This window comes from Podarcis tiliguerta (genome assembly GCF_965153285.1).
Source record: "Podarcis tiliguerta genome assembly, chromosome: 8".
Taxonomy (NCBI): Eukaryota; Metazoa; Chordata; class Lepidosauria; order Squamata; family Lacertidae; genus Podarcis; species Podarcis tiliguerta.
Window position 1 is genome coordinate 86000916 of NC_139541.1, and position 71085 is coordinate 86072000.

Genomic DNA, 71085 nt, shown 5'->3' on the forward strand with positions numbered 1-71085 from the left:
ACCAGACTTCCTGCACAATGGGCAGGAGTCAGATATAGTCAGGTCCAATCAATGCCTAAGCCAATACCGCTCACATTCTGTAATTCAATAAAGTTGTGGCCAAAATGTGCCCAATAACGTAAACCTAATATCCGCGTCCTGGTGTGAGTTATTTCCCAACGAGGGGGTGGCTGCGGGGTCTCGACACGCAACAACACACCTCCTGGCTTAGGGCACAGCCAGGACTAGACGCGGCTGCATTTCCCAGGAGACCTCAAAGTAGATGTGCAGAGGGGTCCGTGGAGATCTGGTGCGGTTGGAGGCTGTGTAACGAAAACTATGTGGGTTTTTATTTTAATTAGAAAAGGTGGGGCTTCCCAAAACTGATTTTTTTTTTTATTAACTCCAATTATATTGTGTCTCTTTATAGAAGAAGAAGAAGATGTCTGGCTTAAACCGAAATCAGAATTTAATAAAGATGCTCTGTTTACAGTCTCGTACGGTGGGATTGTCACGGCCATTCATCCCGCAGTTAAAGCTTGGTTTTGGTTTGGTCTGCATGCAGAAACGGGGAGAGAAGTATCTGGCTTCTGAGGTTAGCAGGGACAAAGAAAGCAGCCTTAAACCCACTCACTTGGTTGGTCCATCTAGCTCAGGATAGTCTACACTGATTGGCAGCAGTGTAGCTACAGACATGACTTTCTCCCGACTCTCCCTGGAGATTCTGCCAGTGGGAACAGAACTTGGGAGCTCTGCATGCAAAGCAGGTGGCCCTATCCTGATCTGTGGCCCTTCCCCTAAAAATAAACTAAGATCCCAGTCGTCATGGTTGTGAATCAAGGGGTGCCACAGGGAGCTGCCTTATGCCAAGTCATATCATTGAACCCGGGGTCTTCTGCTTGCAAATGCTCTACCACCCAGCTACAACCCTTCCCCCGACCGAATTTGCCATAATAAATAATGAATTGTACTACTTATTGTGGGCGTTGTCCTGGACCAGTCCCAGGTTCCAAGAAGAAGGAGATGCTATCTCCAGAATCTCACCAGGATCACCCGCTGAGCCTGTTCAGGGCATCTTGCGCCTCTGTTTTATGTCGTCACCATCCAACATGTCACCTAAACCTTGCGATGTGTTGTTAAGTTCTCAGGTTACGACTCTCCTAACTAAACAGGCTGGATGTTTGCATCCCATCTATGGAGAGCCACTTGCTTTTACCCAGTGAGAGCCAGTCCTTGCTTATTGAAAAATGATGCACGGGAGCAGCCCAATCCTGTGTGTGTGTGTGTGTGTGTGTGTGAGAGAGAGAGAGAGAGAGAGAGAGAGAGGAAGTTTAGCAGGAAGCAACTCCCACATTGATCACAAGGACTTACTTTCCAAGAGGACGGCAGCCATAGCCTTCCAATAAGTGGCCTTGCTCAGTGTCCCTGGGTATGTACAGAAAACAGTCTCTTGTGCAAACAGGTATAACAATTCTGCACATGGATCCAGGAGGATCGTGTCCCTTGTGTGTACAAAGGTGCTATTTCCCTACAATCCACTCTGCTCTCGTCTTTCCAGCATCCTTTTCTAGTTAGTCGCATGCAAGCTTACTCAGGAAGTGGAGGCGTCTCAAAATGGGAAACGTGATTTGGAACTGCCTTGATTTGAAACCAATCCAAATTCAGGTGGATGAAGCCGTTTCTTTTAGGGGCGGGGTGGGGAGGGTAAAAGGCGGTCGGCGGGGCAGCTCAGGCATTTTTCAGCATCTTGGTAGTCTGGTTGTTGGCTGCATTGATGCTAATGACGTTGGCGATGGCCTGCGGAGAAAAGAAGAAAGTGAGAAAACAGAGGCAGAGGCTGTTTCAAGCAGCAGGCCTGAAACTACACCTACCATCACGCTGGCTGCTGAGCCTGATGGAAGTTGTAGTCCAAAGCACGTGGAGAGCTCCAGGCACAATTCAAAGTGCTGGTGTTGGCCTTTAAAGCCCTAAACGGCCTCGGCCCAGTATACCTGAAGGAGCGTCTCCACCCCCATCGTTCTGCTGGACACTGAGGTCCAGCGCCAAGGGCCTTCTGGCAGTTTCCTCTGTGTGTGAGGAGCCAAGTTACAGGAAACCAGGCAGAGGGCCTTCTCGGTGGTGGCACCCGCCCTGTGGAACGCCCTCCCATCAGATGTCAAAGAGATAAAGAACTACCTGACATTCAGAAGACATCTTAAGGCAGCCCTGTTCAGGGAAGTTTTTAATGTGTGACATCTTAGTGTATTTTTGGTATTTGTGGAAGCCGCCCAGAGTGGCAGGGGAAACCCAGCCAGATGGGCGGGCTATAAATAATAAATAATTGTTATTGTTGTTGTTGTTGTTGTTGTTGTTATCATTAAAGGCTGCCTTAAGGGAATCACATGTTGTGTGAAAAGTTTTCCCTCGCCTGTACTAACACTACCACAACGTCTTCCAACCCCCCTGACCATTTCGCCTTTTACTGAACCTTTCCAAGCTCTGTATTACCTCTTTGTTCATTTTTCAAAAAATTCTGGGGCAACCAAAACAGTACACAGGATTCCATATGAAGGTGTTAACAAGAACGATCTTTCCAAAGGAAGTAAAGTCACAGATCCTCCCGCTGGTGGATCCGGAAATAGTCAGAGTGGGATGTAACATAAGCAGTCAAGTACAACACTTCCTGTTTGCCCAGAGTGGACACACACAAGGGGATGTTACTGCAGCCAGGAGGACTTCCTGTCACACCTGGTCTGGAGCATCCAGGTGGACGGGCATGTGACCAGGTGGATGGGCATGACCCTGTGAGACCCTGTAAACGGGCCAGTCACGCAGCCATCTCCCTCTCTCGACCCTGACACTTTGGCTGCTTTCTTCTGATACTGGTGTATTTTGCTGTCTGCTGGCTCTCAGCCAGCAACACATGGGCTCAGTGCCCATATGGGGTGAACTCAAACCCTTTTCCGTAACTACAAGCGAAAGCCTGCCTTTAAGGAGCCTACTGTGAACTGAATGTAAGTAAACTTCTTGTTATTCTTAACAGAAGACTGTTGTGTCTTTATTATTTTAAAGAGGGAACAAAGGGGGAATTTACCAGGAATAATCCAGTCTGGACAAGCCAGACTGGATTGCTTAAGAGATTGAAACGAATCTACCAACTGGCTTCCTGCTATATACTGGGGGGTGTACTCTGCTACTGACTCACAAGCGTGAGTGAGGAATAATAAAATAATAATAATAATAATAATAATAATAATAATAATAATAATAATAATAATAATTTATTCTTTATACCCCGCCCATCTGGCTGGGCTTCCCCAGCCACTCTGGGCGGCTTCCAACAAAATATTAAAATACCGTAATACATCAAACATTAAAAGCTTCCCTAAACAGGGCTGCCTTCAGATGTCTTCTAAAAGTCTGGTAGTTATTGTTCTTTTTGACATCTGGTGGGAGGGCGTTCCACAGGGCGGGTGCCACTACTGAAAAGGTCCTCTGCCTGGTTCCCTGTAACATGGTTTCTCGCAGTGAGGGAACCGCCAGAAGGCCCTCGGAGCTGGACCTCAGCGTCCAGGCAGAATGATGGGGGTGGAGACGCTCCTTCAGGTATACTTCAGATATACTTAATCAATATATCCTCTCCTACATCCACAACATTCCCACAGAGTGGCGCACTCAAAATATGTGCATATACAAACCCTCCCTAACATGGTGTCTTCCATCTTGGGTGTAGATTTTGGAATTTTAAACTTATTTTTTAAAAATCACATTATGCGCTACTGCATATGTTCTCTGCCCTGGCCCATCCTGTGAGGTGGGGGAGCATCATAGAATCCTAGAGTTGGAAGAGACCACAAGGGCCATCGAGTCCAACCCCCTGCCAAGCAGGAAACACCATCAGAGCACTCCTGACATATGGTTGTCAAGCCTCTGCTTAAAGACCTCCAAAGAAGGAGACTCCAACACACTCCTTGGCAGCAAATTCCACTGTCGAACAGCTCTTACTGTCAGGAAGTTCTTCCTAAGGTTTAGGTGGAATCTTCTTTCTTGTAGTTTGGATCCATTGCTCCGTGTCCGCTTCTCTGGAGCAGCAGAAAACAACCTTTCTCCCTCCTCTATGTGACATCCTTTTATATATTTGAACATCGCTCACCTTTTCCTTAATGCTGTCCACCTGCTTGCTCTGGACGTCGATTTCGTTGCTCATGTCCACCGCCATACTGCGAAGGTTGCTCAGCATGCTGTCCACCTGCGTCAAGTTCTGTTCCATCTCTTCTTCCACATCGTCTTTCGTTATCCTGAGCAAAACGCACAAAGAAGGTAAGAGCCTGGGTGCTGGATCAGGCCAGAGGCTCCTCGTACTCATCATGCTTTCCTTGCAGTGGCCAAGAAAAAGTTCGACAACTAAGTTTTCAATCCAGGAAAATAAAAGGCGTGATTGAGCTGCAGAAGGTGGATGATGACGATGACCATTTTCTTGTTGTTATTATTAGGGTTTTGTTTTGTTGTAACCATCATGGTCATATCAACCACAGAATAAAAATACATATGTTAACAATACTTTGCAAGACCCATGCTCCTAATTTCTCTTTGTAGCCAGCTAGGAAGTAATTCTACAAAGTTATTTTTTAAAGTCCAGTTGGGACACGGGTGGCGCTGTGGGTAAAACCTCAGCGCCTAGGACTTGCCGATCGCATGGTCGGCGGTTCGAATCCCCGCGGCGGGGTGAGCTCCCGTTGCTCGGTCCCAGCTCCTGCCCACCTAGCAGTTCGAAAGCACCCCCCGGTGCAAGTAGATAAATAGGGACCGCTTACTAGCGGGAAGGTAAACGGCGTTCCGTGTGCTGCTCTGGTGCCGGTTTGCCGGAGCAGCTTCGTCACGCTGGCCACGTGACCCGGAAGTGTCTGCGGACAGTGCTGGCTCCCGGCCTCTTGATTGAGATGAGCGCACAACCCTAGAGTCTGTCAAGACTGGCCCGTACGGGCAGGGGTACCTTTACCTTTACTATTTTTAAAAGTCCAGTTACGTTAGGGCTTAGAGGAATGAGCTACTAATTAAAGTACTCAAAGCCTCTCAAAGTAAAGAGACACAAAGATTTCGGAAGCTTATCAATAATACTTCTTTTAAAAGCATCAACCAAGACACAGCTTCACATTTACCCAAAATTATAATCTACAGGCTAAAAATGTTAAAATACAAAAGGGTGAAGGAACTCATACATTGAAATTGTCCAATTAAATATTTAAATCACCTGATTAAATCTTGGCTAATCACCATATTATTAGTACTACCATGGATTTATTAATTGCCTTTAGGCATAAGAGAATTAAAAGCACAAAACAGGACTAAAACCCTAACAAATGGGACGCTTGTCATATCAACCCATTTATCCAGCTGGAACAAAAACGCCTTTGGACCGTTTCCGGAAAGGGCAGAGAGCGGCTGCCTGTCTCAACCGGAATGCTATTCCACTGAATGGGGCAGCCACAGAAAAGGCCCTGCTTTTGACTGAGGTGGCTTCTGACAACTTTGGCGCTTGCAGGAGAAATTCTCCTGGAGGCTGCAGAGATCTCCTGGTTGTGTGAGGTGGCCTTGGAATAGAAGGTCTCCCCATTCCTTACCTCTGGATGAAGGGCCCACTCATGACCATCTGGTTTCCATCGGCCACCACACAGGGTTGTCGAGAGACCACCTGGCCGTTGCTGGCCTTCGTGGCCTCCAAGTCTTTTATGTTCTTTAACCTACGTTTCAAAAGAACAAATGTTCAGGCGGGAGTTCAACCTGTAACATACTTTGCTCTCATCCAAAACAAGGAGAGAGAGGCGTCTCCGGCGCTTGCACGGCCAGGGGACTTACTTTGCGCAGGGACAGACGAAAAGGCCGCAACATTTCGCCATGTCCGTGAGGTTCTTCTCGGCCTCCTTCATGTCTTGGATGATCTGGTCCAAGCCGTCCTCAATCCGGTCCAGCTGCTCTGAGGAAGGGGAAAGGGAAGGGGAGACAGCAGAGACACTCAGGAACCTAAAAACATTACGCACGGCCCTCTCCGAACACAAGGATGAGTCTCACAGGTATTGCGAAATTGTGGAGAGGAGCGCCAATTTCTCATGCTCCCTTCAGGTGTGTTGGCTGGTTTTCAGATCTCCCCTCCAATAGCAACAGAGCCGAGGCCTAATGGTTAGGGTTGCCATACGTCTGGGAAATACTGGACACGTCCTCTTTTGCTGGGCAACCTTGCCATCCAGGAGGATTTTTTCATTTCCAAACAAAACTCTGGGTTTCCGGTTTTGTTTTTTAAAGTGTGCAAACGGCTCAGGGTGTGTGAGCAAGCTACTGTGCTGACAACTTTGGGGCTCAGCGACTGTCGAGATTTTTACTTTTTGAAATATGGCAACCCTGCTTCAGGTCCTAGCATGCCAGACCGAGACCTGGAGGGACCAGGGTTCGAATTCCCCACCAGTGGCGACCTTGAGTCGGTCCTACCCCACAGGGTTGTTGCGGGAATTGAACAAGGACGGAGAGAACCACATGCACCAACTTGAGCTCCTTGGGGAAAAGCTGGGGTATGAGTGCGAGAAATGAAGGAATTAAATAAATGAGGGCAGCCTGCCAACCTAAGCCTGCCCTCAGCTAGCCCCTCAGGTGCTTGCCTTCTTACTTACTACCACTAGGGGGTGGCCCTGTCATTCAGATTCCTCCTGCTCCTCAATCTGAGTGCTGCCCCTTGTAGAAGGAGGATGGGGATAGAGAGAACTAGAATTAGCTGCCTCTGCCTGTTGTTGACTCTGGCGCCCCCTAGTGCTGGCCTCCCTGCCTTCTACCCAACCGGTCCCCAGTGACCAAAAGCAAACTAGCATTTCTCCTCAAGGTGCATGTTTTCTGCTTGCAAGAATTACCACACTTCTCGCTCCATAAGACACACTTTTTTCCTCCCAAAAAGTCAGGGGAAATGTCTGCGCGTCTTATGGAGCAAATGTGTGGTCAATCACACCCTTGCCCAGGCCTCCATTGTTGAATGTTTTGCAAGTGACTGGCTGATTAGATTATCCGTCTGGAAACTGTAGAAACGGTTCCCTTCCTTTCCTAAAGAAGCTGCAGAACTGTGAGTTGAACCCCCCAAAAACAGGATATTTTCCCCTTTGCAAAAGAAGCTGCACAACTTTTAGCTGATCCTCAAAAAAACGGGGCTTTCCCCCTTTCCCCCTCTAAAAACTAGGTGCGTCTTATGGTCAGGTACATCTTATGGGGCGAAAAATACGGTATTTTCTATCCCGTGGAGCCGCACTCAAAAAGAGTATTTCCCTCCCACTTTCTGAAGTGGTACCCATTCATTCTAGCACCTTATTCTGCTGCCTGTCTGCATTCAAGGGGGTTTTAAGACTGGTCAGCCAACCCATAGAGGACTTTAATTATAGCAACTGCAAACGCAGAACCAGAACACTGCTAACACCTCCATGGTCTGCAAGCGATCTGCCGTGAAGCCAGAGGCCTTACCTCCCTGGTCGTCCAGCATGACCAAAGTTCGAATCCCGGCATCTTTGCTCTGTTGGGAAGGAGAGGAGGGAAGAGAAGAGAAGAACGTTAAACGTCTCCGGGAATTTGCAAGATTTCTGGGGCCCGATGTTGCTCACGTGAGAACAAGGGACCGAACGCAATGAAGGGCACATTCATACCAGGTTTCTAGTTCTCATGCATGCGTCCAAAAGGAAAAACAGCCACAACTTGAGAACTCTCTGCAAAAGGCTTGCAAAGCAGAATGGACAGGTTGTTAAAGAACCTCATCCCATCATCCTCAGGTCACTTTCGCAACACACATTTAATAATAATAATAATAATAATAATAATAATAATAATAATAATAATTTATTACTTATACCCTGCCCATCTGGCTGGGTTTCCCCAGCCACTCTGGGCGGCTTCCAACAGGAGATTAAAAATACATTTCAAGCGCTCTGGGGCCACTTTAAACAGTCCAGCCTTCGCTTATGTATTCAGCGGTCTGTGTTTGCCTGAGCTGGAGTCTGGAGTAAGGATTCTGAGCTCCTGTGTTCTGATTCGACACATGATATCCAATCACAGAAAGCCTCTGCCATTGGCCTTTAAACTCTGAGTCATGATTCGCAGCTTGGAAGTTAGGCAGCCAATCACGTTGGGAGTGGGCGTGGCCCAGCCCTTCAGAAACGTATATAAGCAGTTGCTTTCTCCCTGTCGTCCAGTTCTGCTAGTTCAATAAAGTTTCTTGCTGTTATCGCTGTGTCTTCCCTTGTGGGAAGCTTCCCCCAAAGAATCCTGGGATCTGTAGTTGCATAAGGGTGCGGAGGGCTGTTGAGTTCCCTGAGAAGAGGGGCTGTTTCTTACCTCATCTACCAGCTGCAACATCCTCCTGGTACTCTCCAAAGCCTGAAGTGAAGATAAAAAAGAGCAGGAAATTAAATATTATTGATTTATAGATTCATAGCAGGAATCACAGCTCTGGGAAGCTCTGAAGGTGGTGCTGATGGGAGTTGTAGCGCAGCACCCCTTGAGGGCACCAGCTTAGCAAAAACTGCTTTTGTCCTTTTAAAAGCCGCCTCAGTCACAAGCCAACGTAACCCCTAATGGAGGCAAGTTCTGTAAGTTAATTATGCACTCTGTGAAGAAATTACTTTCTCAAGCCTGTCTTAAGCCAGCCAGACTTCATTGAGTAACCCCTAATAAAACTGCGCATCCTTTCTTGCCACCAACACCCACCCACCCTGGGACAAAACAAAACAAAACACCATTTGGCAGTGCAACACACGCTAAAGCAAATTAGTTCCATAGTTGGAATCGGTCTCATTTGCATAAGTATTCTTGTAGCCGTTTTGCAAGAACGAGAATTGTTCTTCAGAACAAAGCCAGCTTCCTTGCAATTATATCTCTGGCCTTTTTGGGCAGGAATGCCGAGCTGGGTTTGTAGGGTGAGGGGAGCGGTGTAAAGGCCTGGGATTCAGACTCAGAGGCTGAACCTGAGGAATCCCAGCCTGCACAGGAGTCCCTGCCTCCAGAACCAGCTGAGCCGGGGCTGGGGCATGAGCCTGAAGGGTCCTCACCTGTGCTGGGTCCTCAGGTGCAGGCTCCAGCTGAGTCTGCTCTGGCTCCTGAGGTGATGGAGGACCCATTGCCTGCAGGTGCTCCACTCTCAGCCCCGTCAGGGTAAGCTGAGGTGGCCTCTGGGTCCGGGAACCCTCCAGCCTCTCCTGAGCTGCAGAGGCTCAGGGCAGAGAGGCGGAGGGAACTAAGTTCTCGCAGGAGGAGTGCTCGCCTCCAGGCCAGGAGAGGCGAGTCACCTGTGGACCGGGGCTGCCCTATGCCTCGGGGCAGATAAAAGCCGGCCAGCCCCAGTCCCAGGTTGCGGGAGCAACATTGTTGGTTGCTAGTTCCTGCCTGCACCGTGTCCTGCTCTTCTGCCAGAGTTCCTGACCCCACCCAACTCCCCGCCTTGGACCCGGCTTCAGCTTTGACAGGCAGCCTCCATACCGCACCCTCAACCTCGGACTGGACTCGGACCTCGCCACACGGTTAACCCTCGGGACCAGCACAGGCAGAAGGTTCTCCAGATTGTAGACTGGGACACAGTCAGGCTGCTGCTAAAGTAAACTGGGAGCAATTTAAGGCCGGAGGAGGCCATTTTTTTCCAGAAGAGGAAGCTACTAACTAAAGGTGCAGTAGCCCCGCCAAGTCTTAACAGTCATTTGCCAGTCCACACAGAGCAGCTGAGCATGGCAACTGCATTTTATGTGCGGGGATTGTTGTGAGAGCAAATTGCCACAGATCAGAAAGGATGTGGGGGAACAAGGCAGAAGATATTGAAGGCAACAGGCTGGCAGCGACGCCAGCTGGATTCGCCCAAATCGTCAATGAACAAAGGAGAAATAGTGTAGAGTCGACCCAGGCGAGACTGGGAATAATCTGGTTCTGGGTTGAAATCAGCTCATAGGAGGGGGGCTGCCTTCCAAATTTCCTTTCTCCCCACCCCTCTGGGCAATACCAGGAGCTCTTTTATAAGGAAAAGGGGAATCTGGCTGGTGGAGGCAAGAAAAAGAATTTTCCCGACCTCATTGTTGACCTGGTGGATGCGCTGTTCAAGGTCTTCCGGCTCCGAACCCACCACGCCGTTGGCCGCCATCTTGGGATCTTTGGGGAAAGAACCAAGGGGGACGTTTTTCCTTGTATGGATAAATCCACGGTCTCCTACAGAAAAAGACATAATAATAATAATAATAATAATAATAATAATAATAATAATAAATTTTATTTACACCCCACCCTCCCTGGCCAGAGCCGGGCTCAGGGTGGCTAACACCAGTAAAAATTACAGTAAAAACATAATGGGGGGGGGCCGAGAGAAAAAAACCCAATTTAAAATACATGTTAAAATGCAATTTAAAATGTAGCCTCATTTTAATAGTAGCCCATAGATGACATAAGGGACGTGGGTGGAGCTGTGGGTTAAACCACAGAGCCGAAGGCTTGCCAATTAGAAGGTTGGCGGTTCGAATCCCCACAACGGGGTGAGCTCCCGTCGCTCGGTCCCTGCTCCTGCCAACCTAGCAGTTCCCGGCAGGAAGGTAAACGGCGTTTCCGTGCGCTGCTCTGGTTCGCCAGAAGCGGCTTAGTCCTGCTGGCCACATGACCCGGAAGCTGTACGCCGGCTCCCTCGGCCAATAAAGCGAGATGAGCGCCGCAACCCCAGAGTCAGCCACGACTGGACCTAACGGTCAGGGGTCCCTTTACCTTTATAGATCACATAAAGGGAGGGAAACATAGGGTCAGACCAAACCAAAGGCCAGGCAGAACAGCTCTGTCTTAAAGGCTCTGCGGAAAGAAATCAGATCCTGCAGGGCCCTGGTCTCTTGTGACAGAGCGTTCCACCAGACTGGGGCCAGTGTTAAAAAGGCCCTGCCTCTGGTTGAGGCTAATCTGACTTCCTTTCCTCTTCAAAGAGAAGGAAACACCCGGTTTGAGAGATCACAGGTGCCCAGTCATGTATCGTTTCACATAGTGGTCACCCCACGAGCCAGAAGGAACCCCCACGATCCTTTCCAAATAGCAAAGCATTCTGGGGCTAACCCACAATCCTCTGGGACATGACTCCAAGTGATCAAACAGCAGAGTCCCAGAAGCCTCTGCTGGGGACTGCTGGATCTGTCGATTCCAGGTTCTCTCTTTTCCTGACGTTAAACCAGTCTTCCTCTACCTCGGCCCTCCAGATGTTTGGGGACTACAACTCCCATCATCCCTAGCTAGCAGGACCAGTGGTCAGGGATGATGGGAATTGTAGTCTCAAAACATATGGAGGGCTGATTTTGAGGAAGCCTGTGTTAAGCTGAGTTCTCCCCATTTCCACCTCATTTTCACCACCATCCCTAGCCGCCTTCAGGAATCTGAACAAGCAGACCCTTCATAGAATCTTAGAATGGGAAGGGACCCAAAGGTCATCTAGCCCAACCCCCTGAAATGCAGGAATCTCAGGTAAAGCATCCATGACAGATGGCTGTCTAACCTCTGCTTAAAAACCTTCAAGGAAGGAGAGGCCAGCACCTGCCAAGGGAGTTTGTACCTTGGGGTGACTAGTCCAACCAACATAGAATATAATAGATATAGAAATACTTTATTGTCACTGTGGCGCTGTGAGTTAAACCACAGAGCCTAGGGCTTGCCGAGCAGAAGGTCGGCGGTTCGAATCCCCACGACAGGGTGAGCTCCCGTTGCTCGGTCCCTGCTCCTGCCAACCTAGCAGTTCGAAAGCACATCAGAGTGCAAGTAAATAAATAGGTACCTCTCTGGCGGGAAGGTAAACGGTGTTTCCGTGCGCTGCTCTGGTTCACCAGAAGTGGCTTAGTCTTGCTGGCCACATGACCCGGAAGCTGTACACCGGCTCCCTCAGCCAGTAAAGCGAGATGAACGCCGCAACCCCAGAGTTGGCCACAATTGGACCTAATGGTCAGGGGTCCCTTTACCTTTACCTTTACCACCTGTTTACAGTGAGCTTAAACGAGCCCCCCCTCCCCCCACAATCTCTCAGTCCTTGTTACACTCTGTGTGTTGGTGCGGCTTATCATGTTTCTATATCTCTTGCCCAAGGAGATAATCTGAAACAGTCAGATTATCCGGGATCACTGTCCTACGTTGTTATTTACTTACTACTTCGGCACCATGAATTCCTAAAAAAGGTTTTACCGCTTAGCCCACAGGAGAGCATCTATTGCTTCTTTCAACCATAGACTTATTATACTTCTACGGACTTTCAAAGATTGACAGATGTGTGTTCATTTGATTTCAATATTAGAGAATTTACAAGTGTACACATTTTGTTTTTGTTGTACTAAATTATGTATATTGTCGCAGGAAACACCTCCCCCAATCATTCAGTTTGTACAAACTCCACACACACACACACACACACACACACACACGACAAACGCGACACTTCTGTTATAAATTCATAGAAAATCAACCATGCATCAGATTTGCACTGTTCCACTTTTATTTTACTCCACGAAGGAAGGACTACAAAATGGGGAAGGTTTGATACAGGGCACCATAATCCCTTGAGCACAGCAGCACATCCACAGGAGCCCTGCCCAGTTGCTATGCCAACCCTGATGATCCCAGACAGAAGACCATCAAGGTCACAAAGAACTTGCATATGGGAGTGGATTCAGCTCAGACTGGAACAAAGGACAATAATCAGCTCTTCCCTCTGGGGGCAGGAAACTGCAAACTCCCCTCTGTCACCTGGAAAGTACTCATGGGGAGGGGGAAAGGGGGAACCAGCCAGGTGACAAGATACTCAGGTTACCACCACAACTCCTCCCTCAACCCCTCCTTTTTGTGATGTAGTTGTGATGTAGTCTTAGGGTGTAGTTTGGGGGATTAGTAACTAATAAAAGTTGGGGTCTTCTTTTGTTCTGGTCTTCCATCTTGCTTCATCTTGTTGTGGGTGGGAATCCTGTCGCAACAGTATCCAATAAAGGCCAAGCCTACAGGCTGCTGTTTTGCTCCAAATTGTCCTGGTTGGTGTCTTTGTTTTTTGTCCAGGGGAGCCCTTGGATTCCTCCGTTAACATATTATGCAATAAGAATTGCAGTGCTATCTAGTATACTGGTCTTCATGTTGCTTGTATTGCTTGTTGTTTGGTGAGCTTGGCGGCTGGCAGACAGCAAACAAAAACCCGTTAGCTTTTAGGGTGGAAGCTACTAACTGAAGGTGCAATCATGTGTTAACAATACTTTGCCAGCCAACACAGAGCAGGTTTGCAATTGCATCCAACAAGACAGCCGGCACGGTGTCGCAGAACCCCATTGCACCACAGTCTACTCCTTGGGCTCTGCCATTTTGTCAGGCTCCTTGCGAATATCCCTGGGGAGGGTGGACGGAACCTGCCATAACTCCAGCCCCCACCTCCTCCGTCGGGCGATATGATTCTTCATCCGCATCCCCCAAAGAAGCCGTATAATTATCGCGCTTGGAAAGTGCAGCTGTTTGCTCTTTGGGAGCTGAGAAACAGCCGCCCGCCCACCCCCTCTCCCTCCCCCCGAAGGACCTTCCCGGGATCCCACCTTCTGCTGCTCAGCTCTGCCTGCAAAATTCGTGCAAATTAAAAATAGACGCTTTGTGTGTGTTTTGTGCTTTTGAACAAAGCGAGAGAGAGAGGAGGGGGCAGAGGTGTAGCTGCGGCAGCAAAAACTTTTCCCCCAAGCTGACAGCAAAAGAAAAAAGGAGGTAGAGGGTGGGTTGGAGGGGAATAAAAGCGGTTTAGTAATGATTCACAGAAAGAGAGGAAGTTACCCTTTTGATTGTGCTCTCTTGAAGATTTGCACGCTTGATGGTATCAAAGCGACCAGTTAGTTTCTGGGCTCAGTTCAAAGTGGGGTTTTTTTGCCCTAGAAAGCCTTATGTAGCTCAGGACCCCAGTACCTCAAGAACTTCCTCTCCCCCTAGGAACCATCCCTGCTGTCCATGGAGGCGCAGGTCCATTCTGTGTCCAGGGCAGCTGTGTCCCTGCCCGCAGACTGCCTCGCCAGAGTGGTGCATGCTCTGGTTATCTCCTGCTTGGACTACTGCAATGCGCTCTACGTGGGGCTACCTTAGAGGGTGACCCGGAAACTACAACTAATCCAGAATGGGGCAGCTAGACAGGGGACTGGGAGCGGATGCCGAGACCACATAACACCGGTCTTGAAAGACCTACATTGGCTCCCAGGACATTTCAGAGCACGATTCAAAGTGTTGGTGCTGACCTTGAAAGCCCTAAACGGCCTCGGTCCAGTAGACCTGAAGGAGCATCTCCACCTCCATCGTTCTGCCTGGACACTGAGGTCCAGCACTGAGGGCCTTCTGGCGGTTCCCTCCCTGCGAGAAGCCAAGTTGCAGGGAACCAGGCAGAGGGCCTTCTCGGTGGTGGTGCCCGCCCTGTGGAACACTCTCCCACCAGATGTCAAAGAGAAAAATAACTACCAAACTTTTAGAAGACATCTGAGGGCAGCCCTGTTTAGGGAAGCTTTTAATGTTTAATAGGTTATTGTATTTTAGTGTTTTGTTGGAAGCCGCCCAGAGTGGCTGGGGAAACCCAGCCAGATGGGCGGGGTATAAATAATAAATTATTATTATATTATTATTATTATCCTGGGCTCTGTGACCATTATCTGAAGCCCTTCTCTGTGGGCCCCCTCCATAGGAGGTCCGGGGGTGGCAACACAAGAACAGGGCCTTTGCAGTGGTGGCTCCCTGCTTGTGGAAAGCTCTCCCTGGGGAGGCCCGCCTGGCACCATCATACCATACCTTTAGGCAAAAGCATTTCTTTCCTGCCAGGCCTTTGGCCCTTCACTACCTGTGGCCTCCTTTAGTGAGCACCCCATTTTAATCCCACTTTCGAAAAGACGATTGTCTCTTAGATTCCCCTGTGCTTTGTTTTACGATGGCTTTGATGTGTTTGCTTATTGTTGTAAGCCGCTTTGAGTTACCGTATTTTTTCAGTGTATAAGACGATGTCTTTTGCTTTAAAACTTTAATCAAAAATTGGTGGTGCTCTTATACACAGGTGGTTAATGTACAGTTTTTTTAGAAAAACGACTACTTACCTTCCTACGGCTAGAAGAGCCCCCCCCCAAAAAAAATTCTGCAACTTTGGGTGATCTTGGGCGTTGGTGGGTTAATTTGGGGTTTAAAAAAATAGGGGGCGTCTTATACATGAGGGAGTCTTATACACAAACAAAAATACGGCACTTTTGTTTATAAAAAGTGGTTAATATGATGAATTAACAACAACAATAGACAATCCTGTTTCAACACTGTTCATACCTGTGAACAATTGCTTCATTTCCAGTTTGTCTGTAACTTCCTGCTGAAATCTGGTTCCTTTTTATACCACAAATGTTCAGGGGGCGGATGGGGGTGGTTGTCCTGATTTTGTTGAGCTGTAGTGGGACAGTGACCCTCCAAATGGCAGAAGATCCCAGGTTCAGGTAGGGGCTGCGAGAAACTCCTCCCTGAAATCCTGCAGAGATGCTGCCAGCCAGTGTAGGCAACACTGCGCTGTATTACCAACCTTACTGTACGCTTGTGAAACATGAACCACTTACAAACTCCATCTCCAACTCCTCAGAAGATTCCACGAACAGTGTCTCCAAAAAATTTTACACATCACTTGGGAAGACGGGTGAACTAATGCCAGTGTACTGGAAGAAGCAAAGATCACGAGTGTTGGAGCAATGATTCTTCAACACTAACTTTGTTGGACTGGTCATGTCGGGCGGATGCCTGATGATCGTCTTCCAAAGCAACTACTCTATTCCAAACTTAAGAATGGAAAGCGTAATGCTGGTGGTCAACAAAAGAGGTTTAAAGATTGTCTCAAGGCAAATCTTGAAAAAGTACTATAAACATTGACAACTGGGAAACACTGGCCTGCGAGCGCCCCAGTCGGAGAACAGCCTTGACCAAAGGTGTCCTGGGCTTTGAAGATGCTCAAACTCAGACGCAAGGGAGAAATGTGCTAAGAGGAAGGCACGCTTGGCAAACCCTCACCGGGATCAACTCCTGCCCGGAAACCTATGTCCCCACTGTGGAAGGAAGTGTGGATCCAGAACTGGCCTCCACAATCACTCATGGACTCACTGTTAAGGCCGTATTTATGGAAGACAATTCTACTCAGCTACGAGGGATCGCCAAAGAAGGAGAAGAAGACATGGACAAATGGTCTGACTCGGTTTAAGGCAGTTTTCTATGTTCTAACTGGGGGGGATGGGGTTGCCCTTGTGCCTTTACTTTCTGCACGAAAGCTAATTTCAAAAGACAATGGGTATGTTTGACAGTGGAATTTGCTGCCAAGGAGTGGGGTGGAGTCTCCTTCTTTGGAGGTCTTTAAGCAGAGGCTTGACAACCATATGTCAGGAGTGCTCTGATGGTGTTTCCTGCTTGGCAGGGGGTTGGACTTGATGGCCCTTGTGGTCTCTTCCAACTCTAGGATTCTATGATTCTATGTTGGTATTAGAAGAGCACCAGGCCTAGTAGCCACCAGCCATCAAAGGCAATTCACCTAAACCCTACGGATCACCATTTAGTGTGAGGCTATGCAAAAATCTAGAAGGGGGGCGGGGTGCTTACTTTGCCAGGTGATGTTGGAGAAGGACTTTCAAAAAGCATTTTTAGCAGGGTTTAACAGCCTGCTCTTTTATTTATTCAATTTAGATTGCCAGTGAGTAGTGCATTTTTAAAAGGATTTCAGGTGGCTCTCTCTTACGCATGGTAATAACTGTAACGAAGTTATCGCCCTTTTAAAAAATAAGGAAGTGGAAGGATTTGAGCCTTAATGCGTGCCTAGGACATCGGTTAATTGAATTAAGTGACTCCGTGTGAAGAACACTGGAAAAAGCTCACTTCTGTCTGGGAGCTCTTCCTGACTCCCCAGAAAAGTGCCCTTGAATAGATGTAGGACTGCCTTTTACCTGCCCTGAATCTTCCCACGCTCAGCTTCACTGAATATCCACAAATTCTAGTGTTAAGAGAGAGGGAGAATCACTTTCTCTCTACTTTCTCTGTGTCATGAATCACTTCTGTCTCAGTTGCTCGGTCCCGATTTGCTTGCCCAAAAACCTCACATGGAGGCCAGACTACACCCTGGACTGGCTGTTTGTAAAAAAAAACCCACAGCATTTTGAATGCATTATAAACATGCAACACCAGGAGGCGCTGTAGAGCACAAAACTTTTCCATGCAATTTTACATAGCACTTTTTTTCTTTGGTTATAATGATTTAATTGATGACTTCTTTATAGCATTTTCCCTCCATGTGTAGATCCACCCTGTCTTTACAGAGCATTCTTCCTGATTTGCCCGCATGGAGGATAGATGACAAGGATTACTCATCCCAATTTCTTTGCTTCGTACACCTTCGCATTCGTCGCTCACTTGCCCCACGCTTTTCAATGCGTCTCCCCATCACTTTCCTAAGTGCAAACAGTCCACCCCTTTTTCAAAAACTGTGCACACTTGAATTTCCCAGATACGCACTGACTCAAACCCCACCTGCAAAATGCCGGCCTTTGAAGCAACATAGACTCTCAGAACTGCAGCACCTCAGCCGTGGCTCAGTTTCCCCTTCGTCAAGGATCTGCCTGCTGGTTAATGCCTCACGGCCGACTGAAAGCACGGCATCAGATTTGGCCAAAGCTATCCGGCATGACTCATCGGAGCCGTTCAGCATCCCTTCGTCCCTCTTACACTGGGGGAGGGAGGAGGAGAGCAGGTCAGTTGTGGGGGTGGAGAGCAAGAAGGATCTCAAACCCATTAGAGCCCAGAGCCTTCACAACCCATTAGGCAGGGAGGCCAAATGCCTGACAGTTTACAAGCCGTCTCCTCTGCCCCATCTCTCTCGTCGATATAACCTTTCAGATCTTCTGGCATCGGAAAGTGGGAATAATGTTATTACTATAGATGCCCCTCCATCTCAGAGTCCCCTGGGCTGCTGCAATTATGGAACAGGATGCCGGTCTCCAAACGAGCCCTGCTCCTCTGCCGTCCAGCGTGACGTACAGACAGAGCCCTCTGTTTTTGGCTGACAGATCTTAAACTGTAAACCCATCCACTGGCACTGTGATAGGAATTTTGAGGTCTTAGATATATGGTAATGTTCGTAAGCGTACCAACCAAGCACGTACATAGATCAGCACAGGAAGACTGCAAGGTCAAAGTGGGAAACCTCCCCATTGTCTCTTTCCTCACAAATCCTGTCTTAAGGGCACATTTAAGATATGAATAGGGTGTGAGCCTGTGACCTGGCCCAGGAACTAAGTATTTATCATTACAAAAGTGAGCATTAACAGGTAACCTGTCATTAACAGGTAACCTGCACTCAGATTTCTGCTGTAGACCGCCTTTTCTGTGATGTAGGTATGATGTTTCGGGGGGTGGGCTTGATCTACAGGGTGGCAATTTCAAAAGTCTTTATAAGGCCTTGCGCATCATTTTTCTGGGTTCCTCCTCCTCTCCTGCGTGTGAGGGGAGCACCCTGTTGCAACAGATCAATAAAGATCAAGCTGGTTGGCCTCTGTTATTCTCTCCTACCAATAGGGAACCTATGTAAGGACTCTATACGGGCTCCTAGATACCCCATAAGGGAAAAGGGCAATTTTTGTTTACCACAATACCAAGCCCCTGAAGGACCAGGTGCGCAGCATGGGAGTCATTCTGGACTCACAGCTGTCCATGGAGGCACAGGTCAATTCTGCGTCCAGGGCAGCTGTCTACGAGCTCCACCGGGTACGCAGGATGAGACCCTCCCTGCCCGCAGATTGTCTCACCAGAGTGGTGCATGCTCTGGTTATCTCTCGCTTGGACTACTGCAATGCGCTCTACGTGGGGCTACCTTTGAAGGTGACCCAGAAACTACAATTAATCCAGAACGTGGCAGCTAGACTGGTGACTGGGAGCGGCCACCGAGACCATATAACACCGGTCTTGAAGGACCTACATTGGCTCCCAGTACGTTTCCGAGCACAATTCAAAGTGTTGGTGCTGACCTTGAAAGCCCTAAACAGCCTCGGCCCAGTATACCTGAAGGAGCATCTCCACCCCCATCGTTCAGCTTGGACACTGAGGTCCAGCTCCGAGGGCCTTCTGGCGGTTCCCTCCCTGTGAGAAGCCAAGTTACAGGGAACCAGGCGCAGGGCCTTTTCAGTGGTGGCGCCCTCCCTGTGGAACGCCCTCCCACCAGATGTCAAGGAGAACAACAACTACCAGACTTTTAGAAGACTTCTGAAGGCAGCCCTGTTTAGGGAAGCTTTTAATGTTTAATAGGTTATTGTATTTTAGTGTTTTGTTGGAAGCTGCCCAGAGTGGCTGGGAGGACCCAGCCAGATGGGTGGGGTATAAATAATAAATTATTATTATTATTATTAGTCAGATCATTGGGTCCACCCGGCTCAGTACTGTCTGCACTGGCCGCCAGCAGGGTTTGGGACGAGGCTCCTCTCCCAGAGACGCTGTCGAGGATTCCCCTTGGACCTTCTACATGCTCTCTCGCTGACCCACAGCTCTTCCTCGCCTTGTTTTCTCTGCTTCTGCTACATGACCTGGTCTGGCCCTGCTGCTAAGTGGTTTCTTTTGTGGTCCAGCCAATCTCCCTCTGGAACAGAGATGGGCAGCGGCACGCAGGCAAAGTGCCCGTCAAATGTCCCTAAGGACACGGGTTCGAGACCTGCTGCCGACTAGAGCGTCATTGCATCGGTGCAAACGCAAATCTCCTTTCTACGAGGTACCTAAGCGCCTCAATCCTGCGCAGTTCAGGCCTCCAGGCGAGCCCCTTTCCTTAATGAGCAGAGCAGTCTTGTAACTGCCAGTGACAAAGGGCTCCCTTTTATCAAGCGCTAATTGGCGGAAGACTTTGCAAGCAGCCACTTAATGCATCCGTTCCCTAATGGCTCCTAGCTGAAATTAAAAGGCAAGTGAAGAGAGCCAAGCAAGATTTATCCAGGCAATTACAAGCTTTGTTGTTCGCGGAGGGCAAGGCTACGCATGGCCGCTAACCACAATGGCTGTGCAGCACCTCTGTTGCTGGAAACGGCAGGAGGGGGGGGAATGCCGCTCTTGAGTTCGAATCCTGCTTGCCACTTTACCCTCAGGGCATCTGACTGGCCACTGTGAGAACAGGGTGTTGGACTAGACAGGCCACTGATCTGTTCCAGCAGCCAGAGTCTTCTTATGTTCTAACTGAACCTCCAGCTCCAAAGGCAGTCTATCTAGGTTCCAGGGTTCATAGGGCTATTTGGTCACGGTAAGAACAGGCTTATAATAATAATAATAATAATAATAATAATAATAATAATAATTTATACCCTGCCCTCCCTGGCCAGGGCCGGGCTCAGGGCAGCTAACACCAGTAAAATTACAGTAAAAACATAATGGGGGGAAACCAATTTAAAATACAGGTTAAAATGCAATTTAAAATGCAGCCTCATTTTAAAAGTAGCCCATAGATCAAAACCATAAGGGGAGGGAAACATAAGGGTCAGCGTGAGTCCAAACCAAAGGCCAGGCAGAACAGTTCCATCTTGCAGGCCCTGCGGAAAAGTGTCAAATCCCTAGTCTCTTGTGACAGAGCGTCCCACCACGTTGGGGCCAGTGGTGAAAAGGCCCTGGCCCTGGTTGAGACCAATCTAACCTCCTTGCGACCTGGGACCTCCAAAATGTTGTCATTTGTGGACCTTAAGGTCCTCCGCGTGGCAGACCAGGAGAGGCGGTCCTGTAGGTACGTGGGTCCTAGACTAGATGGGTTGCTGGCTGATCCAGCAGGGCTCAGAAGGAGGGTTAGAATGTGGTGCTGATAATGCCAAGGTTGCAGGTTCGAACCTGTATGGTCCAGCTGCATTGCAGGGGGTTGGACTAGATGACCCTCAGGGTCCCAACTCTACGATTGCATCATTCTTTCCCCATTGGCCTACACAGATCATCCTGCCAAGCTACAAGGGGAATTGTCCTGCTTCCCCCAAATTTCTAAACCAGGACCATAGCTCAGCGCAGGAGCAGCTGATTTGCACACAGAAGGTCACAAGGTTTTCCCTAGCATCTCGGAGAGAACCGTGCCTAAAATCCTGGCTGCTGCCAGTCAGTGTAGGCAACCCTGAGCTAGATGGACTCAGCATAGGTAGGGTGGCTTCCTTTCTAAGCACGGCGAGGGTCTGCTCACAGCTTTGCAAGCTTCCAGTCGGCTGAGCGGATTCTGCGTTTGCCACAGCCCAGCCACAGCCCAGGAAAAAAATAACAATAACAGAACTCTAAGAGGTGACTGAGACAAGGAAGGCGAGCCTGCAAGGTTTACACCACGATTTCTAAAGGATGAGGTCCCCCCAAAACATTTAGGAGTGCCAGTGAATCGGTATGTGGGGAGCCCAGAGATTCCCCCCCTCTCCAATTCTTTGCAATATGTCACAGCAAAGGGGATTCCCGGGTAGAATTTGTGGACCGCAAGCTACCACATGCTTAAAAGAGCAAAATATCTTGGGCAAGTCATGGTTACTGCCATCCCAGAAGGGTATTCCTTCCAATATACCTGAAGGAGCGTCTCCACCTCCATCGTTCAGCCCGGACCCTGAGGTCCAGCTCTGAGGGCCTTCTGGTGGTTCCCTCGCTGCAAGAAGCCAAGTTACAGGGAACGAGGCAGAGGGCCTTCTTGGTGGTGGCGCCCACCCTGTGGAACGCCCTCCCACCAGATGTCAAAGAGAAAAACAACTACCAGACGTTTAGAAGACATCTGAAGGCAGCCGTTTAGGGAAGCTTTTAATGTTTAATAGGTTATTGTATTTTAGTGTTTTGTTGGAAGCCGCCCAGAGCGGCTGGGGAAACCCAGCCAGATAGGCAGGTATAAATAATAAATTATTACTATTATTATTATTAATCCTAACAATGGCTATTGCTTCTCATTCATTACGATGCTGATATCTCACTTTTCCTCTACAAGCTCAGCGGGGCACCTGTGATTCTCGCTCTTCCCATTTCTAGCCTCACAACAGTCCTGCGAGGTAGTTTAGGCTGAGAGACAGCGAGTCACCCAAGATCGCCCAGTGAGCTACATAGCTGAGTTGAGATTTGAACCCTGGTCTCCTAGTCCAACACTCCAACCATTAAAGATAAAAAAGGTAAAGGACCCCTGGATGGTTAAGTCCAGTCAAAGGTGACTCTGGAGTTGCGGTGCTCATCTCGCTTTCAGGCCAAGTGACCCGGCGTTTGTCCACAGACAGCTTTCCGGGTCATGTGGGCAGCAGGGCTAAACCGCTTCTGGAGCAACAGGACACTGTGACGGAAACCAGAGCAGCGCATGGTAACGCTGTTTAGAATCATAGAATCATAGAGTTGGAAGAGACCACAAGGGCCATTGAGTCCAACCCCCTGCCAAGCAGGAAACACCTTCCTGCCTTCCTGCCGCAGTGGTACCTATTTATCTACTTGCACTGGTGTGCTTTCGAACTGCTAGGTTGGCAGGAGCTGGGACAGAGGTATCTCAAGCTATGGACTCATAGGTATCTCAAGCCATTTGCACATGTTGCCGTACAACCAGTCCATGCAGAATGTAGGCACCCTATATATAGAAAGGAGCAAACCAGGGATATTTGAGGGAGCAGGCGGGGCCCAGGACTTACATCACAGGATCCTAAAGGTAAAGGTAAAGGGACCCCTGACCATTAGGTCCAGTCGCAGACGACTCTGGGGTTGCGGCACTCATCTCACTTTACTGGCCAAGGGAGCCGGCGTACAGCTTCCGCGTCATGTGGCCAGCATGACTAAGCCGCTTCTGGCGAACCAGAGCAGTGCACAGAAACACTGTTTACCTTCCTGCCGGAGTGGGACCTATTTATCTACTTGCACCTCATGCTTTCAAACTGCTAGGTTGGCAGGAGCAGGGACAGAGCAACGGGAGCTCACTCCATCGCGGAGCTTCGAACCTCCAACCTTCCGATCGGCAAGCCCAAGAGGCTCAGGGGTTTAGACCACAGCGCCACATTACCCCACACTAGTCAGATCATGGTCACAAACAGAATCAACTCCCTGATTCTTTAAAAACCAAGGAGAAGGGGGGGCTCTCAGCCCTCCACACGCACCTGTTTTGCAGAGCTTTGACACCAGCCTCCAACTCTATTGCTGCCTCTCAAATGAAAAACACAGATTTGCCACCTTTACATTTTTCACACAGCCAACGAACCCTTCCAAAAAAAGACCAGGCTAGCCACCCTCCCACTTGCTATCGAGCTTCACAATCTCAGCGCTGCAAAACAGCTTTGTGACGGTTTCGATTCCTTCGCGAGTTTTCTGAAACGTTTCTTGCAGCAGTGACGGTAAACACAATGCCCTTGCAAGAGGTGATGTGCTTGAAAAAAACTGGTGCTCCGAGAGCTCCCTCCATCTGTCTCCAGATGCACTTTGCAAGAGGTCAGCTGCAAGCCGTGTAAAATCAGAGCCTGTAAACAGAACCAAGCAGCAGAAAAGGGTTTACAGGTCTGCATTTCAAAATGTCTGGGTATTCTGGGAATTTTCATGTGGAAGGGAAAACTTACGGGGACTTCAAGACTATCACTATTTTCCAAGTGGGATCCAATCAAACACCAGCAAATTCGTGTTGCACAATTAAGGTGGAACTGATGCTCTTTGAACAAACTCATTTCCAAAACAAAACAAAACCCAAACATTTTGCAGGAAGGAAAGTGATGGTGGAAATGCTCTTGAAAGTGTGGAATGGCAATACTTCAACAAAGAAATAGTGCCCAGACTAAGGGAAGTAATAGTCTTGCTCTATTCTGCCTTGGTCAGACCACAACTGGAGTCCTGTGTTCTGTTCTGGGCACCACAATTTAGGAAGGATATCGACAAGCTGGAAGGTGTGCGGAGGAGGGTGAGGAAGATGATCAAGCCTGATGAGGAACAGTTGAGGGAGTTGCATATCCAGCCTGGAGGTGATATGATTGTTGTTGTTCAGTCGTGTCCGACTCTTCGTGACCCTCTGGACCAGAACACGCCAGGCACTCCTGTCTTCCACTGCCACCCGCAGTTTGGTCAAACTCATGCTGGTCCCTTCGAGAACACTGTCCCACCATCTCGTCCTCTCGTCCCCTTCTCCTTGCGCCCTCCATCTTTCCCAACATCAGGGTCTTTTCCAGGGAGTCTTCTCTTCTCATGAGGTGGCCAAAGTCTTGGAGCCTCAGCTTCAGGATCTGTCCTTCCAGTGAGCACTCAGGGCTGATTTCCTTCAGAATGGAGAGGTTGGATCTTCTTGCAGTCCATGGGACTCTCCAGAGTCTCCTCCAGCACCAGAATTCAAAAGCATCCATTCTTCCGCAATCAGCCTTCTTTATGGTCCAACTCTCACTTCCATACATCACTACTGGGAAAACCATGGCTTTAACTATACGGACCTTTGTTGGCAAGGTGATGTCTCTGGTTTTAAGATGTTGTCTAGGTTTGTCATTGCTTTTCTCCCTAGAAGCAGGCGTCTTTTGACATGACAGCCATCTTCAAACACCTGAAGATCTGACACATGGGAGATGGAGCAAGCTTCTTTTCTGCTGCTCCAGATGGGAGAAGATTCCGACTAAACATTAGGAGGGACTTTCTGACAGTAAGAGCTGTTCAGCTATGGAACAGACTCTCTCTTGGAGGTTGTTGAGCACAAGTTTGTTGGCTTTTCGCAGTATAGTAGCGCAGAGAGCTTGCGGCGGAGAGCTTGCATAAAAAAAAAAGGACTCGAAAATAACTTACACAAGGTTTTAATAAGAAAAACAAAAACTCCTTAAACACTAAATACATCTACAAACAAACCAGACCCAACCACCAACCCATCCCCAGGGTAAAATGGCAGAGCTAGGTGCTGCTCCTTATATACTGTGGCCAATTCCCAACACAGCTTAATCAATGCAACTCAGCAGCACCTGCTATGCCTCACAGCTGCAAGGCTGGATCTCATTAGTTTACTCTGGCCCTTGCTCCGGCCCCTTAAAGGTATACACATTGGGTGAAACAATGATGAACCTTTAGATTTAAAGAAACAGTTCAACAAAGTTGGTCAGGGATTCCTTAGCTGTCATTCCTGCACATCAGGGGGTTGGGCTAGATCCTTGGCACCCCTTCCAACGCTACAGTTCTATTGTTCTAGCGGATTGGCACCATGTTGTGTAACCTACTTGCAAACAAATCAAAACAAAGGCTCGATAAGCAGATGGTGCCTCTTAACCTCCCCGTAAATTTGGAGTAAGAAAATTGAGATGAACGCTCCACAGTTTGTCTGGGAGTGACCTGCCTCTCCTGAGACTAGATGAGAGAGGGGAAAGATGGAAACTTATAGCTCAGAATCAGCCCACAGTTGCTGGGCCTTTATATACTGCTGTGATATATTATTACAATGCAGCAGTACATATCCCTCCCTCTGGAGAAAGGGAAAGGGTGAGTCTCTACACTTCAAACGGTTGGAGCTTGCAAGAGAACCCAGCAGTCCTAACTTGGGTTGCAGAGAGAGAGACAGTGTGGTACATTGGTTAGAGCAGGCAAAGGCAAACTCGGCCCTCCAGATGTTTTGGGACTACAACTCCCATGATCCCTAGCTAACAGGAGCAGTGGTCAGGGATGATGGGAATTGTAGCCCAAAACATCTGGAGGGCCGAGTTTGCCTATGCCTGGGTTAGAGTATCAGAGGCTTGGGTTCAAATCTCCTCTCAGGCACAAAGCTCACTGGGTACCCTTGGGCCATCTCTAGCCTACCTCACAGGGTTGTTGTGGAGATTAAATGGGGAGGGGGAGAAAACCACGTATGCACCTCAGGCTTCCTCGGAGAAATAATAATAATAATTTTTATTTATACCCCGCCCTCCCCAGCCAAGGCCAGGCTCAGGGTGGCTAACAAGCAATAATAAAAACAAGTTGAAAAACAAGATTAAAATACAACATTAAAATATTGAACAGTAAAATATTAAAATGCAGCCTATTCATTAAAATGAATAGACAAACACTGATAAACAGCAGATTAACTCAGGCAACTTCACGATTCCCCTTTCCTGCGGTCATTTCAAAACCATCCACACCACTCCCTGCATTTCAGGGGGTTGGACTAGACGACCCTTGATAGTCCCTTTCAACTCTATGATTCTGCTCCAGCCTCCAGCCCCCTAATTCCAGCCCCCTCAGCTTGGACCCTCAGAAGCACCTGTTCCCTGATCACTCGTATCCAGAATTAATCCCGGGAAAACCTCTAGAGACCTGCTCCAGATCCCGGCATCTGACACAAACACACACCCCCTCCTCCTCCTCCTCACCACCCACCATCCATTCAGCCCCCGAATCTCCCTCTAGACTCCCCCTCTATCCCATTTCAGATCCCAGGCGCCCCTCTATTCCCTCCCCAAGGCGCACGACGCGCAATCCGCCTCTTTTATAACGGGGGAGAGCCATCAAGAACTTTGCCCGTTCGCTCGCAGTTCCCGACAGAAGAAAATAAACAACAGGTTGGTGGTTCGGAGGAGGAGATTTGGGGCAACTCCCTGACGCATCACAGAAACGGCTTCGGGATGCGCGCAGACCGGCGCAAAACGCAACGAAATAAAAGGCTGAACTTTGTTAGAGGCTGGAAGGAAAATGGCCAAAAGGCCAGCGCTGTTTGCAAGACCACAATTCCTAAGGAAGGATGCGCCGCCTTTGAAGTTTACCTGCTCATTTTCGCTCTCAGATCAAACAGTATTATTTTTTTTTATTCTTCTTTTAATGAAGACTCACTTTCTTGAGCTTCCCAGCGCCCCCCAGATCGCAGCAGCTCCCCCCTGCCGCCCCCAAATCTTTTTTTACCTGTTTCTCCTCCTGTCCCAGACTCCTGCCTCCCAGTCCTCCCTCATCAGCAACAAGCCCAGCGCGCAGGATGGAGCCCCGCCCTCTCCGCCTGGGGCTGCGGACCCCCCCCCCACTGCCCCGCCTCTGGAGCCACCCCATTGGGCGGGGAGCCTTGAAAGGCAGCCGGGGGAGGCCTCTGGTTGGCTGCCGGGCTGGGGAAAGGGACAGGGCGGGGCCGGGAAAGCCTTGGGCTGGTACCCGCCCGCCTCTCCTTCCCTCCAGGGGATGCTGTTGCCAGGGGCAACCTGACGTGAGCCAGGGGAGGATGCAGATCGCAACTTGGCACAACTCTGCGTCTGCCAGAATGAACTTCAATTCCCAGGGGAGTTTGGCTCCAGGCTGGGCATCTAGGCAACCCTGAGCGGAGTGCGGTGTTAGTCAACGCAGGGCAAGGCTGGCACCGCCGCGTGGTGGGCAGTGGGAGCATCTTGGCAGCCGGGCCGCCTCAGGCAAGGCTGGCTGACATCCTGGGCATCTTTGATAACCTGGCATGGTAACCCGGGCAACTTGGACCTCTCTTTGTAACCTGGGCAACTGGAGCGTCTTGGTAACCCGGCAACTTGGATGTCTTAGTAACCTGGGCAACTGGGGGCATCTTTGGATAATTGGGCAAAGTGAAGCTTGAAAATCTTAGGGCTTTGCTTCACGCCTTGGGAAGAAGGGGGGGGGGGTCAAAGGCCTCACTGTGTACCCAAATTCTCATCCGAGGGAGATCTCAGAAACAGGCTTGGAACCTCTTTTTTTTTTTTTATAATAATCTTTTATTAAATTTTACAAACAGGCATAAGACGACACCTCACAACAACAAAAAGAAAAAATAACAAAAACAATAAATACTGCCACACACAAACACAAAACAGCAAAATACAACAAAGAAAATAAACATTTTTTTAAAAAAACAATTTTTGTCTCCTTGTATTCTTTACATTAACTTGTTTCTCCGACTTCCCCAGACCTTCCTTCTCTGTATTCCAAATCAAATATTCTGTCTGCAAATTCTGTCCCTCTATCATATTTTAATTTTCTAATACTCTTAAAATCTAATAGATAGTTGCATTTCCTTAAGTCTGACAAAATATTGAATCTTTCTCTAATCACTTTTTCCCAAATACCCATTCACCCTCAATCCGATGTCATCAAACGTTCATTATCTTATAATGTTTCTGTAGATAGTCCTTGAATTTTCTCCAGTCTTCCTTCATCGTCTCTTCTCCCTGGTCTCTGATTCTGCCGGTCATTTCTGCCAACTCCATATAGTCAATAACTTTCATCTGCCATTCTTCCAGTGTGGGTAGCTGTTGAGTCTTCCAATACTGTGCGATGAGTATCCTTGCTGCTGCTGTAGCATACATGAAAAATGTCCTGTCCTTCTTGTGCACCTGTTGGTTGACCATACCCAGGAGAAAGGCTTCTGGTTTCTTCGGGAATGTATGTTTGAACACTTTTTTCAACTCATTATATATCATCTCCCAGAATGCCTTTATCCTTGGGCATGTCCACCAAAGGTGAAAGAATGTACCTTCAACCTCTTGACATTTCCAACATTTATTATCAGGTAAGTGATAGATTTTTGCAAGCTTGACTGGTGTCATGTACCACCTGTATATCATTTTCATAATATTCTCTCTTAAGGCATTAGATGCTGTAAATTTCATACCAGTGGTCCATAACTTTTCCCAGTCAGCGAACATTATATTATGACCCAAGTCTTGGGCCCACTTAACCATCACTGATTTCACTTCCTCATCTTGTGTATTCCATTTCAACAGCAAGTTATACATTCTTGACAGAATCTTAGTTTTGGGTTCTAACAGTTCTGTTTCCAATTTTGATTTTTCCACCTGGAAACCAATTTTTCTATCCATTTTAAAAGCCTCCATTATTTGATGATAATGAAGCCAATCTCGGACCTTGCTTTTTAATTTATCAAAACTCTGTAGTTTCAATTTATCACCGTCTTGCTCTAAAATCTCCCAATATTTTGGCCAATTGGCCTCCATATTGAGTTTTTTTAGTGCTTTTGCTTCCATTGGAGACAACCACCTTGGAGTCTTGTTTTCAAGCAAGTCTTTGTACCTCATCCAAACTTTAAACAATGCATTTCTAACAATGTGGATTTTAAACATTTTATGCTCTTTGACCTTGTCATACCATAGATATGCATGCCAACCAAAAACATTATTAAATCCTTCTAAATCCAACATGTCAGTGTTTTCAAGAAGTAGCCATTCTTTTAACCAGCAAAAAGCTGCTGCTTCATAGTAAAGTTTCAGATCTGGCAGGGCAAAGCCCCCTCTTTCCTTAACATCAGTTAATATTTTAAATTTTATCCTTGGCTTTTTGCCCTGCCAGACGAATCTAGATATATCTTTTTGCCACTTCCTGAAACAGTCAGTTTTGTCTATAATCTGCAACGTCTGAAATAGAAACAACATTCTTGGCAATACATTCATCTTTATCACAGCAATGCGGCCCATTAGCGAGAGTTTCAAATTAGACCATATTTCTAGATCTTTCTTTATCTCCGACCAACATTTATCGTAATTATCTTTATATAAATTCCCATTTTTAGCAGTCATGGTAATTCCCAGGTATTTCACTTTTTTCACTACTGTCAATCCTGTCTCATTCTGAAACCTTTCTTTCTCAATTTCTGTTAAATTCTTTGTCAAAACCTTGGTTTTTGCTTTATTTAATTTGAACCCTGCCAATCGACCAAACTCTTGAATCAGTTCTAAGACTCTTTTCACACTGGATTCTGGCTCCTGCAATGTCAAAACTAGGTCATCTGCAAATGCTCTTAATTTATATTGTTTAGTTCCGACCTGTATCCCTCTAACCAATTGGTCCTTTCTAATCATATTCAGCAACACCTCCAGGACTGATATAAAAAGCAAAGGGGAAATTGGGCAACCTTGTCGTGTACCTTTCTCTATTCTGAACTCCTCAGTTATTACATTGTTTACAATTAGTTTAGCTTTTTGTTCAGAATAGATTGCACTTATACCATTTTCAAATTCTTGGCTACCCCCATACCCTGGAGATTCTTCTTCAAAAAGCACCAAGAAATATTGTCAAAGGCCTTCTCCGCATCCACAAATATCAAAACTGCTTTTGTATTTATTTTTTCCTCTAGAAATTCCAATATATCTATTATATTCCTCACATTGTCAGATAGATGTCTTCCTGGGAGAAAACCTGCTTGATCTTTATGAATCTCCTCTATTAATACTTTCTTGAATCTTCTAGCGAAAATGTCTGCAAAGATTTTGTAATCCACATTAAGCAAAGATATTGGGCGGTAGTTTTTAAGTTGATGTTTTTCGGTCTCTATCTTTGGTATAAGTGTGACAAAAGCTTCTTTCCACGTTTCTGGTGCTTTTTTCCCCTGAAGTATTTCATTACAAACATCTTTCAACGGCTGAATTAACCAGTCCTTCAATACTTTGTAGTATTTGGCAGTCAGTCCGTCCGGTCCTGGAGACTTGCCTAGTTGCATATTCTGAATGGCACTCTGAATTTCTTGATCTGTTATCCTATAGCTCAATTTCAATCTGCTTTCTTGGGATATTTTCGGTAGCCCATTTTCTTTCAAAAATTCCTCTATATCTGCTTCATTCTGGGGTTGCTGAGAGTAAAGCTGTTTAAAATATTTTTGAAAGGCAGTCCTTATTTCCACTGGGTTCTGTATAATTCTTCCTTCCACTTCCAAATTTGTTATCGTATTCTGTTTTTGTCTCTTCTTTATTTGCCATGCCAATAACTTTCCACATTTGTTTGCTGATTCAAAAGTCCGTTGTCTCATTTGCCTTATTTTCCATTCAATTTCTTGATTTATCATTTGCATGTATTCAACTTGATATAACTTAATTTCTCTTAAAATTTCCTGTGATTTTGGTTTTACTCTTAATCTCTTTTCTCCCTCATTAATTTTTTCTAAAATCTTTTCTCTTTTTTCTTTTTGTAATCTCTTCTTAAGCGTATTCTGTTGAATCAGAAACCCCCTCATAACAGCTTTACTTGCGTCCCAAACAGTTCTTTTCTCCACCGTAGTATTCAGATTTATCTCAAAATAGTCCTTCAGGGTTTTCTGGGCCTTCTTAGTTGTTTCCTCATCTCTAAGCAGAGTGTCATTCATCCTCCATCTAAAGGAACCAGTTGGTATTAAATTCATTACCATCTTGACAGCATTATGGTCGGAACAAGTCTTTGGGCAGATTTCCGCTTTTTTTGTCTTCGGTGCCAGTCCTCTGGTAATCCATATTTGGTCGATTCTTGTCCAGGTCATTTTGGCTTCAGAGAAGAAGGTACCCTCTTTTCCTAAGGGATTTTTAGTTCTCCAAATATCCACCAAATCCAGGTTATCAGTCAATTCAAAAAAGGTTTTCGGTAGTCTCCCATCTTTGGTGACTACCTGTCGTTGTGCCTTGTCCATATTTGTTGAAACTACTCCATTCATGTCTCCCATCAACATCACATTGTACTCCAAATAGTCCATCAATGTCTCATGCAACTTCTTGAAAAACTCGGATTTTCCATCATTAGGTGCACAGGCTTGGAACCTCTTAAGCAGGGGTAGGCAACCTAAGGTCCGGGGGCTGGATGTGGCCCAATCCCCTTCTCAATCTGGCCTGCGAACGGTCCGGGAACCAGCGTGTTTTTACATGAGTAGAATGTGTCCTTTTATTTAAAATGCATCTCTGGGTTATTTGTGGGGCATAGGAATTCGTTCATTATTTTTTTCCAAAATATAGTCTGGCCCGCCACGTGGTCTGAGGGATGGTGGACCGGCCCATGGCTGAAAAAGGTTGCTGACTCCTGCTCTTAAGAGTTGTGGGCCCTGGGAGATATCAAAAGGCCATTCATGTTAACCTTTTCGTCTGTCGGGCTAATCATACACCTGCCTTCCCTTCTTCTGAAATTGTTTCCTTTTGCACAACCCAGACCACACTGTGTCTGCAAGGCAGAGGAAAACCACGCATGGCAAAAGGGTCACGTCAGATATATAGCCAACTCGAGGAAGTAAGACCAGCCACATTTGGCAAGATACACCCTCTAGGGATCCCTCCCCTCTCTCCACGGGTCAGTTTTTGATCTTAGGTCTGGCTTGGACGGAAAGGAAAACTCTCATCGTCAAAACCTTGCTATAAAACTATTATTTAATGATTCATTGGCCCATGTAAAGGCTCTTTCATTGTCTCTCTGTTTCTCTCTCCCCCCACACCAAATATTTCTATCTCTTGCAGAAGGAGCCTGGGCATTTTCACCGTGTTGTGTTCTAGGGTCACACTAGGCGACAATGTTGAGAGATTTAGGCTTGTATCTCCCATCTTTATATATTTCTGTTTACAACAGTTGGGGGGGGGGTTCTGAGTCTCTTCCACACAGCTTGTTTATTGCGCATGCATCATGATTTGTTTGTAGGGAAGTCAGAGCACGTTGTACCAAGTATACCCCCATTGTTCTGCCCGGACACTGAGGTCCAGCGCCAAGGGCCTTCTGGTGGTTCCCTCCCTGCGAGAAGCCAAGTTACAGGGAACTAGGCAGAGGGACTTCTCGGTGGTGGCACCCGCCCTGTGGAACACCCTCCCATCAGATGTCAAAGCAATAAACAACTACCTGACATTCAGAAGACATCTGAAGGCAGCCCTGTTTAGGGAAGCTTTTAATGTTTAATGCTATACAGTCATACCTGGGGTTACAGCTGCTTCAGGTTGTGTATTTTCGGGTTGTGGACCGCCGAACCCCGGAAGTACCGGAACAGCTTACTTCTGGGTTTTGGCAGTCGCGCATGCACAAAAGTGCTAAATCATGCTTTGTGCATGCGCAGAGGCGCCGAATTACAACCCGCGCGTGCGCAGACGCGGGTTGCGAATGCTGCAGGTTGCGAATGTGCATTCCACACGCATTACGTTCACAACCCGTGCGTCCATTGTATTGTGTTTTTAATATTCTGTTGGGAGCCGCCCAGAGTGGCTGGGGAAACCCAGAGTGGCTGGCGGGGTATAAATAATAAATTATTGTTATTATTATTATTATTGACTTCACCCCCCAAGGCACACCCCTTCCATTGTCTCCCAGGACAGATGGATGCCAGCCAACAAGGTAAAGTAAAGGTAACGGGACCCCTGACCATTAGGTCCAGTCATGGCCGACTCTGGGGTTGCGGTGCTCATCTCGCTTTACTGGCTGAGGGAGCCGGCGTACAGCTTCCTGGTCATGTGGCCAGCAGGACTAAGCCGCTTCTGGCGAACCAGAGCAGCGCATGGAAACGCCGTTTTCCTTCCTGCCGGTTGTGGCTATTGCCTGTTGCTTAGACACCATGATAAATATTGCTGGGGAGGAGTTGATGGTTGTGGTGCCCATTTCCACTGGTGACTTGGGGAAATATAGCTGTGAGGTCCTGGAAGCCAAATTTAGGTTGCTAGGAAGGATGCACTTATATTTTTAAGTGTTGTACATTTTTCAGGGCACTTCCCTGTCCCTCTCCTTATCACAAAAGCCTGGTTTGAGGGGCAGGAGTGGAGTGTGCTTGTGACACAGGCGTGCCAAATGAATTTCAGCTGCATTGCCTGAATTTGCAGGTATACAATCCCACCCACAATTAGTGATGGTCTGGGAGCGCTCCTGGAATTGAATTGGTGCCGCTGTACAAATAACTCCATACTGTTTCCCAGATATATCCCTCCCTCCTTCAAGCGCTGTTCGCCTCATTAGGAAAAAGCAAAAATATTGGTCTGTTTCCATATGGGAAACACCACCATATAGCCAACCTGAGCTCTGTTTGACAAATTCAACCTGAGATCTGTTTGACAAACAACTCGCTTAGATCAAATTCCGGAGGTGTCGCTGTGTTGACAGTTGCTCCCAACGCAGACAAAAAAAGCACACCTTGTGACAGCTTAAAGACTCACCAATTTCTCAAAGCAGAGGCCACAGGCTGCTTTGTCAGGCGCATGACAAAGGATTTGTGTCGTCTAGATGAGGACAACAAATTGTGCACCTGTCGGGAGTCGGATCTAATCCGCTGCAGCTTCCGCCACAACAGATCAGTCAAATCACTGAAACGCGGGTGGCCAAGCTGGTGCCCTCCAGATGTTTTCGGGCTCCATCCGATGCCTCTCTTGTCCCTTTTTTGGCACCTGCTGAAGACGCTCCTCTTTCAACAACCCTTCTAAAAGTTGACATCTGTCTAGGATTCAAGTGGAATCCTTTTTTTAAGCTATTACCTGTTTTTAACATACATTTTCTACCATTTGTTTTTATTTATTTTTCAGACAGAAGGAGAATCACAGCATCATCGAATTGTGGAGATAGAAGGGATTCCTGGAGTCATCTAGTCCAGGGTTTGGCCAACTTCCAAGAGAGTGCGATCTACTCACAGAGTAAAAAACTGGCAGTGATCTACCCCCTTTTTGGGGGGTTCAGGTCATATTAGGGGTGCAGGGCAAAGATGTTGAGTTTTTTTAGGGGAGCCAACATTTTTTAGCTTCTTTGGGGGGAGCCACTGATCTACCAGTGATCTACCACAGACGTTCAGTGATCTACCAGTAGATCACGATCTACCTGTTGGACATGCCTGATAGTCCAACCACCCTGTGAATTCAGGTATCTCCGTGCATGACAGGTGGCGATCCATCTGTTTTAAAACATTCAATGACAGACAGTCCACCACCTTCTGAGGAAATCCATTCACCTCAGTCTTCAGAAATATTGCTTCCATGCAAACAAACAGCCCCGTCTCCCCTGCTGGTGAGGTACCGAGTTAATTTTAATTAAAAAAAATAATAACATTGTTTCTCTCATCAAACAAAGGTTTCGTTCCACAGGTCTCTGTGGTCTGTAGCCGCGTTGGCCTGATGTTGCCTAGGCAATAAAATTATACCAAGTCAAATTAAAAGTATTGAGTTCCTTGCCTCTCCTTTTCTTGCCGATTAGTTCATCCGTCAAGATCAAGTGTCAAAGCTTGCGAAAGCAAGGCCTCAAAGAGGACCAAATTCAGCGTCCTCCAAAAAGCATAAGTCCAATCACAGAACGGCAACCCCATTCAAAGATTGAACTGGACGAGATGTTCTTCAGCAGGTCTTGAGTTGGAAACACAAAGCCGTATGCATAGATCAATCACAGGAAGGCAAATCAAAGCCACCCCCCTGGTGAGAATAACGCAAGACCTATTGAAGAACATCTCATCCAGTTCAATCTTCGAAAAACAGCTTTGAAAAACTTTTTTCATATTCTCCAGGGTGCTATCCTTGCCGTTGTGGCGGCACGGGGTTGCCGTTCTGTGATAGGAGTTACGCTACTTGTTGAGCGGTTCATTTATCCAGTCTGTATAACATTTATTGCACATGTAACTTGTTAAGATACAGTTGTACATTTATCTAGTCCATGTTTACAGTACAGTCGTACCTCAGGTTAAGTACTTAATTCATTCCGGAGGTCTGTTCTTAACCTGAAGCACCACTTTAGCTAATGGGGCCTCCTGCTGCCGCCGTGCCGCCGGAGCACGATTTCTGTTCTCATCCTGAAGCAACATTATTAACCCGAGATACTATTTCTGGGTTAGCGGAGTCTGTAACCTGAAGCATATGTAACCCGAGGTACCACTGCATCTCCAGGCTTTGTTTTGCACACTTAGTATGTTTGTTGCTTGAATGGTTACAAGTCTATCTCTATTCTAGTTATTATTTTGGTAAATTTGGTTTTATACTTATAAGCCACTTTGTGGTGGTGGTGTTTTGTTGCATGATTATTACTGTCACCACATTTGATACTTGGTGTATATACTATGCATAGGCATTGCCTTAGGAGATAACAGAAATGTATATTAAGGGGCGCAATCGGTTGGGCGCAGACTTTGGAGTCTATTCCTCTGTGCCTGTTTTGCTGGCTTGCAAAATAAAGCCCTTTGTTTTACTCATTTGCTGCGTGAGTTTTTTATCAGCCCCGAACGTTGGTTTTTGCAATAAAGTTTTGTAATAAAGCCTGCTTCGTGGAACACTTTTAACCGGGTGGAGGGCCCCTGAGGGTTAAACCACCTGAGGTTGGGTGTTGGGTTTGAATAACAGCAAATTACAAGATTGTTGAGTTGAGATTCCTGCATTGAAGTGGGCTGGACTAGATGACCCTGAGGTCCCTTTCCAGCTCTACGGTTCTGTAACCCTGCGAAGCCGTATTGCTACAATTCCTCCGGCAAAGCTTTGTAGTTGGCATTGTTAATTTTATTTAATGTTACCAGGTTGTGTGACTTTTCGGTTGTTCTCCCAGATCCTTGCGGATGTGGACTTCAAGGGAGCCGTGACCCAGATTGTGTCCCATTCAGTACCTCCCAAAGACTCACCTAGATCCTTTTTCCTAACGAGCTTTTAGCCTTTCAAGATGAGCTAACGAGATACAATGGTTAAGGCTTTTCAGAGCTAGAAAAATGAAGCCTTTGCCCAGCGGGTTGGAGGTTTGCTCCACAGGAGTCAGTGGACAGGTTTGCTTGCAACGATGGCTTATAAAATGTACAATTTGGTGCATCGCAAGCCAATTATAATTTAGGTTTCCAAGTTTCCGCCGTATCTCTGGGGTTGCCAGCTGCTATTAAAATCTCAAAACTTGCATAAACCGACTTGTTCCCATTTCCCCCAAAGTCTGAATAGCACCAGCTTTGCAAAAGGAGGGTGAAATATTGAGGGTGCCGTGGATGACATTGCAAAGAATGAGTTTATTTGCCTATATAGGGGTTATGGTATATATGTTATGATCAGTGCCAGATTTACATTTAAGTTAAACAAGCCCTAGCATAGGGCCCCAATCTCTTGGGGGCCCCCAAAAAAATTAAAGGGGAAAAAACTGGATGCATATTTCCAAAATATAAGATAGAAGACGAATAAAATAAAACCTACATACAGCAACAGTGTTTTGTGTTGTGTAGGCTCCTATTTTGTGATGTGCAAATGGCTTTAGATACCTATGAGGTTCATAAATTACCATCTAGCATATATTCAACACAAAAAACAGCAACCATTTCTTGTTGAGAAAGGACAGCTGGACGTAGAAAGGGCTCCATTACCTTCAGGAGCTGAGGGCCGCATCAAACCTTAATCCGGCCCTGGCCCTGAGGCTAAGCAATGAGGAACACTGACAAACGATACTGCTTCGGCTTGAAGAAAAACGTTAAGTTGTGGGCGAACATATCAGACGACACAGCGATTCTTCCAAAGCAGCTCTTTATTTGTAAGCTGGAACAGAACTGAACTGAGGAGCTCAGTCAGCCTGCTTATATAGAGCTCCACTAGAATGCAACAGTAACCATATTCTGTAACTAGCCAATCACTGAACGTCACTTTCGATCCTTCATTTGCATACAAACTATCCAATCACTGAACGTCACTTTCGATCCTTCATTTGCATAACTATCTACAGTATCCCCCTGCTGGCCCAGGGTGAGAACTTCAGTACATAACAAAAAAGGTATGCAGGTTCTGTTACATATAATGGAACTTTGAGGAAAATGCAACTTAAGAAGATATTGGAGTGCTCTGGGTCATTTTGCCCTTCTGCTGTGTGCACAGAAAATAGTAGAAGGACAACACATGGAGATCTGCGTTGATCGTTACCATGCCTCTTTAATTATTATCACTGTATAATTATTAAATGGTTGTATTAAATGGCCTGGCTGTGAGGGGATGGGGTTGCAACTACCACAAAGAGACCCTAAACTTCTGAATTTGACCAGGCACCACCGTATGTCCAGACCCCTCAGAGACCAGGGTTCGAATCGCCACCCAGTCATGAAGTTTGCAGGGTGACTTTGGGGGCCACTCTCTGCCTCTCACCCTGCCCTACCTCCCAGGGTTGTTGTGAGGATGAAATGAGGAGGCGGCAGAACCACATATATGCCGCCACAAGCCCCTTGGAGGAAACGGTGGGACAGAAATGCTATCCCGAAATCAATCAATGTGAAACACACCTTGGCATAATAATAATAATAATAATAATAATAATAATAATAATAATTAATACCCCGCCCATCTGGCTGGGCTTCCTCAGCCACTCTGGGCGGCTTCCAACAAAATATTAAAATACAGTAATGCATCAAACATTAAAGGCTTCCCTAAACAACGCTGCCTTCAGATGTCTTCTAAAAGTCTGGTAGTTGTTGTTCTCTTTGACATCTGGTGGGAGGGCGTTCCACAGGGCGGGTGCCACCACAGAGAAGGTCCTCTGCCTGGTTCCCTGTAACTTGGCTTCTCGCAGTGAGGGAACCGCCAGAAGGCCCTCGGAGCTGGACCTCAGTGTCCAGGCAGAACGATGGAGGTGGAGACGCTCTTTCAGGTATACTGGACTGAGGCCGTTTAGGGCTTTAAAGGTCAGCACCAACACTTTGAATTGTGCTTGGAAACGTACTGGGAGCCAATGCAGATCTCTCAGGACCGATATTATGTGGTCTCGGCGGCTGCTCCCAGTCACCAGTTTAGCTGCCACATTCTGGATTAGTTGCAGTTTCCGGGTCACCTTCAAATGTAGCCCCACGTAGAGCGCATTGCAGTAGTCCAAGCGGGAGATAACCAGAGCATGCTCCACTCTGGTGAGACTGTATGCTGGCAGGGAGGGTCTCATCCTGCGTACCAGATGGAGCTGGTGGACAGCTGCCCTGGACACAGAACTAACCTGCACCTCCTTGGACAGCTGTGAGTCCAGAATGACTCCCAGGCTGCGTACCTGGTCCTTCAGGGGCACAGTTGCCTCATTCAGGACCAGGGAGTCCTCCACACCTGCCCTCCCCCTGTCCCCCAAAAACAGCACTTCTGTCTTGTCGGGATTCACCCTCAATCTGTTAAGAGTGTTATCTGTTAATGTGATGATTTTTGGCATCTCACGATGGGCGTTTGGACAGAACATCTGCTGCTTCTGTGCTTGAGGTGGGGGATACGGCCAGGTGTGAACACGTAACACTCAGGCTTTTAGCTGCAGGTGTGATCCACTCTCCTCTGGAGAAAACTCTGCGCCAGAGGATGCTGGCAGCGGAGGCAGAAGGCCCTGGCGGAGAAAAGGATGGTCCTTGTTATGCAACTTTTATCGCTGCTGTTGGAAAACAGAGTGGGTGTCAGGGAGAGACAGCTGGCACATTGGGAGACAGAGCCCGACACAGGGTGGCAGTGAAGCTGAAAGGCTCCTCTCTCTCTCTGATCCGAAGGAGAGACATGCCTTCCCGCTTTCAGTCTTGGACGTTTTAAAAACACAGCCACCCCAAAAAGCAGGCATTCTCTGCAGATCCATCCCGAAAAGTCAGCCCCAGGGTAAAGCTGCTGATGGTCTCTTGCTATTTTTTGAGAGATGTAGCAGCAGATCCTGAAGCTGAGGCTCCAAGACTTTGGCCACCTCAGGAGAAGAGAAGACTCCCTGGAAAAGACCCTGATGTTGGGAAAGATGGAGGTTACAAGGAGAAGAGGACGACAGAGGATGAGATGGTGGGACAGTGTTCTCGAAGCTACAAACATGAGTCTGACCAAACTGCGGGAGGCAGTGGAAGACAGGAGGGCCTGGTGTGCTCTGGTCCAGGGGGTCACAAAGAGTCAGGCACGACTAAATGACTAAACAACAACAACAAAGTGGCACACTGGGAAATCCAGGCTGCACAGCTAAGAGTTGATGGGGAGATTCTTGCACAACGAACCCCTTCCCCCCCCCCAAAAAAAATAAGATCGGACCTTTTGCAATAAGAAACAGAATTGGAAAATGCAGCCATGCCCACAAGGAGACCTAGAGGTGGGGGGTTTGTGATAATCGAAACCAGCCTTTCTCAACCTGTGGGTCCCCAGATGTTGTTGGACTACAACTCCCATCACCCCTGAGCTCTGGCCTTGCTAGCTAGGGGTGATGGGAGTTGTACTTCAACAACATCTGGGGACGCACAGGTCGAGAAAGGCTGAATTCTAAACCCTTGCTGGGTTTGATACAGTCTTTTGCTGCAGTTTTGCCTGGGGATTGTGTTTGTGTGTGTGTGTGTGTGTGTGTGTGTGTTCACCTTGCTTCAATGGTCCCCACACCAATTTAGCTGCGATTCCTGCATCGCACGGGGTTGGACTAGATTGCGCTTTGTGACTCCCTTTCCAACTCTACAATTCTGCGATTCTCTCCTTTCCTTGGGCTCTGCCATTTTGTCAGGCTCCTTGCGAATATCCCTGGGGAGGGTGGACGGAGCCTGCCATAACTCCAGCCCCCACCTCCTCCGTCGGGCGATATGATTCTTCATCCACATCCCCCAAAGAAGCCGTATAATTATCGCGCTTGGAAAGTGCAGCTGTTTGCTCTTTGGGAGCTGAGAAGCAGCCGCCCACCCACCCCCTCTCCCTCCCCCCGAAGGACTTTCCTGGGATCCCACGTTCTGCTGCTCGACTCTGCCTGCAAAATTAATGCACATTAAAAATAGACGCTTTGTGTGTGTTTCTAACAAAGCGATGGGGGAAGAAGAGGTGTAGCTGCGGCAGGAACATTCATTCCAAGCTGGCAGCGACAACAAAGAGTCTCTTTGCTTTGGGGGGCTTAAGGGTTGCCAATGTTTGCCAAGGGGGCTGCCCCTTTGTTTTTCTTTTTTTGACTGCATCTTTTTTTGGAGCGTGTGTGTTTCACGTGCTGTTTGGGCAATTTTGAGCATCACCAGTTTTGCTTCCGAGTATTAAACGGGTGTTACATGGTACCCACACAAATCTTTTTTAGATTTCCAAATGTCTCTCTGGAAGGCCAACTGTTAGGGATTATTCGCATTGCAGCGCCCGGGTTACCCCTAGGGTGCCTTCCACATTTACGGTTCTGTGCTCCTATGACCTTTAAGGCTGCATTTGGCACAGCAGCTTATTGCATTTCCCTACTGATTTCTGCATTTTATTTGAGCTTTCACGCTACGGGAAAGCCACTTCTGAGAATCCGCTGGAAGCTAAGCCCTAATGTAGGTCTTAATTGCTTCCAGAAATAATCCAGCGTCCGTGGTTGTGCCACGTCACACCCACTGGTGTGAATGAACGTTAGCAGGGCATGTTGGTCTATCAAGTCAAAATGGCAGAGTTCCCACATCAGACCAGGTTGTTGTGTAGTTGTTTAGTTGTGTCCAACTCTTCGTGACCCCCTGGACCAGAGCAGGCCAGGCCCTCCTGTCTTCCACTGCCTCCTGCAGTTTGGTCAAACTCATTTTAGTAGCTTCGAGAACACTGTCCCACCATCTCGTCCTCTGTCATCCCCTTCTCCTTGTGCCCTCCATCTTTCCCAACATCAGGGTCTTTTCCAGGGAGTCTTCTCTTCTCCTGAGGTAGCCAAAGTCTTGGAGCCTCAGCTTCAGGATCTGTCCTTCCTGGGAGCACTCAGGGCCTGATCCTTCAGAATGGAGAGGTTGGATCTTCTTGCAGTCCATGGGTCTCTCAAGAGTCTCCTCCAGCACCAGAATTCAAAAGCATCAATTCTTCGGCGATCAGCCTTCTTTATGGTCCAGCTCTCACTTCCATACATCACTACTGGGGTCAAATCATAGCTTTAACTATACAGACCTTTGTTGGCAAGGTGATGTCTCTACTTTTTAAGATGCTGTCTAGGTTTGTCCCTGCTTTCCTCCCAAAAAGCAGGCGTCTTTTAATTTCGCGGCTGCTATCACCATCTGCAGTGATCATGGAGCCAGAGCAGGACCTGGGTTCAAATCCCTCCCTTGGCAACAAAGCTCACTACAGTAACCTTGGGGGCCAGTTACTGCTTCTTAGCCTAACCTACCTCACAGGGTTGTTGAGAGGATTAAACCATAGCTGTCAACTGTCCCTTATTTGGCGGGACAATCCTTTATCCCAGCGCTGTGTCCTGCTGCTGTCCCTTATTGATGATGTCCCTTAAATTTCCCGGGTTTCAAAGGAAGCAGCTCCTCTCCCTCCCTCCCTGCCGGCCAGGGAGGAGGGAGGCTCCAACTGTGTTGCTTGGCTGCGTTGCTCACCCAATAAGGAGTCTAAGAACGACTGGGGGGTGGAGCTTGCATGCCTTGTGCCGATCAAATCGGCCGCGTTGCCTGGGGACTCGCCTTTGCTCAGTGCTTCCCAGTGGAGAGGTGACGGTGGTTTTCCTTGCTGCATCCCCTTTGCCGGGTTGCTGCGCTGTGGGAACCACCGCTTGAGGCTTTGTTTGGCTGCTGGCTGGGCTTTCTGCCTTTGGCTCGGAGGGGCTCAGAAGTTGAACATAGCTGTGCCCCTTGGAAAATCCCTTATTTTGGCTGCTGATCCCTTATTTTCGAGGCTGCTGGTCCCTTATTTTCAAATCTGTAAGTTAACAGCTATGGATTAAACGAGGAGGTGGGGAGAGCCATGTCCGCTGCCTTGAGCTATACTTGAAACGTAAGGTAGAATGTAAATGCAATAAATAAACTAGCACAATGTTCCCGCAGGTCTGAATTGAACACTTGGTACAGACGGAATCTGTTCACTGAGAAGAGGAGGCATTAAGCCATCGGGTTTGCCAACAATGGAGACAAAACACTGATGCGCAGAGAGGATTGTTCTCATTGCACAACTTTTATTCTTGCGTTTAGAAAACAGAGGGGGTGTTGGGAGAGGGAGAGGCACAGGCAACTGGCAAATTTTCGAGGCAAGGGATTCTCTCTGCAATCTGACAGAAAGGCAACCCTCCCCCTCCCTGTCTTGGATATCTTTTTTAAAAAATAAAAATCAAAGGCACACTTCTCTTCATCTGGCTGAAAGAGCTCTTTCACCAAGCCCCAGTGGGACAGACAGTGGGTGATCCTTTTCCCTCGAATTTTCAAAATTAGACAAATTTACAAAAAATAATAATAATCCAATGCAGGACAAAACTCTCCTCGTGATCACCCATTCTGAGTGGGGTACATCAAAACAGGATGTTGGAGTGGACAGGCGTAAAAATATATTTTTATTTGGAGATTCCTCCAGGTCTGGTGTCTGAAAAAGCCGGACATGAGAACTGTTTGATTTCAAAGAACCACATTCCGAAATTCAGCACTAGAGGCAGACACTGGGGGAAAAAATCTCTCCAGATTAAAAAATGGGAAGGCACCAAACAAAACTCTTTCACCAGTTAGTTTTCTGGATTCCCAAGTGGGGGGAAACTCTACTGTAATACCAAGTAGGGCCACTAGAGGGTGATAGAGCCACATGTTCAAGGAAATCTTTTCTTGGAATACTTATCATTCAAGGCACAATATACTGTATATATAGAGAGAGAGAACAAGCCGTCTTTCTACTCTTTTATTCCTTCAAAATGCATGCATAGAAATTGCATATGTATTGCAAGTATAGAGCTCAGGGGGGAGAGTCCGCATGGCATTCTAGTCTCCATGCAATTTGCGAAAATAAAATAAAAAAGGGTACATTGTTTTTAAACTGCCAGGAAGACTGTGGTTGCACAAAGCAAACATTTCGCAGCTGCCCTTGGGCAGAATCATACCAGCTGTTCCTTGATTTTAAAAAATATTTTTTAATAAACTGCAAGCCTCTATAACTGGCGTTCCTTAAATAGCTTTGGGCGGAGTTTGGCTGTTACTGACCTATTGCTTTTGAAATTGCATCCATGCAAAGTGCTACAGGGGCTCACCCCCCCCCCCCCCGGTTTATAAATGGGGGGGGGGCCCGATTTCCTTCATTTGTGGGGTGCGTGCTGTTGCCTTCACGTCAGTCTAGTCCGACTCCCATCAGAACATTCCTGGCCTAACTTGCCCATAATAAATGGAGTTAAAATGGCAGACAACAGGAAGCGATGGATTTTTTATTCCTGCATGGTTCTCAAGGATTAGTGGGGGCAAACTCCAGCCACAGTGCAGAATTCGCACACGGGACACACGCAACCGCCGTTGCGATCTTGCCCCCAGCCCAGAAACAGGTCCCCGAAAGGAGAGCTGTGGCTTTGCTAGGGGTAAGAATTTCATATTCAGGCCCTCTCAGCTCCGCAATTCCTGAAATGAAGGCAATTGTTCCGTCGTGAAACTATAGTGAATTATAGAATCTGCACGGGCACCGCGATAAACCGAGCCAGCCTGGGAAGAGGAAAAGCAGATACCACGGCAAACTGGAGGCTTCTTTTAAAAAGACACCCACCCGCTGTTAGTAAACAAAACAGTTAATGTAAATCTGTATTAGCAGTTGCTTTTCTAATGGAGGTTAAAAATGCAAAATAAAACAAACTTAGCAGAAGGGGCCCCCTGTTTTTTTTGCTTTAGCAAAGGGAGTGGAAGAGAAACTGAAAAAAGAAAAGAAAGGGATTTATTATAGACTGTCCCGCGGCGCAGGGAGGACTGCTGGGCAGATGTAGCATGGATCTTCTAAAAACAGTCCAGAACAGGCTCGGTGATGTCGGAGGGTGGGGAGCACGATCCCACAGGCGGGCCGGCCTTACGAGTACATGGTGAGCTGCAGCCACTGGGGAAAAGAAGATGAATGTCACTCTCCACATCCTCTCCAAGATTCTAGTCCTCATCTTCAAAGCATCTCACCAGCCCAACTCCTTCCCCATCTGCATCTCTCAGTCTCCTGCAAGCCGGTCTCCTTCTCCCCTATCCTGCCCCATATCTCCCTGTCTCACCCACAGGCTGTCTACGCCCCAGCATCTCCACGTTCTTTATTTCCCTCCTCGGAAGCAGAGCTCACGGCAAAAGCTTTTCCTGAGCCGCACTAGGGCAAGTTTGCCTCCAGCAAATCAACGGGAGACTCAGTTGCTTCCTTCTTATTCTGCTGGGCCCAGGAAAATAAGCCCCATCTGCACCGCGCGTTGAAAACGGTGTCCCACCGCTCTGAGCAGCCATGGATTCCCCCCAAGGAATCCTGGGAACTGTAGCTCATTAAGGGTGCTGAGCGTCGTTAGGAGACTCACAGAGCTACAACTCCCAGAATTCTCTGGGAAGAGGGATTGGCAGTTGGATCACTCTGGGAACTATAGCTCTGTGGCGGCATTATTATTATTATTATTATTATTATTATTATTATTATTATTATTAAATTTTTGTTAGTTGTTTTATCTTGCCCAAGGCAACCCAAAGCGACTTACAACCAGCCAGACAATCGGCCGCACATAAATACATTAAAACCAAGAGGAAAGAGAAATACGTTAAAACCATCTCACCCCACAGATAGTTTAAGGCCAAAGGCCTGGTTATAAAGGAAAGTTTTCAGCTGGCACTGTACTGAAGGTGCCAAGCAAGCCTTCCTAGGTAGGGCATTCCACAAACAGGGAGCCACCACGGAAAAGGCCTGTTTTTGTGTTGCCACCCTCCAGACTGGAGGGGTCTCCTACGGACTCTCGGCAGCCATAACAAACTACGGTTCCCAGAATCCCACAAACAGTGAAAGGTTCTGACTGAACATTAGTCAAAACGTCTCGATGGCAAGAGCCGTTTGAGAATGGACCAGACTCCCTCGGGTGGTGATATACCGTATTTCTCGCTCCATAAGACGCACCAGACCATAAGACGCACATAGTTTTTGGAGGAGGAAAGCAAGAAAAAAAATATTCTGAATCCCAGAAGCCAGAACAGCAAGGGGGATTGCTGCTTTTGCTGCACAGCGATCCCTCTTGCTGTTCTGGCTTCTGGGACAGCTGCACAGCCTGCATTCGCTCCATAAGACGCACACACATTTCCCCTTGCTTTTCAGGAGGGAAAAAGTGTGTCTTGTGGAGCGAAAAATACAGTATTCTCCTTCCTTGGAGGTTTCTAAGCAGAGGTTGGACGGCCATCTCTCAGGGATGCTTCCACTATGATTCCTGCATTCTGATTTGTTTTGTTTATTTTTTTTAATTGTGCACAACTCAGTGGCGCTTTTTAAAAAGCGGTTTTATAAACGCTTTCAAATAAACAATAAATGCATGTGGTCGTTTTTTGCTTGGCTCATTCCTTAGCAACCCTAACCCTTCTGTCCCCAAGATCTTTGGGTTCTTGCTGGGTTTCTGCACTCAGCGGATTCCTCCTGCTCAGCTCCCTCACCCTGGAGTGGAACAAGAGTCAGACATTCTCCTTACCTCCTTCAAGCTCACACGGATCTGCCCGCTTCCGTCCCTGTCCAGAGATTTGAAGGCACCTGAAAGCAGAACAGATACGATAATCTTTACTGTCACTGTCCCATACAGAACAACGAAACTGATAACCTACATCAGACATTCAAAAACCAACAAGCCTGCTCTCCCAGCTATCCCAGCCTGGTTAGACCCCTAAAAACTCTGATACCCCATTTTAGAATACAATATACTCCTATAGAGACTCTTTATACTGCGTTTAGAACCAAAATTGCATTTGGGTAGAAGCTGTTTCTCAGTCCTAGTCTTTATAACCCTGGACCTTCTTCCAGAAGGCAGAAGCTGAAAGAGATCATTTCCGGGGTGCGCACTATCCTGCGCTATCTCTGCAGCTTTCTTATGGCACCTGGAAGCATAGATTTGATCCAAGGTGGGAAGAGTGCACCCAATTATTCTCTCCGCAGTCTTTACAACCCTGGACAGCATTGTTTTTTCCCTGTCCATGCAGCTCCCAAACCACAAACACAGACCATAAGTTAATACAGTGGTACCTCTGGATACGAACGGGATCCGTTCTGGATCCCTGTTCGCATCCTGAAGCAAATGCAACCCGCGTCCCCGTGTGTCGAGATTCGCCACTTCCGTGCATGCGCGTGACGTCATTTTGAGCGTCTGCGCATGCGCGAGCGGCGAAACCCAGAAGTAACGCGTTCCGTTACTTCCGGGTCGCCACAGAGCGGACCCGAAAGCGCTCAACCTGAAGCACATTTAACCCAAGGTATGACTGTATCGTCACAGAAGGATGTGGTTCTGCACTCGAGAGTCTGGGGATCAGTGATGCCCTTGGCCCAGGCCATGCAGACATTCGCACAAGCGGGTGCAAGGACTCCCGTGCAAAGGCAGCCAGCCTCAGGGTGGGGTCACCAGAGGCACCCGACCCAATTCCAGCAGCTGCTCGAGACAGCTCTTTTTGGAAAGGAAACAAGGGACCCGCGAGGGACCCCTCTGGCAGAACCCCCCGCGACGGCGACTTACGAAACATGGCGTCCAGCCGCACCAAACAGCTGATGAAGTTGTCAAAGTCCATGTTCCCGTTCTCATCCGAGTATCTGCGCACAATCATGCTGTATAGCTGCTCGTTCAGCCGGAAGCCTGGCAAGGAAAGGGGGGAAATTGGATGGCAGGAAAGAGGGAGGAGCTAGTCAGAGAACAGCTCTTCTATTATTATTATTATTATTATTATTATTATTATTATTATTAATTGTTGTTGTTGTTTATACTTTTCAAGTTTATACATTTCATTAATTTTACCATCAATTTAACATTTCAAAGTTTTTGACATCCTGCCCCCCCCCCACTTTCTGTGGTTCCTTAAATTTATTTCTTAATACCTTCTGCATATCCAAATTCATTTAATTATCTGCTTTAAATATATACTCTTATGAAACTGCAGGTTATAATAATAATAACAATGTTTTTATCTCTTTGCAATTTATCTGTAAATATTCAATAAACTATTTCCATTATTTTATAAGTTTATCTTGATTTATCAAGATAAACTTATATCTTGATTTATCGAGAGCCAGTGTGGTGTAGTGGTTAAGAGCGGTAGCCTCGTAATCTGGTGAACCGGGTTCGCTTCCCCGCTCCTCCACATGCAGCTGCTAGGTGACCTTGGGCCAGTCACACTTCTCTGAAGTCTCTCAGCCCCACTCACCTCACAGAGTGTTTGTTGTGGGGGAGGAAGGGAAAGGAGAATGTGAGCCGCTTTGAGACTCCTTAGGGGAGTGAAAGGCGGGATATCAAATCCAAACTCTTCTTCTTATTATTATATTCCGGTACGTTTTGCCATTTCTGAATATTCCATAAGTCAGAGAACAGGTCTCGATTCAGAGCACTCAAGGCTGACTTCCTTCAGAATGGAGAGGTCTGATCTTCTTGCAGTCCATGGGACTCTCAAGAGTCTCCTCCAGCACCAGAATTCAAAAGCATCCATTCTTCGGCGATCAGCCTTCTTTATGGTCCAGCTCTCACTTCCATACATCACTACTGGGAAAACCATGGCTTGAACTATACGGACCTTTGTTGGCAAGGTGATGTCTCTACTTTTTAAGATGTTGTCTGGGTTTGTCATTGCTTTTCTCCCAAGAAGCAGGCGTCTTTTAATTTCGTGGCTGCTGTCACCATCTGCAGTGATCATGGAGCCCAAGAAAGTAAAATCTCTCACTGCCTCCATTTCTTCTCCTTCTATTTGCCAGGAGGTGATGGGACCAGTGGCCATGATCTTCGTTTTTTTGATGTTGAGCTTCAGACCATATTTTGCGCTCTCCTCTTTCACCCTCATTAAAAGGTTCTTTAATTCCTCCTCACTTTCTGCCATCAAGGTTGTGTCGTCTGCATATCTGAGGTTGTTGATATTTCTTCCGGCGATCTTAATTCCGGCAAGGGATTCAACACCCTTTTAACAAACTACAACTCGCAGAATTCTTTGGGGGAAGCCAGGACTGTTTAAAATGATGCCATAGTGCTTTAAATTATGGTGTGGATGGCGTTTTTTAGGTACCCAATCACGTTTGCCCCTTACCTGCTGCCTCAAAGGCTCCTGGGAGTTCGCTGCTGCCGATGGTTCCAGATCGATCGGTATCAAATTGCTTGTAGATGCACTGATATCCGGAAAACCCCAAAATTGGGGGTGGGGGGAGGAGAGCAAAAAGACAGGTAAGGCAAATAGGACAGCTAAACGGAACAATGTCCTCACCAACCCAGGACTCCACAACAGCCCAGGGTGGAAAAAAATCCATGATTTCTTTAAAATAAAATTTTAAAAAATCATTTTTTTAAAACTTAAATCAGATTTTTAAAATAAAATGCTTTTGGAGGAAAAAACTTTCTAAAGATAGTTTTCTGTTTAAGTTACATTATAGTCCAAAGGCTATTCATCAGGAAAAAGGAATTTGATTTAAGTTTTTCATGTGTGCTAAAACACAGTCTAAGCTTTTTTTTAATAAAAAAAAGTTGTTTAACCACATCGGTTAACAAACATGGATACAGATGCGATAACGTTGTTTTAGTTAAATAAATTGTTTAAATTGTTATTAAGGAAATGATTATTTTTCTCCTTCCAACGAAGTACAGCAGAAATGTTGTCCAAATTTAAACAATTTTGTCATTATCTGCCTGCGTGTTTCTAACAGTATCACCAAATCTGTAATTTTTGACATAACTGTAAAAACTACTCTGAAGATTTTTGATTCCAAAAATGAAACCTTCCTCTGGTTGTACATTTAAGGGGATGCCAGCAAGGCTGAACCTTTCTGTAAAAATGGATTTAAATTAAGTCTTACTGACTAGTGATTTAAATCAAGTCTTACTGACTAGTGATTTAAATCGTGATTTAAATCGATTTGATTTAAATCAAATCCACCCTGCCACAGCCCCATCCCAAAATAGGAGTGTGCTAGATGCAAAAAAATAAAAAATAAAATTTCAATTTACCTGCCACTTCTTGATGTTGTTCCAGAGGTACTTGAATTCCTCAAAGCCCAGTTTTCCGGTTGTGTCGCTCTGCACAGGGTGCAGTCAAGGAGCAAAAAGCCACAAGCGCACAGATTCCCACCCCTTTTTCCCAGAAGCAGCACGAAAAGCAGGGATATCGGGAGCCAGAAGGCAAAAGTCCTCAAGAAGCCACACAATTTTATTATGCACCCTTGTTCCTAAAATACGTCAGTTTCAGAGATCTTGCAACTTGGAGGTAAACGAGAGAAAAAATATTCTGAATCCCAGAAGCCAGAACAGCAAGAGGGATCTCTGCGCAGTGAAAGCAGCAATCCCTCTTGCTCTTCTGGCTTCTGGGATAGCTGCGCAGCCTGCATTCGCTCCATGAGACACACTCACATTTCCCCTTACTTTTTAGGAGGGAAAAAGTGAGTCTTATAGAGTGAAAAATACGGCATATATAAAAGATAACGTAGAGGGAGCAAAACCCAGGCCCAGATCCCCAGCTGGCAAGAGGATACGTCCATGACGGCCACCATGCTGCGACAGGTGTCAATCCCAAAGCCGTCCGTCTTCAAGTCCGGATCTGGAAAAGAAGAGGCAAAAGGGGGTGAAACCAATGGCGGAATCAGAAGCCGGGAGCGCCATCCAGCCGGGGTGGACGGGACTTGGCTGTGGGGACCTCATCCTCCACTAGCTCCAGCCAGCAAGACCAATGGTTGGGGATGATAAGGGTGAATAGGTACTGCAATAATAAATATGAGACACTCCCATCAGTGTTGGCATCCCGCCGGCTCCCAATACCACCCCTATAGGCCCCAAAGGAAACTAATCTTCCACTTACGCCGGGTCACCACTTTGTTGAGGATGTTCATGAGTTCCGTGGCGCTGACTTCCATGTCCTAGAACAAAAGAAAGGGAAATGTGTCGTCTGCAGTGCAAAAGGGAAAGTTCAGAGCCTAGAGAAAGTTGTTTGGCATTTCCCATGTGTGTTTTACTCAGACGTAAGGCCCACTGAGTTCACAGAGCAAACTGCAGCGGAAATAGCAAGAGATACCAACAGTAGAAAAATGGCAGATGAAGATGTTGGACTTTTTGGAGCTGGCCGACCTGATTGGAAGAATCCGCAACCAGAAAGGAGTATCAAGAAGATTGGAAGAAATTTAAAGAATATTTAGCTAAATACTGTAATATAAGATAAACAGAAAATTCTTGGAAGAAATTAATAGGCTTAGGGGTAGAATAAGAATATGCGCTAGTAAATATTAAGGATTAGAATATCAATAAAGGAGAAGAGGTTAGTAAATGAAAGGAGTTAATATCATTAGAAATATTAATTTGGAGAAGTGTTAAAAAGGTGATATAATGAAATTCAGTTAGAGGGGATTTGAGGAAGTCAGTTTTCAATGTAATGAAATTAGGGATTTGAAGTAATAATTCCTTTTTGTGTCTTTTTTCCTTTGTTTTGTAATGTTTTTCCTTTTTCCTTGTGATAAATGTGAAAATCAATAAAAAAATTTGGAAAAACAACAACAAAATAAAACCTGTAAAGGACAGGTCGGAGTCCTGACTGGTTACTCATGAGCAACCACCATTGCCATCTGACACATCAGGCTAGTCCTCAGTGTTTACGGAAAGGCCACCGGCGGGGGGGTGGATAGAGAGAGAAAAACACTCACGTCTCCTGCCAGCTGCACAAAGAGCTTCCGGAACTGCCGCTGTTCTTCGCTCTCGTTGGCTTCGATGTTGGAAAAGTGGCTGCGAGGAGGCTGAGAAGAGAGAAACAGAGAAACAGGGAATTGGACGAGGGCCGTAGCTTGAAGGGAGAGAACCCCTGCAGGACATCCAGGGTTCAGTTCCTGGAGGACTTGAGAAAACCAGTGCCTGGAAAGTTAGAGAGCAGTGTAGGCCGGGGGGGGACGGACCCAGCCTGCCCAATTCTATTCAATAAAATCCCAGGCAGTGGCCAAAATCAAACTTCTGGCAGCTTCCTGAATCGGCAGCCCAGTATCCTGTCTCCAGCGCAAGCGGCAATGAATGCTGCGCAGCAAGAAAAATGGAAGCGACAGTAAGAGGCCAACCGAAACAAAAAGTCTACATGGATTGGAGAATCTTTAAAGAATATTTAGAAAACTATGGAATAAAAGGAAACATCTTGGCAGAATTAGACTGATCCCTGTATTGTATAAATATAAGTTCGTAGGGAGGTAAAAAGAAATTATATAAGGAATATGTAACTGTGCGGCATAAAGTAATGGATAGACAAAGTACAGTGAGATTAATTGGAAGTCAGTTTTAAATTTCTTTTCTATAAATGTTATAATTGTGTTCAATACCAGGAGTATCTATGATGATAATTATATTAATCTTCTTATATCTTATAGTGTGGTGGTTGGTTTGATTTTTCTGTTATTTGTTTGTTTGCTGTATGCTTGTTTACTTGTATGTACATCTGCTTTTCATCAATGTATTTATTTTAAATTAATAAAGATATATTTAAAAAAGGAAAAGGGGGGGGGAAGGGAAAAAATGGAAATGGAGGACTTACTGGTGGTTCTGGGTTGTACTGAGCGGCCGCTTCACTGATGGACAGCAGGCATGGAGGAGAGAAAAGATAAACGTGATCAGCGGTGGGTCTTTCAAAGCATCGCCACGGGAATGGATGGTCCAATACAGACCTTGCAAACCTGGACTACAATTCCCATCAGCCCCAACTGAGGTTTTCCTGGGCCTCACCCAAAAGCTATATCCTGCTCTTCGAGAATTCATAGAGGAGTTCATAGAATCAAAGATTCGTAGAGCTGGAAGGGATCCCCAGGGGTCATCTAGACCAACCCCCCACCCAACCTCTGCTTAAAAACCTCCAAAGAAGAGGAGTCTACCACCTCCCAAGGGAGACTGTTCCACTGTCAAACGACTCTTACTGTCAGAAAGTTCTCCCTGATGTTGAGTCAGAATCTCCTTCCTTGTAACTCGAAGCCATGGGTTTGAGTCCTACCATCCAGAGCAGGAGAAAACAAGCTTGCTCCATCTTCCATGGAGGTTGGGTGGCCATTTGTCGCGTATGATCTAGGGGGTGGGACTAGGTGACCCCCGAGGTACCATTCAACTCTACAGTTCTATGATACTCTGTGTGTGTCTTTATTTCATACCGTATTTTTCGCACTATAGGACGCACCTGACCATAGGACGCACCTTGTTTTCTCCTGCCACTTCGCTGAAGGGGCGCTGCGCAGAGAGGGGGAGATTTTTTTCTTGTTCTCCCCCTCTAAAACAAGGTGCATTCTGTGCATTCAAGGTGTGTTCACCCAAAGCCTCCAGAGCGCAGCGGGAGTTCCCACTGCACTCTGGAGGCTTCAGGCGGCTACCTTCAGTGAAGGCAACCTGAAGCCTCAGGAGCATGGCGGGAGTTCCTGCTGGGCTCCGGAGGTTACAGGTTCCTTTCGACCTGCTCTTTGGGGCTGGCGGGGGGAAGCGCTGCTTTCCCCCACCGCCAGCCTCAAAGATCCCTGAGGCCTTTGGAGTGCAGTGCAAGTTCCCGCTGTGCTCCGCAGGCTTCGGGTTCCTTTTGCTGAAGCCGGGAGAGCAAGACTTCAGCAAAAAGAACCTGAAGCCTCCGTAACACAGTGGGAACTCGTGCTGCGCTCCGAAGGCCTTCGGGTGGCTATCCCTGATGCCTGGAGAGCAAGAGGGGTCGGTGCGCACCGACGCCTCTTGCTCTCCAAGCTTCACCGAAAGCAACGCGTAGCCTCTGGAGCAGGGAGGGAGCGCTCCCACTGCGCTTCGGAGGCTTTGCGTTGCTATCGCTGAAGCCAAGGAGCCTGCATTTGCTCCACAGGACGCACACAGATTTCCCCTTCATTTTTGGAGGGGGAAAAGTGCGTCATATAGAGCGAAAAATTTGGTATATACACCGCTTAATTGTTTGTTTGTTTTTAATATGGTTTACAAAACAGCAAAACCAAGTAACAATGTAAAGTACAAAGTAACAAAGAAAAGTAAAAATGATACTTTAAAAGAGGTATCCCCAACCTTCGGCCCTCCAGATGTTTTGGACTACAATTCCCATCATCCCTGACCACTGGTCCTGTTAGCCAGGGATTATGGGAGTTGTAGTCCCAAAACATCTGGAGGGCCGCAGGTTGGGGATGCCTGCTTTAAAACATACAAAAAGTAGAATATTAAAACAGAGTAAAATTGCTTCAACTTTCCACACACCTGGGAAGACTGGTCTAAACAAGGTTTTTACCGGGCATCAAAATGCAAGGAAGAAAAGAAAACAACAGTAACATGTCTGTGTGTGCGTGTGCGTGTGTGTGTGTGTGTGTGTGTGTGTGTGCATTTGCAAGTTTTAAACCAAGCTTCTAACCCTCATGGTCTCAGAGAAAAGCTTGGAATGGTGGGAACATTGCTTTCAGAAAGCTCAGAAGCAGGGCTGACTTGGAATCATCGTGCCTCATGCTGTGGCCTTATTTGCATACAGGATAGCTGGAAAATTCCAGGTATGATTCAGCAAGAAAAGGAAGAAATAACTCATTCCCCTCCCAGACCGACAATTCACGGAGAGGTTTAACAGTCAATCCCTCTCAGGGTTAGGAACTCAGATATATAATCTAATCGCCAAATGGCACCTTAGACCTGGGTTACAGTCGCCACAATGGAAAGTCGAGGCTCCTTGCCCCTGAAGATTATTATCATTATAACTATAAATATCACTATCATCATATATTTACCACTTTATATTTTAAATAAGAAATCTCGAAGAAGTTGACCACACCTTAAAACATCAAATCAGACAATCCAGAATAAAACAAATTCAAGCTCCAAAGAAAATATATCAGATCCTTCTCTAAGTGACATTCTGCTTTTCCCAGTCGCCAGCCTGGTATCCAGAGATCTCTGCAATTTGACCCGTGCGAGTCCCAAAACATGCCTGGATGATTTCTGTTTCTTCTTCCCAGGGAACTCTGGGAATTGTAGCTTTGCGAGCCGAACAAGGGTCTCCTTACGACTCTCAGTGCCCTTAATGAACTGTAATTCCCATCATTTTGGGGGGCAGAGTGAAGCCACGACTTTCTAAAGTGGTAGCATGGTTCTTTATATATATCTGAAGGAGCGTCTCCACCCCCATCGTTCTGCCTGGACATTGAGGTCCAGCGTCAAGGGCCTTCTGGCAGTTCCCTCACTGCAAGAAGCCAAGTTACAGGGAACCAGGCAGAGGGCCTTCTCAGTGGTGGCACCCGCCCTGTGGAACGCCCTCCCACCAGATATCAAAGAGAAGAAGAACTACCAAACTTTTAGAAGACATCTGAAGGCAGCCCTGTTTAGGGAGGCTTTTAATGTTTGATGTTGTACAGTATTTTAATATTTTTTTTGGAAGCCGCCCAGAGTGGCTGGGGAAGCCCGGCCAGATGGGCGGGGTATAAATAAATAAATTAATAAATAATAATAATAATAATAATAATAATAATAATAATAATAATTCCTCCACTTAAGAGCCCTGGACTTCACTCCTGAGAGTCCAAACTTCAGCAGCAAAGCTGTGAGTGGTACAATAATAACTGCAATCCTCAGTATGTTTACCCTGAAAGGAGTGTCCCAAAGTTAAGTGGGGCTCACTCCCTAGGTAAGCGCCTTTGGGACAGAAGCCTGACTCTTCTTCTGATAGAGAAAACTTGGGTTTCATCCCAGCTGCTGGTGGCTGTTTTGCTTGTTGACCCAGGTTTCCCTGCATGCTAGCAAACCAGTCTGACGGTAAACACGAACTAGCCATTCAGCTACCAGCCCATCTCTGCAAACAGTGGGAGGAAAGGTCCTCAGCGGCAAAATACTGTATTTTTCCGTGTATAAGACGCCCTCTATTTTGGGGAACTAGAAAATGGGGGGAAATTGTCCAGAGTTGTTTTTGGGGGGAGGATTGCCCAGAGTTGTTGAGCAGAAGCCACCAAATGTCTTACCGCTCGCCACCAGTTGCTGCCAATCACCCACACGAACGCCAAAGACAATCTCAGGCTCGTGGCAGCAACCAGTCACTCGCCCGCCCCCCCGCCCTACCGGTGTATAAGACGACCCCAATTTTTGAACATTAATTTCACATAGAAATACAGTGGTACCTCTGGTTGTGAACGGGATCCATTCCGGAGGCCCGTTTGCAACATGAGCAGAACGCAACCCGCGTCTGCACGTGCGTGGGCCGCGATTCGCCGCTTCTGCGCATGACGTCATTTTGTGCGTCTGCGCATGCGCGAGCGGCAAAACCCGGAAGTAACCCTTTCCGGTACTTCCGGGTCGCCACGGGACGCAACCTGAAAATGCTCAACCTGAAGCAAACGTAACATGAGGTATGAGTGTACTCGTCTTATACACGGAAAAGTACGGTACCTCCCAGTGGAGGAGAACTTTGCTTTTCCTTAGTCCTCAGAACACACATAAACCACTTTGGCTTCCAGGACTGGGTAGAAGAAGAAGACGGAGCTGGGAGCCTGCAAAGGTCTTCAGCAACCAGATGTTTTGGAGTACAACTCCCATGGTTGTGCTGGTTGGGGGCTGATGGGAGTTGCAGTCCACCTGGTTGGCAAAAAATGGCCTAAGCCACCTAACCCCAACCCAAAGGACAAGGAAGTTTTGCCCAAAGCCCAGCTCCATCAGGAACCTCCTACCCCTGAACTATGCAAGCTGGTGATTGCATGAACAACTGTTGCCCGAGTTTGGTTTCTTCTTTTTCCTCTTCCCTCCTCATCCTGTTTGCCTTGTGTGCTGTCTATTGTTTTTTTCTAGATTGAAAAACAGCGGGCAGGAACCGTCTTAGAATCATAGAATTGTAGAGTTGGAAGAGACCACAAGAATCATCTAGTCCAGTGGTTCTCAACCTGTGGGTCCCCAGATGTTGTTGGACTACAACTCCCATCATCCTTGAGCTCTGGCCTTGCTAGCTAGGGGTGATGGGAGTTGTAGTTCAACAACATCTGGGGACCCACAGGTTGAGAAAGGCTGATCTATTCCAATGCCTGGCAAGGCAGGAATCTTTTGCCCAATGTGGCGTTCGAACGGATAACCCTAAGATTAAGAGTCTCGTGCTCTACCGACTGAGTTATACAATTGTCTTGTTTTGACCATCTGCATGTAAGCCACTCCAGAGCCATTTTGCCTGAGGAGAGGGATTCAAATGCTCTAAATAAATCAATAACAAATAAGGAAGGTGAGTTCTGGGGCTGTGGGCTTTTGGGACTCAGTCCAGCCTAGCCCTACACGCAAAAGTATGCAAAGGTTTGGCACTTAATATAAGCCATTTGCCTTGACATTGCTCTCTCTCAGCCACACAAACAGAAACACACACAGGAAATAAAGCAAGGTGACATCTGAACCACATACCCACCCCAGATCCAGGTTCCTAAGCGATATTTCATTTCAAAATAAAAAAAGATCTTGGGGATTGAGCCGATTTGCAAGTTATTCTTTCAGTTCTGGAAGCCCAATCCAAGATGTGTGCAATGTAGCAGCTCAGGATTATGGAGAAAATAACTTTGCACGTGCTCAGAGTTCCTCTCTTCTTTCATATCCCTCCCCATTTTTCAGGCTGGGTCTTGGCACTAAAAGCAGGTTCAGGGTCAGACCTTTGACTCAGAAGAATCCATCTGCTGCCTTAGTAGCCTAAATAGTGAAATCTCCGATCACATTAGGAGGGAACTGACATATTTTGATTGGTGGGATCCAGTGAGCACTGTGGCTGGATGGATCCCAGATCGCTGGGCCATTTTCATGCTACCCTGCAGGAATTTAAATACATGGGGTTGCAGACAAGGTATAAGGCCATAATAATTTATACCTGCATGCCTCTGCAATAATTTGTGGTGCATTAAACGCTCGGAATAAAAACTACCACTATCTTCCCTTTCTGGTTACCTGGTAAGCAGGCAAGTGGCTATTTACAAGCCAGTGACATAAACAATACAGTGGTACCTCAGGTTACATACGCTTCAGGTTACATAGGCTTCAGGTTACAGACTCCACTAAGCCAGAAATAGTGCTTCAGGTTAAGAACTTTGCTTCAGGACGAGAACAGAAATCGTGCTCCGGCGGCGTGGCAGCAGCAGGAAGCCCCATTAGCTAAAGTGGTGCTTCAGGTTAAGAACAGTTACAGGTTAAGAACAGACCTCCAGAACGAATTAAGTACTTAACCCGAGGTACCACTCTATAATAAACTCACTTTTTGCAGGAAAATGGGAAAAAAGAAATAACGACCAAAAAAAAAGAATGGCAGGATAAATTATTTGACTACACTGAATTGGCCAGACTGACAGAGGCAATTAGGGGTCAGTCCAAGCAAAAATTTCAAAAAGAATGGGGGAACACCTTAAAAAGCAGTGCCCTCAAATTAATACTTGGACTTGTTTTGATTCACGTCTGCAGGATAATTTATGGTACTTAAGTTAAAAATTGTATTAAAAGGGGGGGATAACAAACTATGATGGAAACAGTTTACTAAAAAGGAAAAGAGAACCATGTAGAGAGGATGAAGGAAGTCAACTGGAAGAAAAGGAGAACGGAAAAATGGTGCGTGTGTGTGTGTGTGTATTGTTCACTATTTGTTTTGTATAAATTTAGGTACATTGTTATGGATTATTTGTACAGTCATACCTCGGGTTACAGCCACTTCAGGTTGCGTTTCTTTTTATATGGACCACCAAAACCCAGAGGCACCGGAACGGGTTACTTCCGGGTTTCGGCGGTTGCGTATGCACAGAAGCACTAAACCACGCTTTGTGCATGCGCAGAAGTGCCGAATCGCAACCCGGACGTGCGCAGACACGGGTTGCAAACGTGCATCCCACACGGATCACATTCGCAACCCGCGCGTCCACTGTCTACATTTTTTATTGGTTTTGGGTTGTGGTTTTGCTGTTGTTTCTTTTATAAACGCTTGTGTATATGTTGTAAATAAACTCTTTTTTTTAACTCACCTGATGGCGCTGATGACTCCTCCCAGGATTCCCATGGCTCCGCCTCCTCCACCACCGCCGCCTCCACCGCCTCCACTCCCCCCTCCACCACCTAAAAACCCCCCGATGACATTGCCGATGTTGATGTTTGCTCCCCCAATCTTGATGTTGCCTCCTCCGCCGCCGCCGCCACCTCCTCCTCCACCAAGGAAGTTTTTGACAAGGAACATTTTCAGAAGTGTTTTCTCTGTTTGGAGAGAAAGGAAAGTTTGTTTAAAACGCACACACAAAAAACACAACTTCTGCTTATTATTATCGAAGGGTTTATTATTGAAGGGTGTATATAACATCCTGCCAGAATGGGAGACGAAAGATGAAGAGGTGAAATCAGTGATGATTAAATGGGCACAAGATATAGGTCATAATATTATGTTGGAAGACTGGGAAAGGTTGTGGAAAACTGACTTAAAATTTTCAGATTGTTCCTTGTTGAAAGAAAATAATATGAAGATGATGTATAGATGGTATATAACACCAGTGTGGCTCGGAAGAATGTATAAAACCAACTCAAATGTGTGCTGGAAGTGTAAGGAAAAGGAAGGGACTTTTTACCATATGTGGTGGGACTATAATGAAATTAAAAAGTTTTGGGAAATGATATACAATGAATTGAAGAAAATGTTCCATCTAACATTTGTTTAAAAGCCTGAAGCATTTTTGTTAGGGATTGTAGGGAAAGATCTGCCAAAAAAGCTGAAAAACATCTTCATGTATGCGACAACGGAGGCGAGAGTCTTAATAGCACAAGGATGGAAGAACGAGGAAAGAATTATGGCAAGAAAAATTAATGGACTACGCAGAACTGGCAAAATTTACACACAAACTACGGAAAAAGGATAACTGTGACTTTAAAGATGAGTGGGAACCTTTTACAATTTGCCTAAAGAAACAACAAAACGAACTGGACTCCTTGGCAGGTTTTGAATAAACACTCACAAACTTTTTACTGATAACGGTCAGTCAGATAAATTAATGATCCATACAATTTTGTAACATGTAAAGAATAACACTTATTGACAAACCAGAGAGAGTAGCTGAGGGAAGTCTGGGGAGAGGGGGGGTTATTTTATGGGGAGGGGGGAAATAGGGGGGAATTAAGGATGATATGTTTTTCGATAAAATGTTTTGTTGAAATGCCTAATAAATTTTTTTTAAAACACACACACACACACACAACTTCTGCTGCGCAAGATGCACATTGTGGTGTTACGTCGGCCACAAGAGTTGTTACGCGTAAAACACATTTCAGGTAACACCTTGTCACATTTAATGCTAAGAACCTTAAGATTAGAGAATTAAGCAACAGATCTTTCTTTTGTTAAGGGGGGAGAATTACATAGTGGTTTTTTTACCAACGTAACACACCCAGCCAACCTAAGTCCTATTGTGTAACGCAAATCTGATTCTGTTCCCAACTCCTGTCCCTGAACTGTTTCCATTCCCATCTGAATAAGAGCTACTATTTAACACTTTGTGCCCAAATTTGTTTCCTCCTCCACATCCTCATTTTCTTTTGTGCTGTGTCTGTTATATAGTAATCCTGCAGGGAGAAATTCTGTTGCTTTACTCTCTACAAGCTGCTCTGAGAACCCTTTTGGTTGACAGAGGGGTTTAAAACATCTGAACAAATTAAAAGATAAATTCACACATCTCTGAGTAAGCTTCAAGGAAATAGGAAGAAACCTCCAACGACTGACAATATAATCCTGTGCCTACAGACTGGGAGAAGGTCCCATTGAAGTCAATGGAGCTCTTTCTTTCTTTCTTTCATACTCACATTTATAGGATTACACTGTAAAGTACAACACAAAACTGGAATAGATTTCTGGATGTCTGGAATAGATTATACAGCAGGGTATCTTGCCTTTGGGACACGGGTGGCGCTGTGGGTAAAAGCCTCAGCGCCTAGGGCTTGCCGATCGAAAGGTCGGCGGTTCGAATCCCCGCGGCGGGGTGCGCTCCCGTCGTTCGGTCCCAGCGCCTGCCAACCTAGCAGTTCGAAAGCACCCCAGGGTGCAAGTAGATAAATAGGGACCGCTTACTGGCGGGAAGGTAAACGGCGTTTCCGTGTGCTGCGCTGGCTCGCCAGATGCGGCTTTGTCACGCTGGCCACGTGACCCGGAAGTGTCTCCGGACAGTGCTGGCCCCCGGCCTCTTAAGTGAGATGGGCGCACAACCCCAGAGTCTGTCAAGACTGGCCCGTACGGGCAGGGGTACCTTTACCTTTATCTTGCCTTTATTTATCAATTTACAGGGTGTAACACCCACCCACTCCAAAAAAGGGGAAGAACCCCCTATGCCTTTACAGTCATACCTCAGGTTGAAGTAGCTTCGGGTAGAGCATTTTTGGGTTGTGCTCTGTGGCAACCCAGAGGTAATGGAGTGCATTTCGCCACTAATGCATGCGCAGACGCTCAAAATGACGTCATGCACATGCGCAGAAGTGGCAAATCACAACCCGCAGATGCACGGACGTGGGTTGCATGCGCTTCAGGATGCGAACGGGGCTCCAGAATGGATCCCATTCGCATCCAGAGGTACCATGGTACTTGTTTTTAAAACTAAGCTATGACCCTTAATATTTAATGCACATCACATGGGAAGACAGGCAAACTAATATCAGTGTACTAGAAGAAGCAAAGATCCCCAGTGTTGAAGCAATGATTCTTCAACATCAACTTTGTTGGACTGGTCATGTTGTGTGAGTGCCTGATGATCGTCTTCCAAAGCAACTACTCTATTCCAAACTTAAGAATGGAAAGCGTAATGCTGGTGGTCAACAAAAGAGGTTCAAAGACTCTAAAGGCAAATCTTAAAAAATGTAGTATAAACACCAACAATTGGGAAACACTGGCCTGCGAGTGCTCCAGTTGGAGAACAGCCTTTCCCAAAGGTGTCATGGGCTTTGAAGACACTCGAACTCAGGACGAAAGGGAGAAACGTGCTAAGAGGAAGGCACGCTTGGCAAATCCACACCAGGATCAATTCCCACCCGGAAACCAATGTCTCCACTGTGGAAGGACATGTGGATCCAGAATTGGCATCCATGGTCGCTTACAGACTCACTGTTAAAACTGTGTTTATGGAAGACAATCTTCCTCAGCTACGAGGAATCGCAGAAGAAGAAGAAGAAGAAGAAGGGTGCATGTTATTTAAAATGTCTCCATCCTGTTTTCTTTCCCAAAGAATACTCTAAGAGGTTAATAGTAAGAATTCTGCCTGTACCCAAATGCTAGATATCAGCCTTGTAGAAGCTAGCGTACCTGAGAATAGTTTCGGGGGGAAGGTTACATGAAGTGGGACCCCACCCCTTGCAGGGGGGTGGGAGGTGGGGGTCAAAGGCATAGCATGCAAACAAGGAAGCTGCTGGGTTGCAACAATGAACCCCTCCCTCCAAAAACTCTGTATCAATTTAAACTATTTTATTTTAGACTATTTTAACGTGACACACACCCTCCTGGAGGAACAGGAGGAACGAAAGAGATCAGGGGATTTAGAAAAGCTCAGGGAAAGGTCTTTAGCCATGCTTGGAAAAAACAGGCTTAACTTAATGGTCACTGTTCAAAAAGGTAATCACTGCTCCTTGTACTTTTCCTGCATTTAATTTCCTACTGTCCTCAACAGGGCCAGATTGAGGTTTGATGCGGCCCTCAGCTTCTGAAGGTAATGGGGCCCTTTATACGTCCAGCTGTCCTTTGTCAACAACAAATTGTCGCTGTTTTTTGTGTTGAATATATGCTAGATAATTGAGGGACCTAATAGGTATCTCAAGCCATTTGCCCATGTTGCCGTGCAACCAGTCCATGCAGAATGTCGGCACCCTATATATAGAAAGGAGCAAAGCAGTGATATTTTAGGGAGCAGGTGGGGCCCATGACTTACATCACAGGAGCCGACACAACACAAACCACGGTTGTTGTATGTAGGTTTTGTTTTATTTGTTTTTTATCTTATATGTTGGAAATGTACATCCAGGTTCTTTTTTCCTTTAAATTTTATGGGGGCCCCAAGAGAGTGGGGCCCTGAGCTATAGCTTGTTTAAAGGTAAAGGGACCCCTGACCATTAGGTCTAGTCGTGGCCGACTCTGGGGTTGCGACGCTCATCTCGCTTTATTGGCCGAGGGAGCAGGCGTACAGCTTCTGGGTCATGTGGCCAGCAGGACTAAGCCGCTTCTGGGGAACCAGAGCAGCACATGGAAACGCCATTTACCTTCCCACCGAAGCGGTACCTATTTATCTACTTGCACTTTGACGTGCTTTCGAACTGCTAGGTTGGCAGGAGCAGGGACCGAGCAACGGGAGCTCACCCCGTCGCGGGGATTCGAACCGCCGACCTTCTGATCGGCAAGTCCTAGGCTCTGTGGTTTAACCCACAGCGCCACCCGCATCCCTTATAGCTTGTTTAGCTTATGCATAAATCCAGCACTGGTCCTCAGTCTTAACCATTCCCACCCCCTAACCATGTGCGTCTGTTTGTGCGTCTGCGTTTGTGCATGATTTCATGTGTGTATGTATGAACCTGCAACTCAGGATAACCCTGCATTCGGGTAGAAATGGACTGGGGTCCAGAAACGTGTCTGCCATATTTGCAGGGGGCTGGACTAGATGACCCTCAGGGACTCCCCCCCCCCCATCTCTACGATTCTGTGAAATATGCTGGTCTTACAGGTGCCATGAAACTCTTTGTTGGTTTTTGTTTTGTTTAGTTTTTGCATGTTCAGCCTTTCCGGGGAAGGGTTATTTGCAAATCTCGTCACACCCGAACAGCGCTAATTCTGGTTTTAAATGTTGGTGGCAAGCGGCAGAGGACACAGAGAGGGAGTTTGGGTGATCAGAAATGTTCCGACCCCATACGGACAAGGAAGTGGCAGAGAATGCAATCGACTTTTCCTGCTCTAAGCGCTCCTTGTCCCCACACCCTCCCACAATACTAGATCTATAGTAGATCTAAACAATACTATAGATCTATACTATAGATCTAAACAATATAGATCCGCAGGGCCTGTAAGACAAGAGTTGTTCCTCCTGGCCTCTGGCTTGGAGCCAATTTGATTCCCTCCCCCTCTTTCTTTTTTCCTTTCTCCTCCTGTGATGAGGCTGCATTTTCATATTTTAATGTTGTATTTTAATCTTGTTTTTAAGTTGTATTCATTCAACTTGTTTTTATTGCTTGTTAGCCGCCCTGAGCCTGGCCTTGGCTGAGGAGGGCGGGGCATAAATAAAAATTACTTTAAAAAAATATTATTATTATTATTATTATTATTATTATTATTATTATTATTATTATTATTACCTTGGAATCCTGACATCCAGCCTCCCCAAACCTTGTGCTGATGGGAATTGTAGTCCAAAACGTACAAAAGACACCATGTTTGGCCGGGTGTGTGTGTGTGTGCGCATTATAGTTGGATAAAACTGCTCAGACTTTCCTGGTTACTTCCTTCTGCCCAGCTAGTAAAATCCGTATTTTTCTTTCCAAATCTGCAAAGACGACCCGGATACCCCACGTTTCTTCTTTTTAATCTCATTTCCCACTAGATTGTTAAACCCCCCCCCCCCCACAAAAAGAAATTACTTAAGAGCAGAACCCTCTAAGAAACATCGCTGGCGTTTGGAGAAAGGGAGGCATTTAAGAAATGTTTTTGGGGCACCAGTTTAAAAACAGAAGCTGCAAATGTCCGTTCCAACATTCCTGTCTTGTGGGGGTTTTGTGTGTGTGTGTGTTTGGAGGAACTATGCAGGCCTAGCAGCCTGGCGTGTCTGTCGGGTGGAGTGAAACCGGATTAACTGTCACAGGCTCCTCCTCGGAAGGAACTCTGGGGTGTGTAGTTCTGCGGACGCTTAGGGATCTGCCTGCCAGAGCCTCCTGATTCACGGCCCTGCCTACAACTCCCAGGGTTCCCTGCGGTTACAAAAAAAGGGTTTTCTGTTTAAGATGCGGGCAGATCCACACATTCAAAGAATAGCAAATATAGGCAGTTGTAGGCAGGGCCGTGAATCAGGAGGCTCTGGCAGGCAGATCCGTAAGCGCCCGCAGAACTACACACCCCAGAGTGCGCATTTAAAGCACATGATCCCCCCCAGAATCCTGGGAACTATAGCTACCATTTGCGGCGCCCTGAACCAAACTACAGTTCCCAGCATTCTTGGGGTGAAGACCTGCTCTTTAAATGTGCATTGAATATGCTTCAAATGTACAGATCTGCCCTTTGTTGGGTTTACCTGGGAGTAAGCTCCACTGTGCGCAGTAGACTTCCCACCCCCACAAAGAAAAAGGTTTCCTGGAAATGTAAGAATGCTTCGGAATAAAAGGATGGTTTGGCGTCATGAAATATAACAAAAGTGGAAGATGGCTGCACTGAAACCGTGAGATCTGGGCCGGGATCCAGACCATTGCAGCAGAGTAAAATGCTCCAGCACAAGAGGAACCCTCCCCAATTTGGAGAGCGGCTCGACACAGAGAACAGGGATCTGTTGACTTCGCTGGGGTTAATATTTTGCAATAGTTTGTGGAGGAGTTTGCAATAGTGTTGCCTAGGAGACAGTGTGTGTGTGTACAGCCCTATCGCCAAAGGAGCTGTGAGAATCGTAGAATTGTAGATTTGTAGATTTGGATGGGATCCCAGGGGTCATCTAGACCAACCCCGTGATGCAGGGATCGGGGCAAAATTGGGGCAGTTTGGGGCTGGGAAAACACACAGAGAGAGAGGAATCCCTAGACAAAACTTCTGCAAAGTATTAAATCCTGTAAAGTGACTGGATTAAGGTTACCAGATGTCCCCGTTTCCCAGGGAAAAGTCCCCGGATTTACAAATCAGTCCCCATACAAAACCGATTGAAGTTGAAAAGTGTCCCTGGATTCACTGAAAAAATCTGGTAACCTTAGAATGGATCCCTTACTAGATTATCTTGCTCCCAACATCATAGGCGTCTCATTGTAGACCCCATAAAGTTCCTGGAACTTTTGAAGGGTGGTTGGGAGGCATCGTTTGTGGAGCGGCCTCGGATCGGGTCCAAGGGCAACAGATCCCAGGAACGGATACAGGACCCATAACGGGAAAAGTTGGGCAGGAAAGGAAAATCATTCCCAGCAGAAAAGATATAGGGTGATCCAAGAAAAAAGAGGGTTGTTGTATCCAACTAAAGCCTACTCAGAAAAACACCCATTAAAGTCAATGGGCCGAGGTGAGTCGTGTACATTAATCCCAATGGGTCTACTCTGAATAGGGTTGACAATGACGACAGCCCAGATTATTTAGGGTGGGTGAGAGATCTCCTTCGAAGGAGAGGAGATGTGTGTGGAAAGGAAGGGCGAGTTTGCGGCGGGGGGGGAGTAGATTACAAAACGGAAACTAATGCTGAGAGGGAGAGAGAGAGAGAGAGCAGGGAGGGATCTAGCGCGCGCCGGATCGTGTCCAAATGGGCTTCCAGGGGATTTAGAGGGAGGGGAAATGGACAGTGGGCAAAACGACAAGATTTAGGGCAAGGGAGCCGGAGGAGGCCCAGTGGAGGAAGTAGATCCTCCCCGGAGTTATTAATGGGGGGGACCGGGATCCACCCGTGATCTCCCCAAGGGATCCACTGCCTGGAAGGGGGGGAAACCCAGTTGGTGCCCAGAACCAGCCTGCAGGTCCGGATCTGCTCCCAGACTCTTACCTTGTGGCCGAGGCTGCTGCGGGGTCGCTTCTGCTGCGGGCGGCTCTCCGTCGGGTCCGCTGCGGGATCTACCACGCCCGAGCGAGTCACTGCAGCGGAGCCGCCCGGAGGGCGCCGCGGGGTCCTAGCGCCCGTCCACTGGTCTGAATCCTGTGCTGGGGGAAAGCTTCACCGGTTGAATTTCCGCCTGCCGTGCCAGAAAAAAGAAAAGAGAGAGAACGAGGCTGAGATCGGCGTTAAATGACTGTTTCTTTTCTTTTTTTAATAGTTTTTACTGAATTTTACCAATGTTATATTCATCACAATTCATGTTTTCAACAAAATAGTATATAAATCCCTACCTTTCTTCCCCCAACTTCAGGTTCATTAAGTATTTTCTTCTCCTGCCTGTTGTCTTTTAGTTACATTTTATAATCTTTCAATTAAATATTGTTACAGTCGTTTCAATTTTTTTAACCATCTTTCCCATATTGCATCTTTTTTGTTTGTTTTCTTCATTGTGTTTAGGCAAACCCTGCTAGTGGGTCCCCTTCTTTACAATAGTTCTTTAATTACAACATAAACAGTTCCCAATCTTTCTTAAAATCTCTATTACTGTATCTCTTAGTTTCCCCTTTAAATGACTGTTTCAAAAGGCTAGATAGAGGTCCTTTTTGAATATATATATATATATATATGGAAAAATATTTCAACTTAAATAGAAATATTTGTGAGTAACAGATTGGCCTAGGATGTAACTCTGTGAAATTGTATAATATTATGGATTGGAGTCAAAATGAAAAGAAATAAAGATATTAATTGATCAAGTACGGTAAATCTTATACGAAAATAGTGTTGGAAAACTGCTACGATGAACTATTTGGAAACTCAGCCAGGGGGGTTTGAGGAAGTCACTTTACAATTATAACAAAAGTGGGATTATAACAGTTAAAGTAAATGTTTTGTGTGTTTGTTTGTTTGTTGATATTGTAATGTTTTTCTTCTTTGTTGTTGTGTTTGTTAAAATATTGGAAAACCATTAAAAAAAAATTGGGGGGAAAATATATTTCAGATTCCCCTTTCTCACCCCCACCGCTTGCATGATTTCCTAACATCCCCTGCCTTTTTCAGGCTCGCAGCTGCGGGCAAAAATGACTGGATATGCATCCTATTGAGCTCAGTCAAACCTCCACCTTCCAAGGCAGTCTACCACTAGGAATTGGCAGGCACCATTGGGCAGCAACACACCACCTTGCCTTCACGCCCCCTGCCGGTGGGCTTGTCTGTTCCATCATTTATTTCTAAAAACAATTTTGTAATTATTATTATTTATTATTTATACCCCGCCCATCTGGCAGGGTTTCCCCAGCCACTCTGAGCTTTCTACAAGCAAGGAGCCACCACTGCAAAGGCCCTGTTCTTGTGTTGCCACCCCCGAACCTCCTATGGAGGGGGCCCAGGGAGAAGGGCTTCAGATGGTATCGCAGAGCCCAGGATAATAATAATATAATTATAATAATTTATTATTTATACCCCGCCCACCTGGCTGGGTTTCCCCGGCCACTCTGGGCGGCTTCCAACACAAAACTAAAATGCAATAATCTATGAAACATTAAAAGCTTCCCTAAACAGGGCTGCCTTTAGAAGTCTTCTGAAAGTTTGGTAGTTATTTTTCTCTTTGACATCTGGTGGGAGGGCGTTCCACAGGGTGGGTGCCACCACCGAGAAGGCCCTCTGCCTGGTTCCCTGTAACTTGGCTTCTCACAGGGAGGGAACCACCAGAAGGCCCTCAGAGCTGGACATCAGTGTCTGGGCTGAACGATGGGGGTGGAGACACTCCTTCAGATATACTGGACCGAGGCCGTTTAGGGCTTTCAAGGTCAGCACCAACACTTTGAATTGTGCTCGGAAACGGACTGGGAGCCAATGTAGGTCTTTCAAGACCGGTGTTATATGGTCTTGGCGGCCGCTCCCAGTCCCCAGTCTAGCTGCCGCATTCTGGATTAGTTGTAGTTTCCGGGTCCCCTTCAAAGGTAGCCCCACGTAGAGCGCATTGCAGTAGTCCAAGCAGGAGATAACCAGAGCATGCACCACTCTGGCCAGACAGTCTGCAGGCAGGTAGGGTCTCATCCTGCATACCAGATGGAGCTGGCAAACAGCTGCCCTGGACACAGAATGGACCTGCGCCTCCATGGACAGCTGTGAGTCCAGAATGCCTCCCAGGCTGCGCACCTGGTTCTTCAGGGGCACAGTTACCCCATTCAGGACCAGGGAGTCCTCCACACCTGCCCGCCCCCTGTCCCCCAAAAACAGTACTTCTGTCTTGTCAGGATTCAGCCTCAATCCATTAGCAGCCATCCATTCTCCAACCTCCTCCAGACACTCACACAGGACCTTTCAAACAACAAAGAGCAGTTTGCGAGGGAGGAGCGGCTCCTCCTTGAGACTAACAATCCGAAGCGGCTCCGAATTAATGGATTGGCATCAGGCGTTTCCCCCACTCCGACCAGAGAGAGCGAACTGTTGGTTTTACGCTTTCTCTTCCTGCTGGCGAACTGGCTCTGCCGGTTCCTGGTCTGCAGCGAGGAAGCGGAGCGTGTCCGATCCGGAGTCACGCCCCCCCCCCCCCGGATTCCTCTACTCGGCCCCAGCAGCTTCTGATTCAGGCGCCAGGAATGCGCCCGTGGGTGGCTGGGGGGGGGGGATGCCCAAAGGAGGCGACGCCCTCTTGCGGGAAGAGAGGGGTGGGGTCCGGGAGCGAAGGCCTACTTCCTTCCAGTGACAATGCGGAGTCACTCCGGATTAAGGCCAAAGCGGTTGCCAACTCCTGGAAGCTGTACTGAAATCTATTTCCTCCACCCAGGCCCAGACCGGGGGGGGGGGGCATATGGGTCACTTGGCCGGGGCCTCCAATTCTAAAGGGGGCCTCAGTCAGCTAGGAAAGCATTTTTAAATGTCAATACTTAAAATAATCCTTTTCCCTATGTATTTTTAAAAAGCACTGTTGTTGTTTAGTCCTTTACTTGTGTCCACCTCTTTGTGACCCCCTGGACCAGAGCACGCCAGGCCCTCCTGTCTTCCACTGCCACCCGCAGTTTGGTCAAACTCATGCTGGTAGCTTCGAGAACACTGTCCCACCATCTCGTCCTCTGTCGTCCCCTTCTCCTTGTGCCCTCCATCTTTCCCAACATCAGGGTCTTTTCCAGGGAGTCTTCTCTTCTCATGAGGTGGCCAAAGTCTTGGAGCCTCAGCTTCAGGATCTGTCCTTCCAGTGAGCATTCAGGGCTGATTTCCTTCAGAGTGGAGAGGTTGGAGCTTCTTTCAGTCCATGGGACCCTCAAGAGTCTCCTCCAACACCAGAATTCAAAAGCATCTGTTCTTCAGAGATCAGCCTTCTTTATGGTCCAGCTCTCACTTCCATACATCACGACTGGGAAAACCAGAGCTTGAACTATACAGACCTTTGTTGGCAAGGTGATGTCTCTGCTTTTTAAGATGCTGTCTCGGTTTGTCATTGCTTTTCTCCCAAGAAGCAGGCGTCTTTTAATTTCGTGGCTGCTGTCACCATCTGCAGTGACCATGGAGCCCAAGAAAGTAAAATCTCTCACTGCCTCCATTTCTTCCCCTTCTATTTGCCAGGAGGTGATGGGCCCATTGGCCATGATCTTAGTTTTTTTTAATGTTGAACTTGAAAGCATTTTTAAATGTAAATACTTAAAATAATCCTTTTCCCTATGTGTTTTTAAAAAGCACTATTGTATATCTATATTTTCCATTTTTTTCTTTATATGCAGATACGGTTCAAGCCCTGAAATAAAATTATTTGTCAGTGGAATGTTGGTGAAAATTATTTAAATACTTACTTATTTATAAGATTTCAGTTAACGTTCAGGGTAAAAAAAGGGGGGACACATTATCTACCTGGCCTGGGTCTCTGCCTGGCTCTGCAAGGCCCTGCCTCCACCCACCCGCCCCCCACCCAATTATTTTTTATTGAACTTTTGGTGCAATCGTAAATACAAAGGCAACTAAAAATCAGCGAAATACAGGGCAATGAAATAAATTTTAAAAATTAAAAAATTGTCCAGTAGCACCTTAGAGACCAACTATGGTGGTTCTGGGTATAAGCATTCTGAAGAAGTGTGCATGCACACGAAAGCTTATACCCAGAACAAACTTAGTTGGTCTCTAAGGTGCTACTGGACAATTTATTATTATTATTATTATTATTATTATTATTATTATTATATTTCGACTGCGTCCGACCAACACGGCTACCTACCTGAAACAGGGCAATGAGGCATCGTAAGCAATTTCTGCACATGCTTGGAAAAACCCACTTCAGATTTGAATCGGGTCAATCGTAATAAACCGATTTCCTATTATTGCACTTATTTCATTGTTATTTTTCTCTCTTCTTTATTACATGATGAGACAAAGTTCTGCAAGCATGCTGTAGGCCTGTCCTTTCCATGTGCTTCAATCTTCATATGAACAATAAAACCACGCCAAATAACATAGCAATGGTCATGTTTCTTTTAAATCTACTTTCAATGGAGTTTTATACGTAGTTACACAAAGTTGCCAGTTTGTTTTTAAGTGGCATAAATGTTACATGGTTTCATCAGGGCCCGGGAAGCCAGTTGGTGACCGGGTGCGGGAGAGTTTACACAATAAGGGATTGCTCTTAATCAGGCATAGGCAAACTTGGCCCTCCCGATGTTTTGGGACTACAACTCCCATCATCCCTGAGCACTAGTTAGCTAGTGATGATGGGAGTTGTAGTCCCAAAACAGCTGTAGGGCCGAGTTTGCCTATGCCTGCTCTTAATCAGAAGCACAATAGTCAGAACTGCCACAGTTCCATAATAACTTCTACTGGAGCTTGCTTTTTCCTCCTCCCTCCCCTTCATTTTTCCTTGTGTGTCATGTCAATCTAGAGGGGCCATCTTAAAACTGATGTTTTGCAAGGCAGTAATACTTCTGAGTACCAGTTGTTAGAAACCCTGGGGGCAAGGGAGGGGTGGCTCTGGTGCCCGATGGTTTCCAAGAAGCATTTGCTTGGCCTCCTTGAGAACACGATGGTGGACTATTATTATTATTATTAATAATAATAATAACAA

The 71085-nt window shown here is 46.7% G+C and overlaps 2 protein-coding genes across 2 annotated transcripts; both read right to left on the minus strand.

Annotated features, from left to right (window-relative positions):
* Positions 1-430: 430 nt before the first annotated feature.
* On the minus strand, positions 431-26908 carry LOC310684716 (synaptosomal-associated protein 25-like). The gene is made up of 8 exons (XM_083456201.1): positions 26800-26908; positions 10034-10170; positions 8317-8358; positions 7453-7501; positions 5815-5932; positions 5580-5699; positions 4112-4256; positions 431-1776 (listed from the first exon to the last, which is right to left on the minus strand). Exons 2-8 carry the CDS (start codon positions 10103-10105, stop codon positions 1708-1710), a joined length of 615 nt encoding a protein of 204 aa, XP_083312327.1. The 5' UTR covers positions 10106-10170; positions 26800-26908; the 3' UTR covers positions 431-1707.
* A 15444-nt stretch (positions 26909-42352) lies between these two features.
* CAPNS1 (calpain small subunit 1) lies at positions 42353-66108 on the minus strand. Its single transcript, XM_083456009.1, has 11 exons — positions 65985-66108; positions 58290-58515; positions 51878-51911; positions 51009-51098; positions 50174-50231; positions 49851-49915; positions 49330-49398; positions 48419-48497; positions 46870-46986; positions 45841-45899; positions 42353-44246 (listed from the first exon to the last, which is right to left on the minus strand). The coding sequence occupies exons 2-11, from the start codon at positions 58496-58498 to the stop codon at positions 44220-44222; spliced, it is 807 nt and encodes a 268-aa protein (XP_083312135.1). The 5' UTR covers positions 58499-58515; positions 65985-66108; the 3' UTR covers positions 42353-44219.
* Between the last annotated feature and the right edge of the window lie 4977 nt (positions 66109-71085).

Coding starts and splice junctions, on each gene's coding strand:
- LOC310684716 (XM_083456201.1), bottom strand. CDS start 10,105: ATGGCGGCCAACGGCGTGGTGGGTTCGGAGCCGGAAGACCTTGAACAG. Junction 7,502..8,316: donor TGTTGCAGCTGGTAGATGAG/GTAAGAAACAGC, acceptor CCTTCCCAACAG/AGCAAAGATGCCGGGATTCG. Junction 4,257..5,579: donor AGTGGGCCCTTCATCCAGAG/GTAAGGAATGGG, acceptor CGTTTTGCTCAG/GATAACGAAAGACGATGTGG.
- CAPNS1 (XM_083456009.1), bottom strand. CDS start 58,498: ATGTTCCTTGTCAAAAACTTCCTTGGTGGAGGAGGAGGTGGCGGCGGC. Junction 51,099..51,877: donor AGTACAACCCAGAACCACCA/GTAAGTCCTCCA, acceptor CTCTCTTCTCAG/CCTCCTCGCAGCCACTTTTC. Junction 46,987..48,418: donor AGGAGCCTTTGAGGCAGCAG/GTAAGGGGCAAA, acceptor TTTCCTTGCCAG/GCTTCCGGCTGAACGAGCAG.